This window comes from Ammodytes marinus (assembly GCF_949987685.1).
Source record: "Ammodytes marinus genome assembly, chromosome: 1".
NCBI lineage: Eukaryota > Metazoa > Chordata > Actinopteri > Uranoscopiformes > Ammodytidae > Ammodytes > Ammodytes marinus.
In genome coordinates, this window is record NC_137230.1 from 11,291,491 (window position 1) to 11,363,579 (window position 72,089).

Consider the following 72,089-nt stretch of genomic DNA (forward strand, 5'->3'; position numbering starts at 1 on the left):
TTAAAAAAAAACAAAAAAAAAAACAATGCTGTACCCAAATATAACAAAGCACAGTCTTCCAACCAGTAAGGTTAGTCATTAGTGTATAAAACACACTCCTCAGCCTGTATCAGTATCTCCTCTGAGATAAATGTGGCCAACATCGCTGAAAATAAGTAAATGTATATGCAATTGTACTTTAACTCAAATTAAAAAGTGTTTTCTCATATTCCTTATTGAAATTTGAGAAATATTTTTAACCTGCATTAACTGACCTTTCTAACCACGTAATTGAGCTAGCTTGCTTATTTACACATACAGCATGTAGAGAACAACATGATCACTCTTCTGGAGGTCTGTATCTGTCCAATATTCACTCTCTGTTAATTTGGTTTTCACTCATTTCAGAGGGAAATGTCTGGTTCTTTAGCTGTTATATTATCCACTACGTCATTTGATTCTGGGCAGTTTCTGAGCATTGATTCAACATTAAGAAAGTACCCATACTTTGTTTTTCAAGAGGCAGTTGTGTCATAAATCAAGTACAATCTTGTGTATGGTGTGCGGTACTGGCACACGGCCATTGTTTTGTTGAAGAAGTATTTACGGTCAAGTGTACTTCCTTTGTCGTGTCTAAATATGGTGTGTGGGAAAACAAGTCATCTTTCTTTCTTGTGAACACAGGTTTCAAAGAATGTGGAAACTTCCACTGAGAGCACTACACAAAAGTCCATAAAAGCTGATGAACCCACTGTAGTATCATTTATTTATGGGCTCTTTGTGTGTGTGTGTGTGTGTGTGTGTGTGTGTGTGTGTGTGTGTGTGTGTGTGTGTGTGTGTGTGTGTGTGTGTGTGTGGTGGAAAAATACCTTTTAAAACTACTAAGTATGGTTCCTTTTTTTTTTTTACAAATTAATTTGACAAAAACTGAGCTTCCAACTTCTTCATTTTGCTGCAATTCCCTCTGTATCTCTGGCTGCCACTTCCATCAATATTTCATAGTGAATGTCTTTGTGAACTGTGATAAAACTTTAAAAAATGCACAGTGATTATAGCACATGCAAAACTGTATCTCACATGTCATAGACGTATAGAGGATGCAGGTTTTGGGGGGAAGCAACATGAAGGGTGATTTACCCATATGCAGTATCTCAAGTAAGAATGCAAAAGTAACAGCTTTGTTTAAAAGGATTACGGAAGCCATCTTTGTTTTGCTGTGTGATAGACACCTCAAAACAACACAATATATTTTCCAAAGTTTTATCTTTTGAGAAATGAATTATTCAGATCCAGCGCTCACTGAAACAAATTGATTGCTCCACCCTACACTCCATCCGTGGCTGTTGATATTTCTGAATGCCTCACATTATTTATTTAAACTGAAATCATGAAACCTTTTTGTGTGCATCGACTTGGCCACGATATTAGAGCCGAAGGACACACCTTGGATAGGGTGTGTGAGAGGTCAACGCAGGTGGAATGAAAATTGCTCTGTGGTTGCAGCAGTCTCATGATACCAGGTGCCTGAGGGAGAGATCTAATTGCGTAGGAAAGCACACAACATACACGGTCGCCCATACAATATTTCTGACCTCTTCTCACGAAATAATAATGATAAGGTGATTTATTCTTCACAGATAAAGTGTAAATCTTCCTAAAACTTAATTGATCAATCTCATCCAAACATATCACAGTGAAAATTAAACCACAATTAACCTTTGTAAACTGTATTCGGGCTTAAACATCTTCTACACCAATACATTATCTCACTGCAGCTGCCCTATGTGGTCTTGCTTTGTCTTCTTGCAGCCTAAGGTTGTTCCCATAAACCCTTCTTGCTTGTGGGAGGCAATATTTCTCCAGGATGTCCCTGTACACAACAGCATTGACGTTTCCAACCAGCACCACCAATCGCGTTTTTTTCCTCCATAATGAGAACCGGCCCATACCATCACTGAGCAGCCACCTGCTTAAGTGGGTTCCTGGATGCAGTCATCACAGAGGTTCTAACCACTTTATCGCCAACACCCTTTGTCTTTCATCTAAGCAGTTAAGGGTATAGCCGCTCGCATCTATGAAGACAACATGTCGCCAGTGCCCAAGCTGTAATGCCTGTAGGGGTGGCTATACTCAATATTAGAGAGTTGATGACATTTGAGTAATATTGGATATTTATATGCATGAAATAACCTCAAATGTGTGTTTTGTGTTCAATTGATCAAAGTCAAAAAGTGTTACCAAAAATCTTCCTATTGTTCAATACTCCCTGGAGAATGCATGGTGTCAGAATCACTTTATGTCAAAATCAGTGAATATCTTTTCATGATTCGCGATCCGTGGTTGCACTGAAAATAAATCCAGTGTTAATACACAGCCTAGGCTCTGAAAACAAGCATGTTGCTCACTACGGTGGGACCCTTTATTTATATACCCTTTGTTTACGTACCGGTTTACAGAGCCCAGGCAGTGTATTAACACACAGAATTTTTTTGCAAACACAGTACGGATAGGTAGCGGATTGTCAGGAGATATTTTTGATAAAAAGTGATTTTGAGAAAAAGCATTCTCCAGACTCCACCTTTAATCTGGGTGAATATATTTGTTTAAATGTTGCTGTTGGTTTGGTTCTCATCAATCGATGTATTGTTATTTTTATCATTTTCTTATTTTCTGAATGGCTTCTGTCTATTGTGCACTTTCATTTTATGTCTATTTTACTGCTGTGAATTTGACTGCACCAGCACACAAACCTTTATTGGGTCAAAGTCCACGTCTCAGTCATTAATGTGCATGTCAGATTGCTAAATGATGTGATTGGATATGCCCTTCTGTCACAAGTCGATCTTGCTGTTGAATGATTGGTCAATATTGATGTGTAAAATGAATCTTCCAAAAATCAATCGGTGCATGTCTTAATTTCCTGCTTCATTCACTTACTGACATCAGACATTTTAATCTTCTTTTTTGGGGAGGTAATTACCAGTGTGTGATCTTCCACTTCAAGCAAGCTGCTGAGCTCAGTAGCTCTAATCATATAATGAATTTGGAATCTCACAGCAGGTTTCTTTGAGTGGCCATAAGGCTCCCACACTGACTAGTGGCTGAAAGCGTTACGCGATAGCATTTCAGAACAGTTACACACCATAAGGATGGCTTCAACACAACCATATGTAAGCAAAGTTGAACTCAACTTCCTCTGAGGTCGGTCCAAAAACGCTCAGTCGTCACTGACTGAGGTTTACATGAAGATTAAGCTGGATCATATTCCTAATCTGACACAGAAACCCACCAACACACCAACCACACAACATACACAGCATGTGCAACATATACCTGATGCACATGCTGCACACTACAGCATGCGTTAGCTTTCACCAAATCATTTTTTTTTCAACCCAGAATTACACTTCCAGTTGAGGAGGTATAAAGTGCCATTATCCACCTTTATTGAAAGAGTTGGATGCTTTGTTTATGGACTCTAGAGACTGGGGCTTTATTTCATTGCATGCCATTTGTCTTAGTTTTTTCTTATTAAAGGTGCTGAGAGGAACTTTCAGTTTGTTTTCATTCTTGCAACCCCTTTGGACAAAAGCGGTTGTGTTTTTACTATGCCAGCTGTTGTTCCTGAGCGAGCGTATCCATGACAAAGGCGGTAAGAATGACTATACAAAAATAGCATTCTTTGCACTCTTTGGTGCTATATGTCATTTATGATCATCAGAGGAGCAATTAGATTGTTTCGGGAATATTTCAAAGTTCCTCGTAGCACCTTTAAATAAGCTGGTAGGCTAGAGAAGTAAAGAGATGTTAGATTTATTTCATTTGATTGATTAATCAAAATAATTTACAACAGAATAGTTTAATTGAAATAAAACCAGACCATTAAGTGGGTATGAATATTAGATATGGGGATACATATAAGTAGCCTATGCATGGTCATATGTGATGCTGATGTGTGGGGGATGCTTTACAATGTTAATATCTAACATAAGGTTGATACCAATTAAAGGAACATTTACATTACATATCTGCTGAACTGGATAGAGGAAAGCTAAACAACAGCTGCACTTACTCTGTCCACAGTTAAATAGCTGTACTAACCGTTTGGGCCTTGAGGAAAACACCCAGTGGGAGTGTAACCAAAAGCGAACAAAAGGTCAAACATGCTATGTTATTATTAGCCTTTTATATCCTCTTTTATTTTGTACTTATCAAGCCATTGCCCAGCTCTACTCTGCTTCTTCCTGTTCCTGACTCCAACCCCTCCCTTTCATAAAAAGAGAGGGGGGCGTGTCGTCAGACTGTAATCAATTCAAGGACATGTTCCGCAGCCATGTCTACAATGGCGATGCTGCAGTGGGCTGCTTCATGAATGGAGACCAGCTGCAGCCCTTTGAAAAGCACCTGACAGTCCGCCACCTTGGGGACACGATACATTATTTCATATTATTGATGATTTATTTTTATTTTTTTATCAACATACATACATAGAGGCATTAGCAATATCAGCTATGTTGCCTTATATCACGGGTCTGAGCTTAGTAAAAGATAAAGTGCAAAGTACATTAATTAAAAAAAGACTTATGTGTGAAAACATATGTTTGTCATTAAAAAAAATACCTCTAAAATACCTACAATGCACATTGTTCTTGTCATATCTCTTAAAACAAATACTTCATCCAATAATGTATGAATGGGCCATAGGATCATTAATTCTTTCTTTTCTGGATTTGCCAAGATCACTGGGTAAGTGAGCTATCAGCGTCTGTCATATATCAATACAACTGGTCTCGATGAGGCTTTCCATGGGAATTACTTTGAAGATTTCTCTGTTCCATAACAGATGGTAGCTTTTCTTTAACCCAGTTTAATAATTATTATATTTGCTTTATATTATAGTAAGATCAGCTGTGAAGTTCTGCTAGAGATTGTGATTTTGGAATGATGTGTCTGATTACACTATTATGCGTCACATTGTATTCAGTGTTACCATGATACGCAGGAATTAAATAGAGGCTATTGTACATAAATGACATCAGGCGATTTTGATCTTAAAGCACTCTCAGAGTATTTTGTTTCCATCACAAATGCCTTTATTAACCATTGTTTTAACAAAATATAGGTTACATTTAAAAACTTAACATAAAAATGTAAGTATTTTACAGCTGTATGTGCTAATGTGGTTAATAATCATTGCAAAAAAAAGAGACAAAACTATCGACCACAGTACAGATGAACACAGTCAGACGGCTGCGGATGTTACAAAACAAAATAGGTTGCATAGTGATTTACAGAAACAAAAACTCACTGAAAGAAATTCAGTGCCGTACATCGGTTGTAAATAAGACAGAAACGACTTTTCACAGTGAGAGAAAAGAGCAGTAAAACAGGATGAAATTATGGAAAACATCTTGGCAGCAGCTATTCACAGTAGAACCTTTCATATACTGTACATAAACAGTATATAGTGACTTGCAACATTGTCCTTTCCTTGTCTTCGCTCAAAGTGCATTAGACCTGCCTTGATTAAGTCTGCTACAATCATATAAGTCGCTCATTCCCAAAGTGCATATCGTGTATAGCTTCCTAAGATATGACTCTTTGACATTGTCCACATGTTTTCATCCATCAATCACATTATTTCTTAACAAACAAGCACTTGCATTTGTCCACCTTTGCTCCCCGTCTCTTAGTAAACTCATATTTTAGTAAGGCAGTGTGCATCTTTAGTGTTGCACATGGAGTTTCCCAATATATATTTGTCTCATTCAGATACTCTGCACTTTGGCACGCATTTCAGGGAAAAATCCTTCCATATCTTAACTAATATAAAATCATTTTGAGACGAATAATCTCAAGTAGTAGCAACACCAATTTAACAAGCAGCCTTGGTTTCAATCAATTGTAAAAAAAAAAGGCTTTTGATAATTTCAATATAATAGTGAGTGTGCTTTAGGGGAATTAATACGTTTGGGCTTGTGTTTCATCTCTCAGATTCCCAGGATCACCGGATAACAAACTTTGACCATTCACATTCCCTCAGTTACTGCTTTTAAGATGCTTCAAAAGTACACACAACATAGAACAGTAATCGGAAGACATTCAATATGAACCATTGACACATTTATATACACATCTACATATCAGTGAGTTCGGATGCGAAATGTTATGTATACACTGAAAATCTAATCGGCCCTTCATTTGCTTCACGGTAGGGATGCACCAGTAACAACAGCAATGTGTGGAAGATGGTATCCTAAAACGGAGCACTGCTTTAAGACTTTTCGGAATTCAAACCAAAGAGGCACGTATAATGGAACATGGAAAAAGACGAGCAATCCCAAACTCTACATTGCTGTTTAACTGAAAGAAAAATCTTGTCAGGATTTGGTCTCAGCCAATTGTTAAAATAAGAAAAACAACAACTGTGTTGGCAGTGACTGATTGGTATTGATGCATCCCTCTGGGCCTGTATCAGTAGCCCCAGCATGGAAAGTCAATGCTTTCTGGTATTGCCTTGCATGAAAGCTTCGACCAAGTTTATACAGACCAAAGCATATAATATGCACACTGATTTAACAACATAACACACAGTAAGCTGTGCCGTGGCTAAAATAACCTTTTTATATCCACAGAGTAAATAAATAAACGGGTGAGAGAAATGCAGCTCTCTATGTGATCAAGCTAAATGCAGTGGAAGCGACAAGATCAACTCAGTGCTGGCCAGCTGCCACTTCAGCCAAACATCAGGTGTAGCGTTTGGAAAAAAATTCCAACGAACACCATGAACACATTTAGAGATCACTGATGGATTCACAGCTGGAGCTGCTCCAAAAAACTAAGTGGTTACAGGAATAGTCTTTATCCTCATCCTCCCTATACCCGGTGGTCTCATAAAATGGAGAGCCTTTCTCTCTGTGAGGATGTAAACAAAGGAAAAAGTGATGTTCAGATGACAGTGAGAGAGCACTGGAATTTAAAAGCAGCCGGTCTTTTGTTACTCTGCTTTCGGAACTGGAGTCTCAACTTTCGACATGCCGCAAAAAAAATTGATAATATCATACAACAATAACAAAAATATGTTTTTTTTTAATTGAAGTGAAACCATCTCCCAACTACAGTACAGGGCTAGCCTGTTTGCCATAATGAATGATCATCACATGACCAAAAAACATATTTCTGAATTTAAAAACCTATGGCTGCGACATTAGCTTTTGTCTGGAGAGGACTGGCTGGTTGAATAACATCTATCAAGGCTTGTGAAATTGAGTAGTCATAAAACAACAGTTTGCCATCGGAAGTATTGAAATGTCAGCCAGTCAAACCATTTTGGTTTTGTGGCGTGTAAGGAGCAGCAGTATTCTCGCACATTGGTGACTGAGGCTTAACCAACAGACACAGTCCTTTCAAATAGCTATGTTGTGCAAAGACAACACTTCTCTGTGTAGCAACCATAGTTGCACAGTGCCATCATGAACATTATAGAAATGAATATGCATTGTGTTTTGAGTCTGCAAATTTAAAATAATACTTAAATGTATCTTTTAGAAAATAATTACAGTTAGAATAAGATCTGATTAATAGCGATTAACCTGAAGAAGAAGAGGGAGTGTCCACAAGTAATCTCAGGTAATTTCACTTGCAAACAGCTACAACATTTCCTTTCCTTGGGACACTTCAAACTGCACTGTTGAATCCCATTCTTTATAAACGTAGCCTTTACTATTTGATGGAATAGGCATGATGCAGTTATACTTTGGGCACCATTTTTATAAAACATGAGCTAATTGTCTTTTGACTTTGATTTTTGAATGTGACAAAATGCTTTCTTTTTTAACAATAATTGCTGGCGTTGACTATGCTGCTAAAAATCATTGTTTGTTAATGTGTATAGGGTCCCTGAAAGCCTAGAGGTACATATACATGAAGTTTAATGATGATAATGCATTTAGTCTATTCAAGCATCATGAAGAACATTGTGTACTCAATGCACAATCTCCCATATCTTGGCATAAAATAAGGCATTTTCCAATGGCATGACGGTAGGGAATAACACATTGATATTTTTTTTATATATATTTTTTTTAAAATAAAATAACCTGTCTCTATTCTTGTCTGTCATCTACCAAAGAGGTGTGTATGTTTCCCCCAGCCTGCATGAGAGCACCACACAGGATAGTAAATGCTACCAGGTTCACTTGGCATCCATTGATAATTTCTGCTTCCAATTATGCCAATATATTTCTGCACACATGCTAAACAAACTGATATTTCAAACATCCCCATGCCATGCCACCAATTAATTTAACACCGTCTCCTGAGAGGAGCTGTGACGCTTGAAGTCGGCACGTTTTCCGTGGCATGTGTTTCTACATTACATAACGTGAACATGCCCTCCCAAAGGGCACCAAGCTGTACAGAGCCCTGACATCAAGGCAAATTTATCTAACAGCAACCCATAACAGGCACCAGAGGCGTGCACAGTAGCCTCATCTTCAACACTCAATCTGTAACAATGGGGGGGGGGGGGGTGGGGGGGGGGGGGGTCAAGTGTTTCACTTACTATGATAAATTGTTTTCACTGTCACAGCATGTGTGCAGCTGACAATGGCAGAAAATAAATGAACAGGCCACAGTCATACTTAAGGTACCCGGGGGTCAGTGATGCGCAAATTACGCACACACACAATGTGCCACTGCAGGCGACGACAAAAGCTCAGATAAAGTGAATCCATCCATTCTCCCACTCCCTCGGTGGGGACATCTTGAGCTGGTGGCGGCGCACTTTGTAGTTGTTCCCATTATTATTGTCCCAGAACTCTTGCCCGCCGACACAGTATTTGATTGCAAACTGTAATGTGCCTCCGTTGTCGAGATAAGTGGGCATTACGATCTTAAAACGGAACTTATCTGTGACACCGCCGTGTGAGTTGGGAACGAAGGACGCCAGGCTGTCCATAAACGTTATCCAGTTGTTCAGAGAATAGCGCAAAGACACGTTCTTTTCGAACGCCAGATTCAACACGCGCACAAAGCCGGAGAGGCTGAATTCGTCTGCCTCCACGGTTTCCAACAGGACTTTCACCTCCCTCACTTTAAACTCAAAGCCGGGCAGGGTTCCCGGGCAGGTGAACTGCAGCTCCATACACAGAGAATGCGCTGGAGCCCTGGGGAACTTTGTGTCCAAATGATTGAGGTGGAGTTTGGGTAGCTTTGCCAAGATGCGCTCGGGCACCTTTGGCTCATCTGTATCATCGAAATGCTTGACCGAGATGAGCTCCAGGCCCAGGGAGTCTGCGAACCGGACCTTTTTCTGACTGCTGGGACTCCTGGTGCGGGAGATCTCTAACTTTGATCTCTCTGTCGGTGTGGGCAGCGACTTGCATCTCCGACGCAGGTTTGGACTCTGTGGGGGCTTGAGGAAGACCTCTCTGCCCCGCGGTCTCTCGTCCACCACGGGGCTCTCGATGGGCTCGCATGTCCCGTTCATAAAATCCTCCCCATCTTCAAGCCGGGGGTTGGCCGCTGCCAGGCTCCCGAACAGACCGGCTATGCAGCTGTAGTTCCTCGGCAGGCAGTTCTTTGGAGGTAGCATGGCCACACAGGAATGAATACACTTCGCTTCCATAAAACGCAGCAGTCCTATCACTGCAACAACGCCGGAGAGGTCGTGATGTGAAAGACCGGCGTGTCGAGGGATGGAGCCGTGAGGAGTCAGGGTCCCCCTCGCGGATAGGCGCTCCGGCTGCGTCAGAAGCTGACACACACAGCTCTGGACCAATAAACCAAGCTGTTGGTGTGCTCGCAGCAAAGCTTGCCTCCTGCAGATCTTTCACTGTACATGTCGTTTTGTGTAGAATAGGCTATACGATCCCATTGTCGGCTCATTGCAAAACATAAAAATAGGATAGGACACTTGTACTCTTGGCAGCGATCAACGCTACGCTCGTGTCCATTTCCCCGTGGAGAACATGCAGTTCCCTCTCACACAGCTGACAGCCTCCCGCGAGCAGCTGAGTTCGACGTATGCTTACGTGCAGAAGTGAACGTTGCAACAAACCGAAATGGTTTCCTTCCTCACAAGTGATTAGGCGGTTAACATCCTCTTTCTTTCTCACGTTTCAATTATCATAATGACAGCGATAGCCCACAGGAAGGAATAAACACATTCGAATACATTTAAATTGTATTTCGGCTATATTCAGTGACAGTTAGTTTTTCCAAAGCGAAAGATCGATAGGCCTAATTCTCTTTTCTGTTTGATATGCCTAGGCTACTTAGGCATAGGCTATTGTTATTTATCTTTCCTGTGGGCACAATGTCAATGAGCATAATATCTATTATTATTATAGCTATAGCCTATATTGCGTATGCCTAAGGCGTAATAGAGGTGTAAAAATCATGGTAAACATGCATCACTGGATCAGGCTGTTCTCTGGCAGAGCAGCAGGGTTCGCATTCAGCCCAACCCCTTTTGCCTACGTCACAAGCCCCCGGTGCATCTTCTACGGGTTGCCATGACGACAGCGTTGTGGTTCCTAGTCTGTGTGAAGGCATTCGAAGCTTCTACATTTCTGTGTGTGGGCAAACTCCGTCGACCAGAAAGAAAAGTAACCACGATAGATGTTTTATGATATGGGAACAGTGGGACAACGCCGTTTAAAATGCCACAGGGATTCATATAGATTCTTGTCGGTGAGGAGAGAATAGTTAATGTAGGGTTTCTAACTTTTTGTTAACAAAACATGTGTCTGTTATGCAAGGCCGTCTCGAGCAACAATGTTGCTTCCATGTTATTTTGGTGTAATTACGTTTTCTAATATCCTTTTCTTGATATCCCCCATGAAGTAAATGAGCTAACCAGCTCCACAATGGCGAGTTTAACTCAGGTGGAGCAAACATCTTTGAATGGATCAGACAAGGAGTTCCCAACGCAGGAGGACGCAGCTGCAGAGCAACCTTTCAGGGCAGCAGAGTGGAGACTTTCGGAGGCCCTTCTAGATCTTAGCGAGGAGGACTCCCTGAAAGAACTGGAGCCACATGAGTACCATGTTTACTCTGGTTGGGACGAAGCTGTAAGTAATTACTGTATATTACCACACACCTGTTTACAGCATCCCTATTTCTGATTAAATGAAGGTACCTTTGTTTGTATTCCAGATGTTGATTTGTTAAGTGTCTTCTATCACAGTTTGAGGTCAGCGGCAAAATGAAATAATCTACATGTTCAACAAGAGCAAATGCATTAAAGGTGCACTATGTAGTTGGAGGATTAACATTTGTAGAACAGGTAGTACGTTTTCAAAACATATTTTCTCTAGCCTACATGCAATTCATTCATGCAAGTATTGAATAATTATTCAGCATAAATCAAAAACAAAATTAAATTGAGGCACTTTTGAGACTAAATGTTACACTAAAATATATTTGTTAACAAAACTGTTGGCCCTGCTGACATAAACAACAACAGTGAAACGTTAACTTTTCAGGTAGCTTTAACTTAAAACAGTGTTCCAGGGATCCAATTTTTCCTGCGAGGAAAGTTTGATAATTTTGATATGAGTAGCCTATAAATCTTAGAATACTTTCACTTCTCTGACACACCCAAAGTTACATAGTGCACCTTTAAATAGGCCTATAAAGCCTAGCTTTTATTGTTCTGATATTGATACCATTCATCATTTCCATTGCCTTACTTGTAATTTGGATTCAATCATTTTGCCATGTGTTTTCAGTTTGAACGTAGCAAAACAGTTTTATTCATATTTCTTACAATGTTTATTTTTTGTAATCATTTTGAAACAGGTCCGGGGTTGGGCCAGAGTTGCACCTATGAGCTGCATACTTTTGACTCAGAAACACTACGGGAAAGCCAAGCACAAGGAAGCTGACAACCCGAGGCCCTCGTCTGCTGCTGACCCCTCAGCCCCTAACATAGAGGGCTCAGCCAGCACCGCAGAACACTGCCCAGAGCCTCACGTGGGCACGCCTAACAGCCTTAAGAAATCCAAACAATTAAACCAGCACACGGCATCCCGGAAAAACACTGCTTCTGTGGCTCTGCATAAAGAGGCCTCCGAAGGGCCTGTCCCCAACGCAGTGCAGAAAACCTCATCAAATCTCACACTGGGAGAGAAGTTGGAAGCGGAAGTGACGCTCAGAGAGACTCCCCACCTGTCCCCCAAATGCTCTGTGTCGGAGAACAAGCCCACCAAGCCCCAGAAGCACAGCAGTAGGCCCAATAATACAGTGGTCCCCATTAGAAACTTCACATTTTTACCACCGATCACATCGAATCTTCACAAGTTTGGTGGTGAGCTCTGCGTCGGCAAGAAAGGCCCAGAAGGAGAATCCATAGAGGTGAACTGTTTCATGTTGCAAAAGAAGAGTGGGACGAGAGTAACAAAAGCGGACCATGTCACTCACCAAGTCCTTGCCTCTTCAAACTCCACAGGCCTGACCTCAAAGCACCGGACATGTCAGCAGAACCCCCCCTTGTTCTCTGCTGTACGCGTTTCTATCCCTTCTATCCCCAGGAGGTATCAAGTGCCTTCCACACCTGACACGGTGCACGGCACTCACTACTCAATAAGCAAGGGCCTCACGCAGGCCCTCCACTCCAACACTGCAGCGGGAGCACAAGCCCATATGCACCTCGGCGAGACTTTGCATGCGTCCAGACTGTACGAGGGCTGTGAAATAAATGTTTGACGTGACTGTTGATGAAAGAACAAACACAGTTTCAACTTGTTTTGTATCACATGCTTGTATCCTTATATCACAGGAAGGTTTCGATCAAAATAGTAAGTTGACTGAATTTAAAGGTGCACTAACTGTGGGTCTCTCAAGGTACTGTATGTTCTCATAACTGAATAAACACACTTTTTTTCATAGGAAAATTGCATTCCTGGAAGATTGTTTGAAGTTAGAAAGCTACCTGAAGAGTTACTGTTTCACTGTTGTTGTTTTCAACAGCAGGATACGGTTTTATCTCCAAACATATTCTTGTCTTTTGTTTGGTTCCAGGTGCCTCAAAAAAGTTTTGTTTTGAATTGCTATTATGAATTATTCAATACTAAGAACTACATGTAGAGTAATAAGTATAAGTATGTTTTGTAAACTAACTGCAGATGTAAACCAATACCCCCTGCCCTAAAACTGCATAGTGCACCTTTAATGTAGGCCAATGTATTCTATGCTCATGGTTTAGTGTCAGTAGTAGTTAGTCATTTCAGACACTTGCCATAATAACAGTCAGAAGATGGAACGTTGATATGTTAGGCTCTCTCCTTCATCAGGGCCTTTATTTTATTCCCTCAAGTACTTTTTCAGCTGTTCTAGTTCCCTAGCAACAGAGTAACTACCTCATAAGAATCATGGCTGTGTGCCTGCCTCTTTCTACTTTATATTTCAACTTTAGTGTTTTACTGTTCCCTCTGGCTGCACATGATGATACATACACAGATTTGCCAAACTACTGCATCTGCTCGGTCAAATTTAACTACATACGATAGTTTTAGTCAGTAGTTGATTTTCCCTGTGATTGTCAACGGGTTCGGGGTTATGCAATATTCAAAGGTTATCACTGCAGCAACTTGCAAATATGTCTTCTTAAACATAGGAATTGAAGCCTTGTTCCCTGCAGTGTTAACAACATTGAACAGAACTTTGGTCTTACCCAAATGTGCACATAAAAATAAAATGGCTGTTAAAAAAAGATTTGTAAAGGGTCTATAAAAACAGGACTGAACATGTCTGTAAAATGTAACTGCATCAAAGTAAAACACTTCAAGACCATTTTCATCCAGTTTTGTATGAGTGTGATATTGTTTTTTTTTGTGTGTTCTAACATTGTTCTGTAATAAGTGACAAAGACCACACTATACACTTTCCAGCAGTTTATTAAGAACATATGTAGTGTAGCTTCAACAATTAATCAAGGCAGCAATTAACTCTTCACATACAGGCAACAGAAACTCAATTTCTGCGAAAATAAAATATTTTGTGCTGGGAAAATATCTGCATGCACTCTCAATGGAGAGAAAATAAAGCACTGTAACGGACACTTGAGACTTACAAGGCCTTCTACACAAAGTTTTTGTTCAAAGCCCACTAAACCAGCAGGGAGCCACCATGCTGTATTTGAATTGAAGAACCACAAGCTAGAAGTACTAATCTCAACACAAGAGATGTTGAAATGTAATGAGTGTCCCAATCCTTCTTAATACAGGGAAATTATCCTTAAACTGTTTGGATATGGTGGGGAAAAAGGGCATGTTATACTCGGGCACATTGCCATGTTCTGTACATTCTTCAGTTTCTACTAATATCTATCAACTCAACACCATTAACCATCCAGCCACAGCAATAGTGAGATGGCATCAAATAAATTCCCGTTACTAAAATGTATGCATCGCACACTTTTCATGTGACACAACATACATCTTTCATAGAAACTACAGAGAAGGATTAAGGACATTACTATTGTTCATGCAAACAATAAACATGATCAAAAATACCAATACAGAATGGATTGAACTTGCAAAGAAAAACGGAAAGGATTGTTTGTAACTACTTCTGGACTTTTTCACAAAACATACTTTAGTGTTAAATAGTTCATTATTGAAAGCAGCAAATTGTATGTAGGATAACGAAAGCTGATGTGGCTAAGGCACCAACGTAACAAAATGATCAAGGCCTATAACTCCAGGTTCCCCAGTAGAACAAAGTCTACATGTGGTGCCTTTGTTCAGTATAATGAATAAATATAATCATAACATTAAGTTCAGATGCTTGGAGAAAAATAATTTAAATACATTTAAATACTCTTTTTTTTATGAAATCAGATGATTTTAAGTCATAAGACAACTGTGTGCCATTCCTTACCCTATAATCCACTGTGCGTTTCTGTACAGCAACATCACTGGATCATTACAGCACTGAGTACTGCTACTGTATACACTTACATCAAGCTAATGAATAAGTCAACGACAATGACAGCTAGGTCTGCTTACTGACTTGAACCGACAGCTTAGATATCATATAGAGGCCCACACACACAAACACAGAAAAGTGTTTACACAACATCCTACTTCACAATCACATTTAAATAAAAGGTGCGCAACAACTGACAAGACATTAAAATAAAAAATTAATTATTCTTATGCCTCATCTGTATGAGTAACAGTATGCTTTAGAGGTACATGTTAACAGCTTTAAACAATGCCTTGTCAATTGTTGAAGGCTTTATGAGGGTTTATTTTGGAAAGCATACGGCTGATCTCACTGGTCAAGGTTTGAGAATAGATTTTGGATGTTTTCTGTGCTGCTGACCAAAGAAGGCGTCATGCACATTTCCAAACATGCGTAAACTAAATACAGCTGAGATGAAATTGTTTTCATGCAGTATATGCATATTTGAAAGCCGTCAACAATTTTATAAGCCTTTTCTTGATAGCCAGGCACTACTAAAGATGTCAACTCTTCTAAGAGCAGGTCTAACATTGAGGAAATGTTGAGGAAAGTCATTTTAAAACTGCTAATAAGACCAAACAGCGAAAACCAGTCACAGTGGTTATACACTGGAATATAGAAGTAAACCATTCAAGACAAAACACGTACAATATGTTAAGTTTATGTGCAAAGAAATATGTAAACTGTCACAGGAGCTGATAAATCATGCCTGTTGAGCTAATAAAGTGCAGCAGAGCTGTCTGGGTGATAACCCAGAAAGGCTCTGGACATGATGTCTCCGATGGAATGTCAAAGACATTTTTTAGCAGACTTCTTAGTGCCAAGACTGTGGTCCACTGGAGGACAGCGTAAACCCATTTCTCTTCCAGGAAGAAGCTGACATGAGAGAGGTGAAAGCTTAAGCAGCTTCAGTAGGAGGCCTTCAGCTGTTGGGTTTCTCAGGGTGCTGAAAGAGAGCACAAAGCTCCTCACAGGTCTGGGTTTCCACAGAACTGAAATGGGACTCCATATTCCAAGCCAGGTCCGCTGACATGAAGTCGTCCATGACAGTTTGTGTTTCGTTGCTGGTCAGGAAGAGGTGTCCCAGGCCTTCTGCGTGGCAGGTCACGGTCTGTGTCTCTGTGCTGTTCAGCAGCCTGGCCTGCTCACCCTGACTGACAGGGGTCTGCCCAGGGAGGCCTGTGGCGAAAGAGGGGATATCTGTCTGTGTTTCTGTATCTGAGGACTCTGTGCTTATAGAGAAGCTTGAGTGTCGCAGGATGCTGCTCAGGGGCATGTGGCTTCCTGCGCTCAGCAGGAAATTGAGGTCAGTCTGAGTTTGAGTATCGAATAGCTCCAGGTCGCTGGCTTGGCTTCGGCTTGGTCCTTCACTTTGGTCCAGTTCGTCCATCAGGAGGAAGTCCGTCTGGGTCTGGATGTCCAGAGACTCTAGCGGCGTGTCAGCACCGCCCAGGCCTCCCAGCTCACTCTCCTCTGTCTGCGTCTGGATGTGCACTGCGTTGAGAAACTCTTCAAAGTCAAAGTCGATGCCATGGTGTTGCTCCTGACCGGACCCACAGCCCGCTGAGGACTCACTGAGCACCTGGTGGCCGGACATGCTGTCAGACAGAATGTTTTCTAGGTCATTTAACAAAGTCATTGTTTGGGTCTGGTTGTCTGCCATGTTGTTTGAGTTGAGCTCATCTGTCTGCACCCCAAAACACATGCCACCTGCAGACTTTGAGTCATCATAAAGGCTGCTCCCTGCAGCGGTGAGGGTGTTGTGTATGTCCCGAGCGGTTTGGGTGGAGACACTCAGGCCTTCACTTCCAAATAAGTCAGAACACATGATAGCCTGGTCCTGAGCCTTCTCCTCAGACTGTGGCATGCCAACATAGGTCTGTGTCTGCCTGGTTTTGTACGGGGGAACAGATGAGGAGGAGCAGGGAGTTTGGCTCACACACTGGCCTTCCGTCTGAGCTCCAATGGTGGATGTGGCTTTGGCCTGGGAAGTGAATGTCTGGGTTTCAACACTGACTGGCAGGAGGACTTGTGCACTCACACTGATGTCTGTTTGGGCGCAGGACGACACAGAGGACTCACCCACGGAACACAAGCCTATTCCCTCCCCGACCCCCACTCCTATGGGCATCTTTGATAAGTACGACTTGTCCGTCTGAATGTTGGTGGATGTGCTTCGTCCCCTGCTAGCTGAGTCATCCGTGCCTACAGGGTCCAGACAGACCTGCACCCCTGTGCTAACGGGCCCCAGGCTAGAACGGGAGGTAGGCATACCATCCTTGAAACCCAAACTCTTGGTGTCAAGTTGGGGAACCACAGCCCCCGTGGCATGTTGCAGGAGGTGAAGGGTGCTGACGGAGCCCTGGCTGTCCACTGCCAGCACAACAGACCTCAGCGCCCCACTTTCTGTGGATGGAAGGAGAACAGGCAGGTGGGCCAGCTGCATCACAGGAACACTGACCAAAGCCATCTTGGGCTTTGGTAGGAGCAACTTCTGGAGGGTCTTACGGGAGTAGGAGTTCTGACCCACTGAGTCTTGGATATAAATATTGGTGTAAGAAGGGAGAGCAGTCTCTATTGGCTCTTTACTAGCAGGCATGATCTGACAGGTGGACTCATTGGTTTCAACCTTTTCAGAACCACTTAACTTCTCCATCTTTCTCTTTTTCACTGGAGGAAGACTGCAAAGACACAAAACAGATTTAGAGAAGACACAGTCGAAATGTATTCTGATCCAACCCCTAAAGCAACGTTATAATACAAATCAATCGGGACTATGCATGTACCTGTGTTCTGTGGGAATCTCATGGCCTGTCCTGTAGATGTGTGAGAGTAATGCAGCCCTGCTAGCATAGGGACAGCCACATGTACATTGGTAGGTCTTCCCACAGTCTTCCATGTGCCTCTTTAGGTCCCACTCTGTGCTGTAGCCATTGTTGCACTTGAGGCACTTGTGTTTCTTCTCGGCATGCATCTTCATGAAGTGCTGCAATGAAACAGATCCAACAGCAAATAAAATAGTAAACAGAATTGCTTGTCCTTATTTGTCTTACATATGGTCGTTACAAACTTAAAGAATACATACTTTTTTTTATAGTGATCCAAACACATTCAAAGTCCACTATATCCCTAAAAAAGAATTGGTACATTGGGGATGGGGATATTACAGGGGGGACTGTTTTATACTAACACCTAGTCTATGCTTATAGGCAATTATTGTATGTTTTTTAAGATGTACTTAGTTTACCTCTTGTACTATTTGACAAAGGATTTGAGTCATAGAGAAAATGAACCATTATTTGTTAAACCTTCATCTTTTCAACATGTTGAGTTTTATATTGCTTTTCATTCAAAAGGCTCTAAAGTTGAAGTAATATTTTTCAATTCACAATGAGTCTAAACTTGGCTGGAGGGGTTGAAGATTTATAAGGCTTATAAATCATGCAAACAGTATTTTGCATTGACCACCATGTTGCATTACAAAGCCGGTATTTCAGTATCACTCGGAACAGCAACTGTAAAATAGATTTGCGTAACAACACTTTGGTGCAGAGTAATAGTTTAGCTATTCCACAAAACCGAGACGTCATCATTTGGCTCCATCGAAGACATGGATAGGATTACAGGTCAGTGGCGGAGAGGCTTACTTGTTTAACCAGGGAGAACTGGGAGAAAGGTCTGTTTGGCCCCCGGGGACAACCCTCAATGGGACAGCAGTAAAGCTTCTGGGAGCCCTTCATGTCCTTTCTGACTGTGGGGTTGACCATACCATCCTGATGGTGAAAATGCAAGGACAAAGGCAAAGAAAGGACAAAGCAGAGAGATAGTTGCATGTTAGATGTATCATTTATATCATATACTTAGACACAAGGACTACTTAAGAATACGTTCAAGTCCTAGATCACGAGAACAACAAGCAACTAACAGAAAGGCCTGTGGCGCTATTAAGTCGTTTTAAGAGACGGAGCAACATTTTCCTGTTCAAACAATTTATACTGTGACTTACTATCAAGATGTTAGCTGGTAAAAAAGGGGTTTACTAGATCCATACTATTTCTTACAGTTACTGTTATAAGGCACTAAATTGGCATGGTGAAAATGTACAAAAGCCTTCTACGCCATAACAGCCATTAATACGGCAGCCTTCCAGTGGCCAAGGTCACCTCCATCAGCTGTAACACTGGAGGGGGCAGAAAAGCTGAGGCTCAGAAACACCCTTTGGTATGTACTTCATGAGCATAAACAGACACTTGGTGGAGTTAATGTTCTGGCAGTTGGCCTGTGGCTTAATCATCTGGTCACAGGGTGAGGCCTGAGTCATGTCAAGATATTATTTGTCATCAGTTGCTGTGGGTAGCTGGCTGCCAGACGAGGAAGCAAGTCCAGATTCACTGTCTTTGCTACACCAGGGTCAGTCCACCATAGCCTTTCTTTTAGAAGGCAGTCTGAAATGGGCTGAGTGAACTAGTTCATTAAACATGTATCAGTCTCCGTGACAGGTTAAGTGAGTGAACAGCAAATACATTACTGGTGTGCTATGATGCAGTAGGGCTGCACGATATTGCCCAAAATGATTATCACGATTATTTTGGTCAATATTGATATCACGATATTTTACCACGATTATTCAGTAATTGTAGTGAGTAAAATATTTTTATTGGATTGTCACGTAAACATAACAGCGCTTTCATATCCATGTGATCGGCTATGCAATATTACTGATAATGTACATATATTTGCATAAATATAATAAATATTTACCTGAAGTCAATGCATTTCCACAAAGAAAATATAAATCAAAATATTGCACCAAAACTTTACTCAAAATCAAATCAACAGAGCACTGCTTTAACTTTTCCTTGTGCTACATTTCTGTTGAATAACACATCTTTGTTTCCTCATGACCTCATTGCATCTCCTAAAAGCAAAAATATAAAATATTTTACTCCATTCATTGTACCTGCATGATGGATGTGTATAAAACTTGATTTTGAACTAAATAAAATTGTGCCCACAATGTATAACTAAAATAAGTATATTATGAGCTGCGCCCTGTCAAAATAAATCACAACCTATATGGCTCTACTATGTCGGAATTTAATTTGAAAGGACGGAGACGGGAAGTGGCAGGTAACACTCAGCAACACGTTAGTTAAATGTTGCTGCCTCTCATGCCTTTACTCCCAACGCGAGGTTTCATCTTCGCTTCAGGTCGTGTGTACGCTGACTGTATGGAGTTATTAGCAACCCTGGGAGCTTGTCTAATAACTGGAATAGTCATTGCAAACCCACTAGGTTCTTATGTAATGAAAACGTAGTTCAATACGCCAGCAAATAGGAACGACCAAGGATACGAACTAGCAACGGTGGAATAGTCTACTCGCCCAGCTAGACTGCTTCAGCTGACTGAAGGCTCCGGCTCAGCTGTTAGCCAACATGCTTAACCAGAGCTCCATCTAGCTAACAAAGCATTATTCCCCAAAATCTATAACAATTCACGGAGAAAATGACTGCCGAACATTTACATGGCGGGCTGCAGCCTGAAGCAAAACGTACTCACGTCGTCTTGCTGGAGTCCTGTCGGACATTAACCATGACTCCTGTGTTCCCTGCTCTCCTGATACATGCAAAGACGTGTTGAAAAAGTATTCCATTGTTTTCTGAACGAGTAGTAGCCCTGTTTGTGGACGTCTATCCATCAAAACTATGACGTAGGTCCTTAGGTGACCCGTTCGCTATACATTATACTCTTGACAGCGGTCTGTCTGGCTGGATAACAGACCTGGCAAAGTGTCATGTAATAATGGGTTATAAATCCGGTCCCACACAAAAAAAGAGACTAACAAGGGGATGTATGTGATTTCACAAGCGCAGATGTCTGCTCTCGCTCGCGCGATAAGCAGCAGCAGCTTGCTTCTTCGCGCGGCTCTTGGAGTGCTTTCTGTCTATGCGGGCAGAAAATTGTTCACACTTTGGGGGCGGAGCCACTGGACTTTGATTGACAGCTCTCGGGGAACCTGGGGTTGCCAGGTTGGAGCATGAACAGGCACATGATCAGCGAGTGGTTTGGGGAGGGATTGATTTGCTTCGCAGCTGAGCACACATTTAAAATATCGCACATTCATGTACACGTCATCGTGGGAAGCCAATATCGTCATCGCGATGAAAATTCGATATATTGTGCAGCCCTATGATGCAGTAGACTAGAGTGATGATAAGGTGGGTAATGTATACAAACACGGTGTGCCACATCATGCCTCATTCTTGCAGACGCACTACTTTATTAATAATGCATGAGTTGGCATGGAGTGACCTCCAACAACTCTGTCATCATGTCAAACCAGATTATTCTGCTGAAAACAAATGACCCATGTACTGTGGAAAAAAACGTTTTCAAATACAATAAAAAACACATTGAATGGGCTACAAGGATTACCAACGCACAGCAACTAAATTAAGACAAGTCTCCTGATTCTTAAAAGTTGTTGACACCAGAAATGTTCACAGAGCCTATATTATGACTGAACAAGTTGCATAGGATACGCAAACAGTCATAAACCATTGTCATTGTACCTCCAATTCATACTGTAAATCCACTGATCCACTAAAACCGCTGGGCCTTTAAAACATTCTTCTAGAGGCGAGCCACGGACTATACTTGTAGGAGCTCATTCATATTCTCACATTCACCTATTTGAAACAAAGAGCTCAGTCTTTTGCAGGACAAAAACAGCCTTTCCCAGCAAAGAACTTCATTCGTGAAGTGGGGGGACAGTGAATTATGCCTCCCACGAAAAAGCCCAGTCCAGGGAGGACACAATAACCAGTGCCGATAGAAGACTTGGGTCCAAATGCTTTGCTTTGTAAGACAATGACAACCAGTAGCGCTTGTTTAGTTGTATTTTAAAAAGGTGATGGAAGCCATTTATTACAACGTCGTCACTCCAATGCACAGATTTATCTCTCCATATAGGCCTACTTACAGACAAAATTAGACTAATTTTCAGCCTACAATGTGAGGGTGAAGCTAGATAAGTAGGCCTTCCGAGGAATACAGTAAGCATGCATCCTCACGCGCGATGCACATCATTAATTATGACATAAGTGGCTGGTTACAAAGTAGCTAGCTCGCTGTTAACTGTTACTAGGTTACGGAACACCTACTCGCATGTAGCCTACACAAACTGATCGAACTTTGCCTGACGTTATCTATACCGTTATATTTGGTAAACATCACTACGAGTGTCGGAGTTGTTGTGTATGACTTGCGTTTTACAGTTTTGTGACAGTGTTTTGACGATGCAGTTAGCCACGTTAGCATTGTTGTAGTGACGTCCATCCCCCCAAACAGTAGGAACATGAACCAAGCGTTTACCTTTACTCGGTGCGACTTGACGAGATGCATGTTCAGTGCAGGTGTGTTGGGCAGAATCTTCCCACATCCCTCCACGGTGCAGAGGATGTTCGTCCTCACTTCTTTGGTCAGCTCCGTGATGGAGGGTTTGATTATTTCCCGTGACTCCTCGTGACATTTTGGACCGTCCGTGGCAGCGTTGTTTCTGTTATTCGCCTTGCTCATTGCAGAGGCAGCCATATTTCTGTGTTGACAGTCCATCCTGTGTTGTTTAGCAGGGAGCCCGAGTAGCAGCATTGGATGAAAAGAGGCATAACGACCCTCAGCTCTGACTGAAAGGCTGCTTCTTCGCTACCTTCCACCAAGAGCATGACGACGCTATATCCGGTATACTTACACTACTTCCGTTCCGCGAAAAATCGCATTGTAGTTCTTCAATGTGGATGAAATTATGAATAACATCCAGCCCGTTTTGTATCAAAAAAGGTGCGAGAGGTGTCTCTAAACAGAACAATTAGATAACCATCGCAAACTTTGAATTTATTTGATTTATTTGGTATTAAATTCCCATGAAATATATTGTATGTTATTAATCTAATATTTGTATTAGTACAATTATATAGGCCCTACAAGCAAGAAACATTTGCAAAAAAAAAAAAAAAAAATCAAACTTTGCTGTATTCATGTCCTATTTTAAATGTTGCACAGACTTCAAAGCTGTGAAAAAAAACTAGAATCTTATGTTGTGAATTTGATTTGTAATTGATTCGATTAATTTTTGTTTGTCTTTTTGTTTTGTTCATGGTCCCTACACTTCATCCATTGCACCTTACACTAATGGGTTACTATGGTTTGAGTGATTATTCTGTTATAAGTTACTCTGTGTAAATAAAGTTTATAAAAAGTATGTGGCTGATATTCTAATAGCAATATGTACAGTATCTCACAAAAGTGAGTACACCCCTCACATTTCTTCACATTTTTCTTTATATCTTTCCATGGGACAACACTGAATAAATGACACTTTAATACAATGTAAAGTAGTCAGTGCACAGCTTGTATAACAGTGTAAATTTACTGTCCCCTCAAAATAACTCGACACACAGCCATTAATGTCTAAACTGCTGGCAACAAAAGTGAGTACACCCCTTAAAAAATGTTTACAAATTGGGCCCAAAGTGTAAATATTTTGTGTGGCCACCATTATTTTCCAACACTGCCTTAACCCTCTTGGGCATGTAGTTCACTAGAGCTTCACAGGTTGCAACTGGAACCCTCTTCCACCCATTTATGACAGCATCACAGAGCTGGTGGATATTAAAGACCTTGCGCTCCTCCACCTTCCGTTTGAGGATGCCCCAAAGATGCTCAATAGGGTTTAGGTCTGGAGACATGCTTGGCCAGGCCATAACCTTTACCCTCAGCTTTTTTAGCAAGCCACTGGTCGTCTTGGAGGTGTGTTTGGGGTCGTTATCATGTTGCAATACCACCCTGCGGCCCAGTTTACGAAGGTTGAGTGCACATGGTCAGCGTCGTACACAGAGGTTGGCTTTGGAAAATAGACGTATGAGTGCTGCCAGCATTGCTGAAGGGCTTGAAGGGGTGGGGGATCAACCTGTCAGTGCTCAGACCATACGCCGCACTCTGCATCATACTGGTCTGCATGGCTGTCATCCCAGGAGGAAGCCTATTCTAAAGATGATGCACAAGAAACCCCACAAAAAGTTTGCTGAAGACAAACAGACTACGGACATGGATTACTGCAACCATGTCCTGTGGTCTGATGAGACCAAAATACATTTATTTGGTTCAGATGGTGTTAAGAGTGTGGAGCGGCAACCAGGTGAGGAGTACAAAGACAAGTGTGTCTTGCCTAGAGTCAAGCATGGTGGTTGGAGTGTCATGGTCTGGGGCTGCATGAGTGCTGCCAGCACTGGGGATCCACAGTTCATTGAATTCTAACATGTACTGTGACATACTGAAGCAGAGCATGATCCCCTCCCTTCATAAACTGGGCTGCAGGGCAGTACTGCAACATGATAACGACCCCAAACACCCCTCCGAACGACCACTGGCTTGCTAAAGAAGCTGAGGGTAAAGGTTATGGACTGGCCAAGCATGTCTCCAGTCTTAAACCCTATTGAGCATCTTTGGGGCATCCTAAAACGGGAGATGGAGGAGCGCAAGGACTCTAATATCCACTAGCTCCTTGATGTCGTCATGAATGGGTAGAAGAGGGTTCCAGTTGCAACCTGTGAAGCTCTAGTGAACTACATGCCCAAGAGGGTTAAGGCAGTGCTACAAAATAATGATGGCAAAACAAAATATTGACACTTTGGGCCCAATTTGGACATTTTTTCTTAGGTGTGTACTCACTTTTGTTGCCAGCAGTTTAGACATTAATGGCTGTGTGTCGAGTTATTTTGAGGGGACAGTAAATTTACACTGTTATACAAGCTGTACACTGACTACTTGACATTGTATCAAAGTGTCATTTATTCAGTGTTGTCGCATGGAAAGATATAATGAAATATTTTAAGAAATGTTAGGGGTGTACTCACTTTTGTGAGATACTGTATATGCCAGTGGCTGGGTAGGATGATGGTATTTAATGATAGTAAATCAATTATAGACTCAGTCTGTTTTAAGGTGAATGGGGGATTCAGCTCATCTCAGACAGGAAGCCTTTGAATCCAGTTGAACACATTTGATAGCTTAACTGTAAATGAGGAACCAAAGTGTTCTTATTAGAGCTTCGCCAAAACATTGGTCATGCTGATAATATTAGGCAATATTATCTTATGACAGCTATTCTGATATTGCCCTATATATTTGCCAGTAAGTTAAAATAAATGTACATACATGTTCAAGGTGATTAGGATAAGAATAATAGTAGATGTCAGGGATACAATTCTTACATAACCAGATTTAGGAGATTATTATTTTTATTTTTAAGTTTAAACTAAATAGCTCTCAAGTGTTTTTCATTATGGGTGGTATTGCAGGTCTGAGGGCTAAGCGGAAGTGGGAGAGATATAATTTGGAACACAGACTGTCACTTTAAAACGTACCCACTTATTTGGCTGAACATTGAATTTTAATTTTAGTGCAGAACGAGGACTATGGATTTTTCACCCCATCTCTTACAACGTACTGTTATTACGGAAGGGATTTCTTCACTGCCAGTATGAACAGGAGAAACTAGTAACTATTGTTATTACATAGGAGGGCCTGTTAATATTGGTTTAGGAAACACCTTAAAAAAAAAGGTGAACCTATTCTTTAAAAGGTTTGTGCACAGAGAGACAAGCTTAAATTAATCATGACATAAGGACTGTAAATTGCGAACTTGTAGCTAGTACAACTAAGATCACTTCCAACAAACCCGTCACAGCACTTTGTTTTGTAAACACTATATCTAATTATATGTAGATGATATAAGTAAGCTCCATACTTTAATATTACATTTAAAATATATACATACAATTACAAAAAATACAATTATCTATTGCCAACTACTGACATATTTACAACTGTGAGCACGTAAGACAGAAGGAAGAGACAAAAAAAACATAAGGGCTCAACTAGGAGAATGATGATAGAATGGTAGAAGCAAACTCTTAGTGGACTGGACACGGCAGAAATAAGGACAGTTCATACTGTGTGTCATTTAAATAAAAGGACCTGTCAGCCATCAGTTCTGTGGTTGCCGTGTTTGTGAAGGCGCACCAGGGCCATTGTCTGTGATGACAAAATAGTTCCTTCCTTTCCGGGGAATAGATGAGAGCAGAGGTGTGACAGGGGTGGAGGCAAATCCTGTTAAATATAAAAAACACAAGCAATTAGTTGAACTGGCTTAGAAGAAGAAACACATTTTCCAAATGGGTTAGCGACAGAGAGGCAACAATTAAAAACTATCTCAGAAAACAACTCCTACAAGTAACTGGCCATGACTTATTTACAAAGGATAATGTAAGTGCTACAATGGGGAGATTTCCTGTATAGTCTGTATGTGAATGTGTGCCCTCTAGTGGTCTTTAATGGAATTGCCAGTAGAATTAGAACCTGTAGTGTTTTACTGATTTACAATGATAATATATTTTCCTTCCTAAAACACAAATGGCTTCTGAAATGTCTGTGGCTAAAAAAATAAATAAAAGTATTGGTACCTGAAGATGCACATTGTCTGAATGATTCCAGGAGGTTGGTGCTTGTAAACTTGACAACACATTTGAAGGGCTCCTCCCGCTCTGTCATGGTCTTGTTGGTGTGGTCCCTGAATTTTGTCTCCAGCTGAGGAAGGATAAACACAGAACTTAAGTCAGAAGATCACAGCGAAGAGTGATGCAGAACTGCTTACAACTTTTAAATGAACAATATAGTGAAACGAGTGAGGGGAGTCCTCCATTTCTCTGACACAGCATTGTTACCATAAGCATTTCTTTACCTTGTAAACTGCAGACTGTAGTTGAGGTAACTTCCCCTCGCCAAAAGCCTCACAGGCCATCTGACGCCTGCTTGCTGCTTGTCCGTCGTGTTCTCGTTCTATTTGTGGGTCTGTAAATACAAATAAATAAGATCGCAAACAACGTTTAAGTATTTGTGACATCATAGAAAAACATATTAAAAGTAGCTTTGTTCAGATTAAATGATTTATTAAAACATACCTGAGACATTTTGATTCTTTTCTGCAAGAGGGCTGGGATGCCTCGTGGGAAAAGCCTAGGAACGAAAAGAAAAAAGAAAAAAGTCAAAATCCAACAACAAACTGTAATTTAATTAAAAGGTGCTGTAAGCGGAATGGTTCTTTTAGCTAACTTCCTGTCAGTTACTGCAGTTAGCAGTCCCACTCGTCCCTACGTCACCACATTAATGCACTGCGGTCTTCAAGCAGCGAGTTATCTAGCATCATCTCAGATCCATAAGTGTGATAAAACATGATAAAAACCATCAAAACAGACATTGTGAAGGATTTTTACCTGCTCCGCCATTGTAGGCGAATAAACATTCACCCATCTGTTGCTCTGCGGGTGCACCGGTAGTGAGACGGGTGCCGGTTTGTAGCGTTCTTTCTTCTGATTGGATACCACTTTCGGGATCCCCGAAACAATTTAATTTGCCGATTACATGCAGAGCGGGTGACGGAGAGATCGGAGGTATGAAACGCGCACACTATATAAGTGATCACTGTATGAATATAGAGCAATTTAATACTTATATTAACCTAAATATATTGCTCACTTCACCTTTAATATAAGCAGTCCATCTGTTCAGTCTTTTTCTATATGTGAACAGTCATCTTTAACAATAAGGCTTTTCATAAGAAAAACTCCATTGAGGTTCATAATATAAAAGGAGGGGTAAGCGATTCTGGAGAATGTTTGTGACAAATGACTTTGTCAAAATGAAGTGAATATCTCCTCACTGGTATGTCAACAAAGGGAATGTACACAAAGTGGTCCCGCTTTGTTTATATTAACCAGATTCAATTTAAGGTAACTTGGAAATGTGCTGATAGTCTTGTTCTAATGTGATCACAACAGGCTTACCTGTTGATATTGCGTCATCAGCAGATCCCTGATGGCAGTGAATTTCCGTCCACTGAGGTGAGCATCTTTGACAGCTTGATGTCTGGTGGACAGAGCTAAGGCCTGCAAAGTACACAAGTTTATTCAGAGGGGAATGGAAAGAGAAACCAATAAGCAGATACCAGCCAACAGTACAATTATATTTAACACTCACCTGGGATAACAGGGGCTTTTGCTTTGAAGTCAGGCCTGTCACAAAGACATACGGGGTCTGAAGGTGGTGAACAACATAAGTTGGTTTCAGGTGGTTGGGCTGAGAGAAGCTGTCACCCCATGCAATCCGAATCCACACCGCTTCATCTGTGTGCTTCTTTATTTTGACGGATACCTTGAATGATATGTTAGAAGCTGATGATTATAGGAAGTTTAAGAAGAGAAATAATTAAATAAAAATCTATTTAAATTGTGAAACTATATCATTGGTAAAATGTTGTGACGCGTGTGAGGGGGAACACTTAGCTTACACGTCTTAAGAGCTCTCCAAGGTGAGATTTAAATTGTTCCTTGAACTGTGTCAGCTCTACAGAGTGAGCATCCGCTGGAAGACAGAGAAAATGATAGATATTGATTAACAGCTCAAAATCTATTTAATCCATATTCAGCATTCAATGTAAAGGGCGAGTCATAAAATTGACAACATGCGTATACGTAAATAGAAAACTATACTTATTCACAATGGAACTAAGAGAGACATAATTCATTATAATTCTCTATTTACTTTAAAAGGGACAGTGTACATGTATTTAAATGCATTTCAAATTATAAAGTGAGTTAGATTAACGGCTAGCTTTCATCGGCAGTCACTTAGCCTGTTGTTAATTAGCATCCTGAAGTAAAAACAACCTTAAAATGTAACATGCATTTTAGATAAAAGCACATTACCTTATAGTATAAGAAACATATATGAAAATGGATGACACAAGAGGGATAACAGATGGATTGGTGTTGGCATCTTTGGGTGTCATTGAATATATGTGACACTACCTCCACCATACCAATGTGCAATACAAATTAAAACACACCTGATGACCCCCACTCCAGCAGGTTATTTGACCGATTCAAAAGTTAACAAAAGTGTCAACCAGAAAGAAAACTCTAAAACCATCCGCAGCTGTAGTGTATGGAATTGAAATGCTTGGCCCACATAGGATGAATATTATTGTTTTTAACATACCATCAGGGTCCACGAGCTGGAAGGCATTCCACATTCCCTGGTCTGGATTGTCAATGACATCTGAAGAGAGAAAATAAAACACAAGCGAGACTTGAAGTGGCATTCTCATTGACGTTATAACGTTGGGGTGTTAACTCAAGTTCATATGAGAGTGTATCATTTCATCGGACTTACATATCATCTCGAGCTCTGTGATACGTTTAAGTGACCACTCACTTTCCTGTGACGAAACCAAGAGGGTAAAAGAGAGGTTAAATCAGATTGATTAGATTCAATGATTACTTTCAAGTGGTTTAACGTTAGCTACGCGTAGATAACGTTTGATAAAGATTGTGATGTTAGATAACTTATAGGATGCATGCCCGTTTATTGTTTGTTTTTAATTATATTTAATACAACAGCCTCTATTTCATGAAAAGCGCCACAAACCTCGCAAATAGTCAATAGTTTTTCCGTTATCACCCATTTTGTTTGAGTGAAGTCTATGGATTGCTGCTGGGCCACGGTCAGACGGCCCCACTTTTCTAGCGTCGTCCTCAGCACAGGAACAGATATCCGTCGTAGGACTCGCCGCAGTAACTGTTTCACAGGTTCATCCATTCTTTCTCAGTAATCGATAACTAGCTCTGCTTTTGGGTCGGTAGTTAGTTTTAAGGGGATTAATGAAACTGTCGGCTCCCACCAGCTTGTACGTACGGTAGCAGGGGGAAAACAGTACGGTCTGAAAAAAATCAAAATAAACCGCCTACCAAAGAGCACACGAATCGACCAATCAGACGCTACCAGGAAACGTTCCCGTCTCCCTTTAGCGCCTTCTGGTGTGCAGGAGTGGTAGCACTGCCGCTGGACCTAACTTATTTTAGCCTACAATCTATGGAGCAGAAAGGAATTAGTTGCAATAAAGAACTAATTCTAATGATGATTGGGAAATCTCACCCTCAAGATTTGAACATTTCTTAAATTATTCTTTATTAGGATGCTAAAGTCACATCCTTACTTATGCTGGTTATTTGCAGTGCAGCAGAGCTGTCAGAAAAAATGGACCTTAGTTGGGTGTTTTGCAAGCTCTGCACCCCCACTCGTGTAAGCTATAAATCAAAGCCAATAATGACATTGTTTACAGAAACAGAATCGTATTGTCTTTTCATAGTTGAAAATTAGAAAAAAAAACATTACACTGTGTAACCCATTGATAAGAATCAAGCATTAGGCTACCCCATGTAACCACATTGGGTCAAATGTTATAGGCCTACTGTTGCCTGGGTTGGACCTGAGCTGACACCTGTGGATGAGATTCAATCTAGTTGGATGGCACAATGTAAAACCAGTTAATACCCAGCCAAGTTATAATTCATCTGCTGTAAAACTACTTTGTTGAATATTTGTGAATTCAAATGGTGCATTTCCAGTAAATACTCTGGAGGAAATTGAATGGCTATGGTATCCATGCCTTATACATAGCCTACTTGCCATGCCTTGTAGCCTATAGGCTACCCATGCTATTTAGCGTGCCATACAAATATTTAGGATCTCCCATTACAGTAAGCCTACATGCATGTGGAATGCAGTAGGCAGGCCTATACAAAAACTAACCAGATGTCCTACTATCCAGTTGCATTTTTTTTTGTATGAAAACGAAACAAGAATACAATAATGTTTTTTTGTTTGTTGGTCTGTTCTGTTCTTTTTATACTAGCCTACCTATGGTTCTGACCCCGATTCTCGATTGCGTCCTCTGGTGGAAAAAGTAAGCTACAAGGTCCAATTTGAAGATCTAACCAATCACTATTATATGGCAATGGCACTATCACTACACATGCTAAGAAATTACTGTTTAAAAATGTAAAAAATAAATAAATAACTGTAACTTTCCTTATCTTGCCCAAATAGCCTACTCACAGTAATGAGTATCATGGCACATTATTTTGCTCTCTGCAGCCTATGCTATTATAAAAGAGAAAATGTGAACATTTGGACGACGGCTATATTATCATCTGTTTTATGAAACACCACCAAGTGGAACAAGCAAACAATGGAGACCCTATAAGTCCTACCTGTACTGTAGCTACATGGATATATAGCCTACATAAACCGTATGCTTTATTACACTTTATTAAAAAAACATCTGTATCTCCTGTAAATCTTCACAATCAAAAGTCCCACCCTTTGTGAAAAGAACGCATGCCATTGGTTGATGAAGGGAAAGCGGACACCGATTCGCTGTTGACTGTTGTCACTCAAGTCGCTGTCGTAACAGCTACGGAAGCCTCAAGATTTTTAGCCAGGCAGTCAGCATGTCCTCCAGGACCACACTGTGTTTGTAGGTTAAACGGGATCTCAGTGCAAAAACCAGCTGCTTTAACCGAACTTTGAGGCCATACAGAGACCCGTATTGTTATTGTACGTGGAGAGAAAGACGAAGCCCGAGTGGTTGCGTGGGTTTATGTTGTGTTATAAACAGTTAGCGTTAGCCGGAGCCTAGCATTTTTCATTATTTTATTTTGGCTTACGTGACATTTCTCCGACTTCTGCTGGAAAACTTCTCATATGACACAACCTCTCTACTGGTAAGAGTATCACGTTTTGATCAGGCGTTTTATAAATAAACATTAGGTCCTATGTTTAAAGGCAACTTCGTGACTACTAGGCTACAGTTATTGAGGCGACCATGTAGCCTACCCACTACCCAGACAGATCCAGACTCTTCTAGTCAAGGTTGTGCTGTTAACACGGCTCCAGTGTATTCAGGTTGAATGCAGGTCGTTTACAAAGCCATTGTTGTTTGTGTACATATTTTTCACAGTGTTGTGTTCTCTGCCTCTGTGTGTCTGCAGGTAAGTGTCTACTGGGGGAAAAAGTCCATCATCACTATGACAGCTCAAGATGGAGAGGGATGGGGAGGCATTAGTATCCTTTAGAAGACATGTGTAACAATGCAGAGGTGACACACTGTATATAAAGTGGCGCTGAAACAATTAGGGGAGTGATTCAACATGGGTGTTGATCAACAGCTTAATTGATCAATGGTTTAAGCTTCTATAAAGCGAAAATGCCAAACATCCATCTCAACCGGATTCTTACACACACAAATCATTCATGACAATAACCACTCAGCCTGTCCATGTTGCGTTAGTTTGTGGTTCTGATGGTCAGCATATTATTTGATGAGGCAACAAAGAGAGAGCCAACATGTTCAAAGTCTAAAACTTGGCTGCGTACGATGCAGTACAAATATTTTCCCACCAAAGGACATCTCTTACACTATTCAGCAGTAATTGTCAAATCGCTCCCTCTCACAATCAGTGCCTCTCTTGTTTGTGGCTCTACAGTATTGCTGCATTGGTACAATAGACCCTTAACTCAGCATGCACCCTGACCTGTCACCTCACCTGCACACAGACGAGTGTAACGAGTTCATCACTCAGCTGAGGCGGTGTCACACGGAGGTATGTTGTTGCCCTCCGAATGCTTTACTCATGTAAGTGCAGAATAACTACTATTGTTCAGAAGAAAACTAAACAATGCTAAATCTTGTCTCTTGTCCCTCAGCACAATGTTATGAGGTTCTTTGGCACGTGTAATGATGTGGACCGCGCCATGCGTCACTGCCTTAAAAAAGAGGTAATTATTATTATTTTTAATTTGTTTGCACTTTGTCAATAGGAAAACATAACACATGGTCAGACTTAATGACCGTTATGTTTTTCTTTATTTCCTCCCCATTCAACAGCGTCTGGAGAAGCGGGAGCGCAGTAAGCAGCATGCAAAAGAGATGAAGCAGAGGCTGAAAGAGGGTCTCAAAGAGGAGCTCTGACGGAAGCTCTGTACTGCAACTTTGCCATTTCCCACTGTCTGGTACTGCCAGCCAGAAGTGTCCAGGCACTGGGACGTTGAATGGATCATGACACTGTGTAACAGGCCTTCCGTTCTGTTTTTATGTGCGGACACTACAGAGGGGGGATTATAACTGCTCTCTCTTCACAGGAGTGAGCGTGGGTTGTGTTCACATTGTCAAGCATCAAGTTTAAGTGTTTAAAGTGAAGACTGTGACCCTGTTATTACTATATATTATTGCTTTAACTTAAGTTGAGTGAAACATGAGAAGGAGTAAGGCTTTGTAAATGATTGGATCATATGCTGTACCAGCATTGACATGCTTAAAAGATGCACAGCATACTTCTACATTTACTGAGGCCCATGTGTAAATATACACATTGAACATTGTTATTGTTATTTGAAAGTGTATTTGAATGGGGAATCATATTGATTCGTTACAAGTGTACGTCTTTTAAAATAAAATGATCTGTTCATTTAAGAATTAATTCTTGCTTTGTACGTGTCATCATTATAAAGTTTCACCAGAGTATCTGCAAGTTTCAGTTTCGGAGGTGGTTAAAGCATCTTTAATATTTTTCTTTGGCCTGCTGTAGCCAGTCATGTTATTTATGAAATGTTTGTTATGGTATCCCTTTGTGGGTTTTCAGGAGTCTTCAAACACCTACACCTCATCTGGGATCGTTTCACATCAGTGCTTTATGCCCACTGCAGTAGCTAGGAAGCCCATGTCTCTTATTAGTAATGTACACAATGTCCATTTTAGCAAAAATGATGCTTTATAATAATCATCAAGGCCATATAATACCTTCTAGTTTTACAACGTACTTTAATACTTTGACGGGTATGGCCGTTAAACATGTACTAAATTGAATTATATGTGGAATTAAAAATCCTTTCAAATTAATTGAGTGAACCCTGCAGAAAAAAAAAATCAAGATGTAAAGGGAATCCAAGCTCAAGGATCCAGTTATTAATCATTTAGACTAGTGTGCATCTCATGGCCTATATTCAGCACTTGGAGCTGGTAAAGGTTTCACATGTTAGCTAGCTCTCTTTGTCTAAGGGTGGTCTCTGGTGTTTGATGTGGTCGGCCTAGATCTGTCTGTCTCTGTGTCTTGACTCTTGTTCGATGGCCTTGTGACCAACGTGACTGGAAGTTCACATGTAGGTCACACAATGACACCCGAGCCATCTCCTTTTGCTGAGTGAACACCGTGAGATGCGGACGGAGGCCTCAGATTCAGCTGTAAGAGGACATTTAAAGCCCCTGCACACCAACATCGGAAAAAAATCCCCCTATGTAGGCCTAATTTGGGGAGTTAGTTGCATGGTAGTAAGTATCTGAAAGAGTTGCGCATATTAAATGTATCAATCTAAATGAAAGATATTGTCATTTGAGTTTGATACACTTTACAGAAATCCGGTTAAAAAGCGGCGGGCTAGGCTCTGGTTCTTATGACACAATAAGTATTTTGATCCAATCACGGCAGTTCTCTGCCTGAACGTTCTATAAAAACAATGACTGTTTCTATGGAGACAGCTTGATACCGGCAAGCCCGCACATTCCTATCAAACGTTCTTTTAACTAAGTGTCATAATATTTATGAACATTCATTTTTTCAATATGAATAAAGACAAAGATGGTTGGGGTTAGGTTAGCTGACAGGAAATTAACAGGAGACTGCATAGACTAAAGCTTAGAAGTTGGAGAAATGTAGACCAAAGAACACACTGTGAAAGTAATGAACTGTTTGTTTATTTGAAGCACTCTGCCCATCACAACATATAGATCATTATTTGATGTATATATAAATTGTAAGGCACCCCAAAGTATGCTTTAAGACAATATGGGGAGAAAGTAAGAAAACATGATGGAATACACATTCAGGGGTCCATACATGAAACCATGGTCACACAAGACAAAAATACACAGAAAACCTGTCAACTTCATTGGTAATAAATTAAGGATTAAGGAGCAAATATTATTATATATGTTTTGTTGTCATGACTGATTTCCTTTAAATATTTTCGCACACACTTCAAAAATATCCTAAGGTGAGTTTAAAATAGGTTTTTTGGAAAGTAATGGTGCATTTTCTCTCTCGCTCCATTGACACGCTGAAAAGAATTCCTAATATTTCACAAATTAAAATGAATAAATTCCCCCTGTCCTGGGAGGAATCAGTTTTGAGTAACGCTTGGTGGACCTGAGTGATTTGCATTCAGTGATGTTGCACAGTACAGTAGTCTCCTTACACATGTCCCTCTCACTTCTCCTCACCCCAAAGCCAAAATATCTGAAAGTTATTCCCCAGCAGACAAGGGGTGCAAAATCTCAACAACTTCTGACTGATTAATAAAGCCTAAAAGCATGTTTTGGTCCCAAACCGCCTTTAAAAAAAAACAAAGCAATTTTGATTGTTCTAGCTAAATCACTGGTCTGTGGCTGATTGTACATTGCCTGTAAGGATGACTGGTTAAATTCATATGCACTGATATGCAACAACTAATTATTTTTTTTGTTAAATATGTTGCTTGGGTTTTTTCATTTTAATTTAAAAACATGCTTCATCAAACCATTAATCAAGTGCCGTAGGCCACATGTAAAACCGATGACTGAAAATCCTTTAAACAACCTCATGGAGCTTTGACACACTCTTATACGCTTGAAATGGACAAATCTGATGTACAATAAAGGTCATTTTATTTATCATTTCATACTTATAAAGCTCAGGAAAACACAATGTTGTATATATTAAATGATCTGACATGCCTTTGATAATGTACAACAAAAATACTCAATCTGATAATGTCAACTGGAAAGGTAAACATTCAAGTGGAAATATAGCCTTGTGTTTACATTTTTTGGTTTTGAAAATCATACATTTATAAATGACCTGCTTTCCTGACCTTCCATGTATGGGGTGATTTAGAAAGGGTGATTAAGGGAGACAGAGGGGGAGCAAAGGACACAAACAACATGGCACTGCACATCCAAACAGTTAACAAATAAATACAAAAATAAACTGCACCATTTCTAACAATAATTACAATGTTGGTACAAAACATACCCCCAAATACAAGGTATTGAGGAGAAACAGGAAACACATTATGTACAGTATATTACATGCAATTAGTTACACAAAACAGTCTACATTATCTACAATTCTGTACTGCATGTGTACAACTGCAAAACAATTGACAAATATCTTCAGAGTTTTTATAAAACAAATTTCACAGGCCTACTTTATTTTTGTGGGTAAAACAAAATAGATTGCAATATAAAAAAAATCTTGAAAAAAGTTGAAACACCACATGCAGATAAGGACACCGTGGACTCCAGCTACACGACTGTTGCATTTCAACAATATTTATCACAGACGATTAATGTAGTCACAATGTGAGTACTTAAGGACCAAGCAGTTATCATCTCTTTTGTGTGCGCTAATTAAGACGGAACAGTTTGGTGATATCGACACGATCGCACATTTCATTCAATAACTATCTGCCTTGATAACTGGAAGTCATGTTCTACATATGGACCACCACAGTACTGTGTGTAAGCCTACTACACCTAGCACAAACCAAATGAGATAATGCCCACTGCTAATCCTTACCTGTCATATGTGCTGCCAATTAATTTGATATCACAGTCATTGTGTGACCTATACACCAAAATGCCATTTGATTAAGAACGGACACATTTCAAACTTACAGTCTTTCAGTGTGGTCTTCCAATTCCACATATTTTTCTGATTTAGATTTAATTTAAAACAAGAATCCAGACCTCAACGAGGCTTCATTTGTATAAATAAAAGTTGAATTAAACTTTTTGTTGCAGGTGAACATGACAGGACTGATGGATTTTGTTGGTATGAAAACAATATTTCATGTACTTATCATCCCCAGATGCTCTCATTAGGACATGAGCATTGATCTTGATTTCATGTAACGGAAGCGTTGGTGAATGTGATAATGATAAACTGTAAAGACAAGATGCTGTTATATGCATGTAAGGAGCAAGAAACAGACTCCTCATGTCACTTTGGTTTAAACTTTCACTCAAAATGACAAGCGACGCCAAAAAAATAAAAAATACAGAAAGCAACTCTTGAACTCTCTTGAAATAAATATATATTAATATATATTATTGTCAATTTATCATGTGCCATCAGGCACTGATTGATTTCATAATAAACATAAAAGTCTTGCGTATTTCTATATGTACAGAAACAATCTGTACCTCCCTGGAGAACCAGTGTTGATTTAAGCAATGCACCTTTTGCCCTTTGCTCTTTGACTCCTAGAGAAAATAAACACCTGGACAGTTATAATCAAAGTGAAGTTGCCCCATAAAGGATGATCATGGACGAATTGGTTGGATGGAAACAAAAAGCCTCAAAAGAGGTTGAGACTGTAGCGTTATCACCCTGGACGTCCCTCCGTTGATAACCTTTGACCCACACTTTCTGGGTGTGGATGATCACTTCTCATAAGCCTTGTTGTGCAGGTAACTGAAGAGGGCCTCTAGTCCTTTGGTTGAACACCACAGCTGCTTCAGCATCTGACACTCTTTCTCATTCACTTCCTCCAGGACCGACATGAGGATACTCCTCACCAGGCATTTGGATTCTTCTAAAACCTTATAAACACACACACACACACACAGAAAGGGCAGAGGGTCACTTGGTTATATTCAAGAGAACACTTTGCCCACTGTGTTGTCTAGATCGTGGACCTACCATTGCATTGCACAAAGCCATTTCCTTCACACGCAGCATCACTTCTTGGTTAAATGTGGTCGGCCAGAAGACCTGTGACACCAGACCTCGACTGCACGCCTCCTGTGCTGTGAGTTTTCTGCCGCAAAACAGCATCTCGTTGGCCTGCCATTGGGGGACAGAATGATTTCAACACGTCATTGTATCCAAATGTTTGATTTAGGTACACTTGGTGTTTCTAGCGTTAGAGGAAATCAAATCAGAGCTTTAGTTGAATTTGCCAAAAGCTTTAGATATTCCTGGGACCCACCAGAGCTACGCCCAGGATCTGGGGGAAGGTGTACGAGGAGCACCCAGAGGGGGTGAGGTGGAGGGCTGCACACGGAGTTTGGAACCAGGCCCTCTCGCTGGCCCACACCACATCACACAGGGGCAGGATGGAAGCCCCTAAGCCCAGGGCAGGCCCGTTTATTGCCACCACAATGGGTTTCTTGAAGTGGATGAATGCCAACACAAAGTCCCTAAGGGGGGGAGGAGAGTGGGTCACAGATCAGTACCAACTCTGTCAAGTCTAAAAGGACAGTGATAAGAGAGTCAGTGTTTACGCGAGACAGATTCCTCATTACCGTACGGCGTCTGCGATGCGGCTGCTCTCTTTCCTGCGGTCAGTGGACAGACGTCCTATCAGGTACGACGGCTCCAGGCCGCTGCAGAAAACGCTCCCCACGGAGCTGAGCAATAACAACTTGCTGTCATCAGCAGCTGCATTGGCCAGGGCTCGACACACTTCCTTCATGATCTGAAGAGAAAGAGGGGGAGATGTGGGTTACATTGTATACAGATCTTACACATGAAGAAAGTTTTTGATGAAAAAAGAGTAAGGCTTGACATCCACTCGGGTTGTCAGAATGATCTTTTGACAGAGAGACAGATGGACAGACAGACGGACTCAGAAATTATGAAAAACACTCGGACTGCAAGAATAACACAACGTTGACAGGAAAAGTGCATTTAGAATAGCGCAATTCATAATTAATGCAATTAAGGAAATCAGCTGCTTTGTGGTAACTGCAAGTTCCCCACGGACATCAACTGAAATTGTCTAAAGGATATGTAATCACCACAGTGGAGATGCTGATATTTCATCAAATCGTAGAACTATGTTTGTTTTAAATTTTCAAGATTATAATGTTCATATAGACTATTTATAGGTAAGTGAGATTGTGGTGCTGACATCTAGCTGGTTAGCATTCTGAGTAGTGGCAAACTGCAGGTACAATGTTTACATGATTTGGTTTCCTTGTTGTCGGCATGCCTACCTACACTCATTGTATATTAATAGTAGCTACTCCCACTGGCCAATAAGATTGCAAGAAAAAGTTGTGCATGCACACTGCTAGATGAATTATAATGAATCAAATGGGGTTTCCTTTTTATTTCTTCATAGGAAATAGTCAAATGAATAGTGAAAAATATCAATCAATGGTCAGCCCTTCACTTATGATACCCAAACAAATAGGAGCGATCAAGCCGTCTGTGAAGAAAAAGTGAGTGTCCTCCTGCTAGTTAATATCAGCAGTGCATCATTCAGCATCAACAGACAAGTGTTTGGCCTTTGTCTCATGTGGTGAAGAATGGAGCAAGCCTCCATTGTCAGACAACCGATCTGATAAGAAGTTGTATGAGAGCCCAGCAGCAGCCGCTGTTGCTGTCACTGTCTGCAGTCAATCTGCATACTCTGTTGCTGCATTTTAATCTGATTATTGTAAATTCTCTATGCCTTTTCCAAGGATGTAATCTGCTCCCAGTTTCAACTGGATGTGATAATGTGTGTGTTTGTGTGTGTGTGTGTGATGTTATTCTCGCAAGTCAAATTCAAATCCTGCCCAGATATAAGAATCAGAGATGGTCAGATGTTGGTACCAGTCTGAGAAGCAGAGAGGAAGAAGGGAACAGTCAAAGTGACTTTCATGTTCAGTAAGCCGAGGCCTTGAGGACATTGAAACAAAGCAGGCATCCACAACAAAGAGACTTGCATCAGCTCCTCAGAAATGGGTTTGGTCTAAGACAATCAATCTTTTTTTGTTGTGTTTGTTAAAATCAGTTCTTCCCAGTTTCCTGATGCCGATTGATATTGTGCACTTGCATTTTTCTGTAGGGCAAAGAAAATGGCTTATATTTTTCTCGTTCTATGACCAACCCCGACTCCCTCGCTTACTGATTCACTGCTCCCTATAGAGCAGACACTCACTACTATAGTTTGCTCTGGAGGGCAGTTAAGAGAGATATTTGCATCCCTGACAGACACAGTCACACAACTGTAATTTTTGCATGTATATGAAATGCACCCATGCAAATTGAATTATGTGATATTCAATGAAAAGTAGTGTACATGCAATGGTGATAATTAAACTCAAGTGACAGTGAAATTTAATAAAATGCTCTACATAAGCGGGATAAGCGGTTTCACAATGCTGTTTATCAACTCGTTAAGCCTAACGAGACTTACCCAATGTAGCAATGAGCATGTTCATGTATACAGGGTTGTGTTTGCAGCATATGGCCAATCGCAAACATGGTTAAGTCTAACAGAGACGCATATTTGACCAAATATAAACTATAATATTAAACAAAAATGAAGCAAGGAAAATATATAAAGATAGCAAATGTGGGAAAGTGTGAATCTTAGTTAAAAGATGGAGATTTCTTCAAATGTAGCCACTCATTGCTTCCCCGGAGCTGTCAACTTGTTTTATCAACCGTTTTAAATTAGTTCCTTCTTTCTTAAGAGGGACAAAATCCATACTAGCCTACAGCTATCCAGCCAGTCGGTATGGCTTTGTAGCTATCTCCATCGCCACCTCAGCCTACACAACCTCAGAGTACTGTTCCCCTCACTGTCTCTCCCCGCTGATCTCTTCGTTAATGAATTATTTCACTGGGAATTGTCCTAATACAGACCGTCATTGGGCACAAAGTCTCCAGTCCACACATCATATCCAAAAAGTGGAAATAAAAACCAGTGACATCCTATCTGCTGTTTTCCCCGTTTTCACTTCCCTCCTCTGAGGCCTTACAATTTTGGGCTTCTTGAATTCTGAGATCTATTGGTGATAAGTCCTTTATCATGAACTGTTGTATCGTCTCTCTGATCTCAACTTATTTACGATAACTGAGACATGGCTATCCCCTGAGGACACTGTTCCTTTGATTGAGGCCAGGTCCCCCTGAAAATAGTAGGGGAGAATGGGGTAAAGTGAGACACGTTTTACATTTGCTCCCCTATAATTGAGCTAAAATGATTTATCCATCGAATTTACGCATTTCCCACTAATTTAGGATGTTTCCTAGCAATGGACATTATCATAATTTATTCAGGATGAAGGGCAGTGAAAATATGATAATTTTGTTTTAAAAAAAGTTGTCTTGTGTCTCACTTCCCCAGTTTAGGGGTAAACTGAGATAGACAAGAGAAATCAAGGGGGTAAACTGATCCACTTACTTTTTCCACTCTGAAACTACCATAACAACACATGTTGTAACAGTTAGAATCCTGACAGCTAGCTTGAAACCCACATATTCCAGAACTAATGTCAGCAGGGTAACAGAATCATGGTGTTTGGTCAATTAAGAGCTTTTTTTTCTCGAAACAGTAGAAAGTAACTCTGATCAAATACAACATAAATTCATAATGTTGTTTTAATTAACATTCAAATGACAGATAGAACCAGTTAGATTAAAACACAGTCTGGAGGTCAGAACAAAGGACCCTTAGAGCCAGAAAGTGTCTGGGGATCAGAGCAAAGGACAACCAGAACAAGCTAGAACAGCCTGGGACTCAGAACACAGGACTAGACCCACCTGTCATTTTCCATCTTTTGAGTCTTTGATTAATATTTTTCTGCAATTGTTTTATTGGGATCATTCATTGAATACAAATCTATTAATTAGAGTCCATTGATGTTAAAGGTCACTGTTCTGTCCCCCACATACATACCTGCCAAACCATGCCCTTGCTGACACCCCTTCAACCATTCAACCCCAATTCTGGCCCACATTGTCTTTTGTCTTATTCAAACTAGTCTCCTATACCTTACATAAAATAGATTCATTAAAAAGAGGGCACAGATACTGTCTCACTTTACCCAACAGCATTTGTCTCACTTTACCCCACCGCGTAGGGCGTACCCCCCATGGGCCTCGGCCAGCAGCGGACCCGGGTTCGATTCCAGCCTGCGGTCGTTCTCTGCATGTCACTCCCCTCTCTGCCCCATTTCAACTCTGTCTCTACACTATCAATAAAGCATAAAAATGCCAAAGAAAATCTTAAAAAAAAAAAAAAAACATGCTTACAAAAGCACCATGAGGTCCTCTCCTTCATGGCCAAGGGGAAATGAGAGGGGCTTGAAAACATAATTCTCACATGACCAAAATGTGTTCCATTACCTTGATACAGGGGGTGTCTCACATTTCCCGATATTTCACATTCCCCCGTTCTCCCCAACAAGTTTATATACCTGAGCCATCTTGAAGAGGGCTTGGTCTAGCTAGTTAGGGCTTATGTGTCAGACTGTTAATTGTGTTCATTTCATATCCTTTGAAGTTTTAAGTTACTTAGTCACTGTCCCTAATCCATCACCCTGGATTTAAATCTATAGGCCAACACAACCCGGTAATGTTAGCTGAGTCTTCTGATTTTTTATTTATTTCCATACCCAGATATTTTAGGATGCTTATACTTGGTGATTTCAATATTCATGCATGTTGTCCTTCCATTTCCCTCACATCTCATTTTTGAGATCTCATAGATTCTTTTAATATTGTTCAATCTGTTAAATGACCCAAAGTGCCGATCCTTCCTCAAACACATTGCACTGTTTAAAACTAATAAAAGAAAATCAAATAACCAACCTTGGCTTTATGACCATACTCAAGCACTTAAAATATTCTGCGAAAATGAGTAGACAATGGAAGGTCAAACGGCAAATAACCATCCCTGATAATCAAATTGTCATATATCAGAAAAAACGGCTAAGAATGCAAGATCAGCGTATCTCTTCCACAATCCCCAAGCTCTTTTCAGGGTTATTGATTCAGTCATACGTTGTCATTCCACCTCTTTTCCTGAGCCTGATGCTGAGATGTCTGTCTGTGTGTCTTTTGTAGATAAGGTAAAGAATAGCAGGTCCCAATTCCAGTTTAACCCTTGCTTCCTTTCCATTCCCAAGGTTAATTCAACTTATTTTACTTAGTTTCAACCGATTATAATACCAGTCTTAGAGGATACAGTCTCCCGTATGGGTCCATCCTCATGCATATTATATATGATATAAGCAGCTCAAGAAGGTATTCTGACATGTACAGATAAGGTGTGTTAGGCCAGAAAGGTGACTGTAACAAGCTAGGCGGGCCATCTCACATTAAAGCAAACATCTGAGTTTGTGGATACAAAATGTGCAGGGATAATTCTGAAGATTTTCTTAGCCAAAGCCGTTGAGTGTGCACACCCACAGACTCTCTTGTTCCTGTATAGCTTCAAATACTGTACTGAGAGCCAGAGAAGGAGCTATCAGACCTGTTTGATAAGCCCACAGCTTACAGGGCTTACTGTCACACATGAAAGTACACACACACACACACACACACACACACACACACACACACACACACACACACACACACACACACACACACACACACACACACACACACACACACACACACACACACACACACACACACACACACACACACACACACACACACACACACACACACACACACACACACACACTCAGCTCCACACAGTTTAGGCCACTTCAGTGCCTATGAAGTGCAAGCTGCTGTAGTATCAAAGTATCACAGTCAGAACCACCCTCTGTGGAAGATCTAAGATGCATTCTACAATCTGAGGGGAGGAGAATCCAGTTTGGATTAATTTATGAGCCAGAAGTGGATGATTGTGATACGTGGAATATCTGTGGCTAAACTCACCATTATCTTGTTGGACCGGTAAGAACTCTATAAAATGTGATTTTGTATTTACAATGTTTTATAGGTGTGTACTCACAATACCTCAAGACTGAAATGGTTAACACACTACACTGGCCTTTCCAGTTTAAATGCTCATGGTCAATATCATTTCATGTAAGCAAATATAACATTAAGGCATCATTTATCAAAATGTAAAAAGCATCTATGGCTAATTCCAACAACTGTTAATCATTCTGACAGAATAAAAACTGCTGTTACAAAAAAAAAGGCAATTCATGAATTATGCCTGACAGGACTTCTGTGACATTCTGTACAGAAGGTTACAAAATGTCACACTATTTAAAATAGTCCAAATTCAAAGGGACAAAAAGCAAACGGGTTGACTGGAATTAAAGATGGAGTCTAGCCTGGCATTTCCAGACCTGCCACTAGGCGCTGGCAAATTAAATTTGCTGCACCTGTTGGTCTGGGCACTCTCCATTGAAGCTCATTAAATATGTCATGAAATCCTGAGCTACCAATCAAATCGCTCGTTCCGATATGGGCGGGCCAGAGCCCTATGCATGGGGCGGACGTAACCGGATGACGACAGTACTGTGCATACGCCGTCGAAGCCGTGATAGTAAACATCAAAGATGGCTGCGGATATGTTGTTTGAGTTTGAGACGGCTTTGGCCTCGACACTTAGCGATTTAGAAGACGGCACTCAAATCTTCCATTAGCAAATAAGAGGAATGTTCTGTTTTGCCGACCGACCACGGCAAAAGTTTAATCTAAACAGTTACCCTGCTGTTCGCTAAACGAACGGGTCTTAATACGTCACCTTGTTCATTGCTCTGATTGGTTGTAGTGCTATCCAATTGCGTGCAGTGGCATTTGAAATGCACAAGTAGGAGCCGCCCCTTGTGTTGGGAATTACTATTGATTGTGGCCAGACCTTCTATCGTTCAAGATATCAGGGTCTGGATTTCCAGGCTAGGTGGAGTCAGCATTTCTGGAGAACGCTTGTTGTCATATTTTTTGACAGAAAACAAATCCAGCGTTAAAACACAGCCTAGGCCAGTGGTTCTCAATTATTTTCTGTCATGCCCCCCCTAGGGGACAGAATTTTTTTCGCCATACACAAGCACACTCGCTTTTTTTTTTTGGTCAGTTGGAAGTCAAGGCCATCAGCGCCCACCCTGACAACTCACGGCACCCCCCCAGGGGGGCGCGCCCCACCATTTGAGAAGCACTGGCCTAGGCTCTGTAAATTGGAATGCTGCTAGCCACGGTGGGCCCCCTTTGTTTACATACCCTTTCTTTACATACACCAGTTTTTTTTTCAGAGCACACACTGTATGGACAGGTAGCAGATCGTGAGTATTAGTATTAGTAATATTCACTGATTTTGACAAAAATAAATGTTGACAAGCGTTCTACGGAATTGCTGACTCCACCTTTAATTAGAGCAGTTGGTGAGGGCCTCTACTGAACTGTGAAAGCAGGAAAACATCCAGAGGAAATTGAAATGAAGCAGCTTGGTGTTGATTGAAGTGTGGAAATGAGCAGCAAATCAACTCGCTAAAGGCAGACAATTCTTCAAGTGGATCATCACAATGCAAGAGGCTTCATATAACACTTACAACTGCATTCGGTTTTGCAGATGGACACATTCCAGCATTATTAAAATGTGATTTTTTTAAATATTAATTTAGAATGGCACATGTAAAGCAGCATATAACTCCAACCTAGAAATAATGTTAGATCAAATGTAAAAATGAAATACTTTGTGAAAGAAAGACTTTGATAGATTTTTTGTCCCTGTCCATCACTGAGACAGATTTGCCCGTGTTGATTGTTTAAGGGGTTGGGGGGGGGATTCGATTGACATGAAGATCGATGAAATTGATGAGGAGACTGTGAAAGGACGTGTCAAAAGCCAGTGAACACAACACACCTTGACATAGATTACACACCCTAAGTGAGAAGTCTCAGCTGATGTGTCCTCACACCTAATCAAAAGCGTTCCTAAAAATAGTATCCTATGTACATGACTTCAATGCGCTAGTAAATCAGCAATTTATAAATAATTCACCAAAAACAGTTGTTTTAGGTTGGGCATCAACTTCTGGGTTTCATGTCATCATGAAATTCTGTCATTACAAAAGCATGATGAACCATTTTATTTCAACAGCTGCTGAACAAATTGTTTGGGCTACTTTTTTTTGCATGTTAAATATTACATTTTGTTGATGCTTCTGGTTTTACATATCTAAAAAAATATAAAGATAGACAAACCTTATGTTTTGATGTTCGTTTTCATTTCTTTAAATTGACTGAACTTGACGTTAGCAATTACTTTCCCATCTTGCAAACAGCCTGTCTAAACCAAAAGATCCGATGCTAATTGGACCAAACTGGAAAGTAAGCTCAGAAATCTCTGGCAGAGATGTCAGTGTCATTCTGACATCGCATGCAGTGGAAATCTGGCCCCTTCTAGTGTCTCCAGTTCTCTTGAAGAATAATTGCATAATGCTCTCCTCTGTGAGCACGCTGCATAATTTCCTCACTGCTTCAGCTGACATTTTGCTGCAATAACAACTGATGGCATAACATGGGATTACATGTACCCCTAATTACTATACATGTAGAAACCTTGTCTGGCACGGGGCAATTTTAAGGAAACTCTGCGTCAATACTGAGGACAGAGCCCAGGAGCAATTTCCTTACCTTTTTTTTCTGGGTATGCAGGATTCATGTAGCTAAACATATTCACACCTGTCAGCTCTGTCAAATTAAGCCACAGTTGCCTAAAGTTGTATCCTGAAAAGCTCCCCTGAAGGGTTGGAAAGTTAGTGCAAAGCTGTAGGGCATCTCAACAGCAGTTAATAAGGAAACTTTTCTAATTTATTTTCCCCCCAGACAGAGCTCCATGTCAATTGTGGTGCAAAGTTAGATAATAAAACATAGGTTTTCACACATAGCAGAGAAACACAAACACATGAACAGAGACAAATGGGCATGCTTAAACTAAATTAAGAAATGGTTACTCGTTATATTCATTAAATGAGTAACAAAGTGTATGCACTGCAGGTGTGTGCACGTTCCCGTTCTCACCTCAGGTGTAAGAGCGTTGTTGTCCGTGGTTTGGCTTGAGAGCAGGACGTGTGTGAAGCCTTCCTCTTTCCTGACCACGATGTCTCGGAATCGACAGTTGCTCTCGCTCTGTCGCACGTTGTACCTGAGCCGCTTGTCGAACACGTAGCCTTTCTCCTCCGTCAGCTTCCGCTTTGCTGAGCTGTGTAGGTGCATCTTGCCATTGACCAGAGGGGAGCCTGAGGGAGCACAAGACAGGTATATCCGTCTCCTAGGACTTAAATACATATGAGCACCTATACTAACTGAACACCTCCATGACACAAAGATGGCCTGATTAGGAATTACATTGTTGTTCTTCTTGCAGAGATCTGGGGATGCATTGACATTGCCCTGTTTTCCCTTGAGACATAATTGTGATACATAACTTTATTGTCCAAATTGCAATACTTCCCAGGTTAGAATAGTGTTGGCACACGTTTTAGGCAGTTGTCTTTTTAACTGTGCTGAAAATGTGTGTAGGCGTGCCTGCTTGTCCTTTACTGTGTTCAAAGTGTTTGGATGATCTGTGTTCATGCGGTTTGTACTTACACCATCATTTGATCTCCTTTTCAGCACCCACCCCCTCTCCTCTCAAAAGGCGTTTGTCTTTTGCCAGGCAGTCTTAGTCAATAAGAATGTTAAAATAAATTAATGTTGCTTCATTTGACAATATTCGTATCCAACAGATATGTATATTCGAAGGGTCTGGAGGGTAAGGTTTGTGTCATCTTTTTCAAATGGCATAAACCTGCACACTTTGCTGCCATTTTAGCAGGTTAACGGGTGGAGCTTGAGGGGGCTGAATGGGATGAGCGGGGTAGTGTTTTGAGGATTAGGAGATAAGGATCCATAATAGCTATTAGAAAGAGAGGCGCCAGTAGGGGTTGGACGGCGTAATGTTCTGACCTAGCGAAGCTCTGGGATGAGGTCTCAAGATCACTAATTAAGTCGTGGTGCGAGAATCGGATCGATACGATAATGAAAACATTTTCTATATTGATGTTCATATTCTGGTGTGAATAATTGACTTAAACCAAAACTGACACCAGCATTTGCAACTATCAGATAAATACACCCTCCACTGGTGTGTATGTGTTGATATTCAAAAATGGTTAAAAGAGAAACACACAAAAAAACACTATGCTCTGGTTAGACAGGCCAAGATGACATTTTGAAATGTAAGTAATAATTAACTACAATGGTGCAGGTCCTGGACTGTGACCCAGGAGTGAAATTCCAAGGTGTTATCAGCTGCTTGTGTAGTAAAGAGCAACAGCAGGAGCTTTAAGAGCCGCATGTCAGTACGTCTCTATAGTAAAACAACTTCTAGAGTAAACTGTATTCATGCCATCAATCATGAAACAGGAAAATAATCGAATTCCGTATTCAAACATACTGTTGAATAAGGTTTTGTTATGAGGCTGGATCAGTAGTTATTTACATTATCATGAATGTTAATGTAACTTTGAATAAGGTGTTCTTACTTCTAGAACAGAACCCAAGTGTTTCAGGTACAAATCCAGCTATCTATTGTATATTGTTAACATAACTATCACGTTACGATATCAATATCTGCCCCCCCAGCCGAGCTTGATCTTTCATTTGATTCAGTATCGTAATGTCTTACCAAGCTCACTGGTGAACTGCTGTCCAGTGGTATCCATGTCTCCCAGTTCTCCAGCTTCTCTGTCCAAGGCCAGTCGATGTGACCTTGCTGCTGTCCTGTAGATGAGAGGCTCCATCTCTCCATTCTGGAGTCCATTGTGAGGAACCCTCAATGGAGGAACAAGGTGAGGCCCCCCATGAGGAGGTGCCTTGTATGTCATGGCTTTGCTAATCCGGTCTCCTAAAGCATGTTTCCCAGGTCCCACCTTCCTCTGCTTCTGAGTGGGTGGTGACCCTCCACTTCCAATCCCTAGAACAGCTCCTACTCTAACCCCAACATCTGGCCCACAAGTCCTTTTCTTCTTCCGGACCTCAGACCGAGCTCTGGGGTTTTCTGCAGCGGACGGGTGGCTGGTGATGAGGGGCTCTTGGCGATTTTTTGGAACTTTAGGCCGTTTGTGCGAGTGTAGTTTCAAGCTGTGGAACTGGTCGATGAATTCCTCGCAGTGCAGTAGATGGTGCTCCGGCTCCCATGTGTCCTCCTTACTTCCATAGCCTTTCCACCTGATCAGGTACTCCCACTTACCCTTCTTGTTCCGCCTCTTGTCCACGATCCGCTCCACCTGAAGGCAGCACACAGAGGGGGGCCACAGTATTTTAATTACATAAAAAAATATAAAAATAAAAAATAACCACACACACACACATATGTATGTATATATACACAGTATACTGTATATAAACAGTTTATTACATGTTTAATACTTTTTTTTTTCAACATTAGCTCCTGCACAGACTCATAGATTGGCAGAGGTTTTCTAAATTAAAATGTATTTTTCTGATATCATGTTGAATTTTTGAACTTTCATTAATAGTGGCTTTAATCTTTAACATCTAACGCAATGAAACAAATAATTGTTTAGATGTCCATCTAAAGCGGCTACGAGTAACATTTAAATATCTTTTAAACAGCCTCATGTTTCCTCTGATAATCATAAATTACCTTTAACAGCAAACGAGACCATCAGTGCAAAGAAAGATGTTTTTATATAGTTTTTATTACTGCTTTTGGTCTGGTCGCACACCAAGTCCGATTTTCGGTTCGCTCGTGCAGGCTCTATGGTCACATATCCGTATTGGTCGCAGATTTCAGTGTGGCGCTGCAACGCGATTTGAGAAGCCTATCCCTCCAGGTGAGGGAAGGGGAGCGGGAGCCTTGTTTGAGACAGTTATTTGTTGTCATAATGACTGATAACGGGGCTGAACCATCAAAGAAAAAAAAGAGAATGCAATGAAGAAAAGCTAAAAGGGAGAGTGATATAGGCTACGGGCGGGATGAGGGCGTTGCCAAGCAACGTGTATACAATTTCACGAGAGCGAAACTAGACTGCAGTGTTTACTCCTAAATGAATGAGCGGTTGGTACTAACACAAAGTTTGCTTTGCTTCACCATCATCAGATAACCATTATCTGAAATAGTCATTATTTACATCAACAACACAAACACATTACCTCATCGTGATCCATACTAACTGCCGTCTCTCGTTCATTCGCTTTCTGTGAGGACACGTAATCTTTCAGCTCCGTGAGAGAGAGTAGTTAGGTGACGCTGCTGCATCAACTCATTGCAATCAGGTGTGTGTAGCACTGACTGGCATTAGTTGATGCAGTGTCAAAACCACTCTCACGGAGCCGAAAAGAGTCCGCACACTTTCAACACACGGACATGCACTATATTGTGCCCTTCTCAGTTCACACTCGCACGCCTGGCATGAGCTAGAAAACAGCTTTGCGGCAGCGGGCGTCTTAAAAATACTACCGCTTTTGTCCAAAGGGGACGCCAACGTGCCATGTTACTCGTAGTGGCTTTAAAGTAACAGACACTGAGCTTATTTTTTTCCCTTTTAAAACTGTCACAAAAAAGCTCAAAGCAGGACTCATGCAAGTCTGTGTTAAACTGTCAGAAGGCTCAGAACTGTATATCCACTTATAATCTATTAACGGTATATGGATATGCCTCAGATAAACGTTTAACTCTATACCCATTACATCTGCACTATCATGTGTGCCTTATGAAAGTCTTATATGACTTATTGGATCTAGGGCCTGTCATTGTATTTTATGTTGCCGAATATTACGGCCATGTGGCAGTGCTTGCTTATTCTATTGTGGGTGTACCTGATGGTACACCCACAATAGGATACACAGTTGCATTGTGAGTTTGGCAGCTGCACCACTGAAATGTGCTACGAATATTCATGCACCCCAGAGGATGAATCATCTTGTTTTTTGTTGTAATGAGGCCTTCAGCACAAAAGTTTCAGATTGTACACAGGACAAACATTATTACGACGTAATGGTCAGATTTCCATGAAAGTGACTAAGTACATTCATGTTTCCCAGGGGACAAACCCTTCAATTTTACACATAATGGATGTATATTTTGGAGTTATAATTTAGGACATTGCCAGGGGGTGTCAAATCTTAAAAAAGGGTACGTTTTGTCACATACAGTATGTGGAGTTTTAGATAAGGGCTAATTCCCTGCACAGGAAAGATAAGAGACCAGAGTGGAGCTGAGTTGAACTGCAGGCAGCTATTATGAAGGAACCTTAAACATCAGCTTTTCATGGTCAATCCAAAACTAAATAAGCCTTTCTATTGTACAATAACGTTAGTCGAGCAAAGGCCACAACGCATCAGTTACTGTAACTTGTTGATGCAGGCACTGAATTATGTGCAGTAACTGAATGAACCCTATGTCAAATGTGACAGAAACTACATAATTTCCTTGCAAATTCGAAAGGAAGAAGAAGAACCTAAGATCTTCATTTCAGTGAAGTAAATAGTGATAATACATGTGTTGTCATGCTTAAGATTTCTTTCTGTCTTCCTCCAATTCGTCCTTCCTTAAATTATATAAATTATGTGCTTAATAACACAAAAATAGGGCACTATGATAGTGTCGCCAGAGGACATTTCTTGGCAATAAGCTTTTCATATTCTGAAGAAGAATGGAAATACCTATTTTAAAGAAAACCTTGTTTACTTTTTTTATTGGGTATCTTTACTCTATTGTGTGACTCCTGCTGATTTACATCTCTGGTGAAAAATATGTAAGAAAACGTTGACTTACCCACACATGAGACCACACATAAAAAACAGTCCTGCAATACAACGTCACTGTAAAAATCTGTCTGCATCACCCAGTCTCAAAATCTACAAATCAACACCTGCACCTGTTGATACATCTCAGATGTTTAATATTCTGGCCTGGGTTGGATATTTATACACATGGCTCTGTATAACTGCGTGACGCGGGGATGCATTTATGCTGACAGACATATGACTGGCGCTATACAATTCACAAGCAATAACATCGTCAGGCATGCATTTAAAACTTCTGATTTCACGGCTTCTTACAGTTACCCTGACAACAAAGCAAACAAGAACAACTTTTAGTGAGAGTGTGTCAAACAAATCCTATAAGGACATTTGGAAGTGGCATGGTTTTAGGCCATGACACTGATGTGAAAATGGTTGGAGGCTTTTTTTCTGAGGCTTTGGTACAGCTGCGGTAATGACTGCTCATCATGCTCTCAGATGTACCGCGCACATTAACAGAAGAAAACAGCCCTTTGATGGGTGAGCCGCAGGGATGTCACAGAGATGAACGATCGATTTGGTTTCTTACAGTCCCAAACAATGTCACATTTAACAGCATCGCGAAGAGAGATGCATGCAAAGGAAATAAAAGGGGGAAAGTGTGGGGAGAACCTACACAAACCAGAAACAGGTTCAGAAACACGTGTTTGTACGTTTAAATTAAGCAGTCTATTTTTGTGTAAGAACTCTCGTCCACATTAGCCTTTCGAGGTCATGTTCATTGAGACCTTTGCAAAATTATTTTTCAGTTGGCAAACACCAAACCTGTGCATCACAGCCAACATTTGGTAAGACAACACAACAGGAGGGAAACACTTTGCCAAGGGTGTACAGTCTTTGACGGAAGATAAATGCAGATTATGACAACAGATGCCCTGTGTGTTCGGCTGCATTGACATTTAAAATGAACGATCACAGACGGGTTGAGAGCCCACCCTCACTGGGCAGCTTACAACATTGTGTTGCAAAAGGTCAGTTTTTCTCCGTACATACTAAAACACCAAGCCAGCATTATACTCTGGAAACCATTTTGGAAAATATCTGTTTTTGGTCAAGAAAAAGGCTGTTTTATCATGGACAGGGGGATGAAATGTAAAGAAAATAAGGTTACATTTAAAAAAGGGCTGTCAAACGCTAACTTTTTGATCACATGTTTAAATTCTATTATTTTGTACTTCCCAAAAGTTTTTGTCCACATTTACAATGAAGCAATGAATGAAGCAAAAGTAATGCAAATAATTTTAGTTTATGAACTTAATTCAAATCCAAACAGAGTGTAATGAGCATGAGTTGGAAAATTATTATTATTAGTTTAACATTGCCCTTGTAAAAAGAATGTGTTGGTGTTCAAAATAATTTTCTGGTTTTCGAGAGTGACGAGCTTCCACTCAACTTGTTCTAAACGGCCTCTTAAAACCTTGGACCCGTTGACTCCAGGCCGCCCCGTACATGAAGACATTTTGTTGATGTAGTTACGCTATGTGAATTACAATCTGGGGTCGACGGAGTGTTTTATTCTGAAAATGTACAGGATGTTTTGATGTTGTTTTGGTGCCTGACTTTTTGTCTCACTCGCTGTGCTCCCGCAACTGGCAAAAATAGAAGCCTTGTGTATCTGCTGGGGCTGCAACAGTGTAAATACTATACAGTCCATGGTGAAAGCACACATATTGACTAAAGTGATGAACAACTCAAGACCAGAGAAATTACCATATACAATCCACACTGACAACCACCAGTACAACTGAAACACCTGACAACATTGAGACTAATGCAATTATCATCGGCATTATCTATAAAATCATGCTTTATTGCACTTCAAAATCAGTACTATCATCAAAATGATTGTGTCTACAGCAGGCCTTTAGCCTAGTTGCCTTTACATCAGACTGAACAAGGAAACTTTAATGTGAGACAGAATTCACACCATCTCCAGAGGTAACATATACGCTTTACCATTTTTTAAAAGTGAACAGCTAATATGATAACCCAAAGTCCTTGATGTAAAAGTGCATTTCCTCTTGAATTGCTACAACCTGTTTACACCTTACATACCACAGTTTGTGGTACACACACAGAGCCGGCCCGAGGCATAAGCAAACTAAGCGGTCGCTTAGGGCCCCCGACCGCCCCTTTTCTTTTCTTTCTTTTTTTTTTTTTTTTTGAGTTTGTGTGTTTGATATCAACATCATGCAAATGTAGTTATCATCCATGAAAAAAGGAATACAACGTTACAACGTTTTGGTCTGGATAGTGATTAAGCCTAATAATTGAATCAGTTAATCTGGGAGGTAATCCGAGGTTAATTGATCACGTCCATATACATTGTGTATTGAGTTTATTTAAAACATTTGGAAATGGGGCTGCCCTCAGTTGCCCATGCACTGTGTATAGTCTATAGCCTATTTCAGCCTTGTCTGTGAAAAAAAAGATAGCTGGACAACATATTTCTTCTGCTTCGTTCCTCTCACTGCATTTAAATGCATTTATTATATTACAGAGAAATATGTCCCGTAAAAGAAAATGAGCTCCAGGCCCAACCCAGAGGACCCTCCATAATATTTTATTCTAAATTAATATCTTTATGGAAAATCCATGTGTCTTTCTTCAATAGCTTCTAATTCATCAGACCCAGTGTCTCCAAATTATTTTTTCACACAAAATTCCTCAGATTTAGCCTCTTAATTTTCCTCTCAAAGTGCACCAGATTCATGCATTTCATTTTAAAAAGGTAATACAAATCTCACAGGGGGCATACCCCCGGATCCCCCTAGGAGGGTCGGGATCTCGGTTGGCTAATATTTTCACCCAGCTGGACATTGGAGGCAATAGCAAAAAACCCTGGGTGTGTGAATGACTTTCGACAAAAGTCAGTAATTTGGCCAGCACTAACATTGGAGGGGGCCCCTGATCGAATTCCGCTTAGGGCCCCATGAAAGCTTGGGCCGGCTCTGTACACACATATTTACAATGCAAATAATGTCCATGTCGTAACTCACTCTTGCCAGCAACCACTGTTTTGGTTCACTCAGTTAAACTGACTGGAAAGTTAAGAGACTGGCTGGTACAAATATCGGAGCATTTTACAGCTTAAGAGACCAATATTTCCCTCAGGAGTCATTGAATAGCAAAAAGGAGCTCAAAGGAGAGTGGCCATCAGGTGGCCAGAAAGACAGCTCCATATAAATGCTAATGCTGCTCCAGGTGTGTTGGATGTGAAAACGGGTAAGCCTTTGCTAGCACATTCACCAAGAGAAGAACTTTGTGAGACAATAATATTTTATGGTTTGTTGAGGTGACCACACCACAAAATCAATTCAATTTGACTTCTCCTTTATGTTCATACTAAAATGTCCAGTACCCATTTCTATTATGGACAAAGGCCTGACATCACCATCATCTCTGCCAGCCTAATGGAAGTATTTTGTGGACAGACAAAGAGGCTACATTTGCATGTAGACAGTAAAATTATATTGGACGGCCCTATCAATAGTTACTGCTCAGGTTTTGCTGCAGAATGTCTTCCAGGGCACAATCTGTTGTACTGATGGGTGAAGGATTATGGGGCATTTTGAATCATGATGAAAATCTAAATATGCATCTCCTGCCTGAAACAAGGTGGCTTCTAGATTTCATTGTCAGAAATGTTCTCCTGTGAAGGTATTATCTGTAGTCTGGTCACAGTTAAATGAAGTGTGTGGTAGAACTGCAATGCTGCGTTGATGGGCCTTGATACTTACCTTTGCTATACATTATAACTTTCTACAGTAAAATAACAGGTTGCTACTTTGCAACTATAGGCTCATGTAAGAGCTATGTGTCTTGTGCTGTTTGGTGAGCGATTGTTTAAAGAACATAGACAAACAAGGAGGAAGTTACTTAATAAGGAAAACACACACCTAAGATGGAAATCTATTGAACACCGGAAATGTATTATTATTTTACTTACTGGAGGTATTTATTTATTTTAATATATTATATAATAGTTACTACATTTATACAGACACTATTTAAGTTATTAGAGGGAAAGTAAGTAACTGCTAATAACTTATCAATATGGTATCAGACATTACACAATAAATGGAAACCTACGCCGATGAGACTCCCATTAACCCATTGCACCTATAAATCCAAACCTATCATGAATGGTTTTTTTATGTTCTAGATTCCATCAGAAGCTTGCTTGTTTGTATGAAGGTACACGTTAAAATGTGTGTATATTGTGACATTGCCTATTGTTTGATAAGCCAGAGGTTTTAATGCATCTCCGATGACAACTGCTCATCTTTTACTCTGTTGTGTTGATCACAATAACAGGACTTAACAGCTTTGAATGGGTAAGCTGTAGGGGTGCCACTGAAGAATACAGGAGATTTGAATACTTACACTGTCTGGTACCAATGTCACACTTAAGCACATAACATGCCTAGCACAGACACGTGCACAGTGAAGGAGAAGGAAAGTGGAGGGCCACGTTTTATATACAGACCAGCGAGGTTTAGTAACACTTAGTGCTAAACTGGGAGAGTTGAGGAAGGCATATTCTCACTCCTTTTCAGCATCCTCCTACCCAAAACACCAGGAGAAGAACATGCACTGGTCAGTCAGAGATGTCCAAACGGGTGTGCACTCTGACATCATTTATACAGTAGGTGTGGTAAGAAGTTTGCTCCTTTGCACCTGTGACCAAACCCAAAAGTGATGTCATTACGGATTAGGTGTACATTACACACCTGTCTTTAACATGTCTGACAAACCACACACCACACCCCCACTACGTTATCATGTCTGCTTTTGAGCTCAGTGAGCTTATATAAATCACCCTTTGCCTTCGAGCTCTCCTTCACTCGCAGAGTGTGTCTTGAAGGGGAGAAGTAGACGCAGTCCACAAGCTGACCGAGTAATGTGCTTCTGTCTTAGTTAATCAGACACTGAATACACACAGATTGAAGTAGCAGACTCAAAGGAGACCATAGCGCACATCTGTGCAAGGACATATTCCAAGTAAATCTGGCCCAAAGAGTTCATTTAACTTGTTCCGGAGAGTCACAGCCTTGCACATTCACTGAGAAATATGAGTAACTCACTTCAAGACAGCAGATTACAGGGAAGGAGTAGCCCGATTGCTGAAGGGGTCCTAAAATAGGACAAATGTAGTGACAAAGCCCCTATGTTGGCAGCACTCGCATCACCAAAGTCATTAGGATTCATCATCTGGGAACCATGGATGTTAGTGTAAAAAATGTGCCTATCCGTCAAGCAGGTTTTGACATATTTTACTGGATAAATTCAATCTGTGCTGCTGTTGCCACTCAATAAAAAGTCAAGATCACTATTAGTCATTACAATTAATTCCAGGCCCGTCATGCCTCAATTGATCCCCTGCCATGACATGCATCGTTGCAACGATAGGTGAAAGGTTTACACAGCAACCTTACACTCTACGGTCTTCACTTTTGAGATTTTTTTTTAATCTATTAAGTTATTTTGAATCCAGTAGGCTAGTGTACATACAAGCTGTATTTTTTATATAATTGTAATGCTACTTAATATTTTGGATTCAAATTGAGAAATATGTACATATTATAAAACTATCAATAATTCCTGTATTTCCCTTGAAAACCAAGAAAATAGACTTATAATACAATTTATTTATTATATTGCAATCGCAAAACTGTCCATAGGCTGCAAAATGTATCGGCTATGTGAGATATCTTGACATAGTTTCGAAAGGGATAGGCTACAAGATCGGACAATAGTGTTTATATCAGAGATGTTATGCTCAGTTGAAAGAGTCAGTTTCTTCCACTAGCATCTTTGTTTGCCTTCCTTCGAGAGAATGTATGTGAGACTCCCAGAGTGACCCCTCTCCCTCCTCCACTCTTCTTTTCGGATTCAAAAGAACAGACAAGCAGCAGAAGCAAGTCACCTGTGGAGAATGCCAGAAACCCAAAAGTGGTAGCACTACAAATCTCTTGCTACAGGCAGATTTGACGATGAGATTCACTTTATGATAAAGTTCCTTGAGTAGATGTAAGATGGTGGCCCTAAACAAATAAACATACAACCTCAACGTCTCTCTTGCAACAGATGTGCACATTTTTAAACAATGCTTTCTATAGATGATTTTGTTCTTCAAATGTGTCGCTCTGTGTTTGAGTGATGAATGTGCTTAGTGAAAAAAGGGTTAGCAGTGAGCATCTCTGAAAGGCAACAGACCCCTAGCTGTTTTTATTCCTAAACAACGTTGTAGAGTCAACATTGTGCCATTCATTTGGGATGCTTCTGTGGCCTCATTGCATTTACAAAGTGGCCAGTAAGCCCTGACCTTTATCCACAATTTTGATGTGAAAAAAATGCTGCCACCCATTACTACTCATGTTGTTTGTTGTCATTACATCCGTTCAACACAACTCATAGTTTACTCCATTTTACACTAAGAAAGAGAACGGTGGCCTAGTTTACTGATAGGTTGATAAAGCATGCAATAGAGCAGAGTGACAGTGCATTTTAGGAATGCCCCCACTGAAGCCCAAGGCACAGCCTCTGAGATATGAACTGAATATTGAATTCAGACGGATCATTACAAAATGAAGGCTCAACCTCCTTCACTTCCCAACATATAGAATTTCTACTTGGAGAGCTCTGAAGTTGGCTAATGACTAAAACCCCAGCTTCACAATGTCCTTTTAGAAAACCTAGGAGTGGTGTCAAGATGTTCTTCTTCATTGAACAATATCCAGGCTTATTCTCAGCTTTGTGGGAAAGGAGAGCATCTCTCCTGTATGAATGCGAGTTTCACATTCATGCTGTTTGGAGCTGGGCGGTTTTATCTTTAAAAAAAGAAGAAGAAAAAAAGCATACTACAAGAAGCTGTTGAGACATACATCACTGAATCCTATACTGTCAAAACAGTCCTAGGGATCCAATTTCTAGAGACATAAATACCAATACAGATCAATCCATATGTCCTATGTTTATCAGCTTTTAGGATAAAACCCTTACAGCACCTGCAGACTCTGGTAAAGCTTTGTAATATTGGCCAGTCTAAACAGAACCGACACACATAGAGCTGTTGTCATGTATACAGGGAAACAATTCAGAGACTTTAGGTGTGGGCCATGCCGGAAATATAAATAATATTTTCTGAGTAATAAATCAAGATTAATACTTGTAACCGGATCAAAAACCAGCCAATGACCTTCCACAGACAATAAACCAACATCCAGTGACCACAAGCAAACACAACAGGCTGCCACGTGAGACACTCTTTTCTCATCAAACAAACAGCCTGAGCGGAATACACAGCATTGTCAATATAGTAGTGAAACTTCAAAACCAAAGCACAATATTGCTCACCACTCCTACGTGGACATAAGGAAATAACCTACATTCACACAACTCCAAATTATACGTTGCAAGCCAAGGCAAAATGGTTTTCCCACTGAGCTGCTAATTCAATAGAACTTGAACACAGCGTAGAACATAAGTATGTGAATGCATGAAGCTTTACCCAATTACGGGAGGACTAATTAAGCAGAAGTATGAAGTTAAAAGCCAACTTGTACAATGTGAATGAATAAGACTGGCACTGAATGGGGAATGGGGTGTGTGTGTGTGTATATATAGGCTATGTATCCCTGTTTGTGTGTAATATTTTCACATGGACAGATTTAGTCCATGGATGCATGTTAGGCACCCCTGTGTTATATTCTGATTTACACTTTGTTTCTTGGATAACAAGCGATTTAAAGACAATACAGTCATCAGGCTTCACTTCAAAAACAAACAAACGAAAAACAAAACAGTGTGAAAATCACCAACTGCTCCAACTTTTTGGGTCTCTTGTCCTATACTGATGTCCTTCTATATATTGTTGGTCAGTGCTATGTGCAGATACTGTTATCTACTTGAACACTCATGACAGGATCCCAAAACCTTTGTTATCAGATGGACATTTACTTTGTGGCATGTTTAACAGTGCACCTCACTTTAAAAACAATAAAATAATAATAATAGGCTACGCTTATGTCAAGCGATATGGTTTATTTGTCCTTTATAGTACTCAAAACCCCTGATCTCTCTGTCCCCACAATGAACTGACAGATATGGCACCATGGCAGTGGGCGGATGACAGCAAAGTGCCTGATTCAGTAAAGCTGATGTAGAAACGAGGCTTCGTGAAAACTCTGGCACCGGTTCCGGAGTGATGTTGCGCGCGAGGGCAGTGTGACCTTCCTGTCACCCGTTTGGGCAACTTTTACGCCCAACACTGTCGGAGTCATAATTCTCCCCAAATGTACACATCCACCATGAAAGAAGCTTACGCAGAGTTCTTTACACCGCTCGATAAAAATAAACTGGTGTCTCATCTTGCGTGCCAAACGGACTGCGAAACGGTCACACTGCTGGGAAGGCTGTGATGACTAAATATCTTTTGGCATTTCTGCGCACCTTCAGGACCATCACACCGTCAGGAGCTATTCACCATGTCCGTCCGCTCAGCGCTGCTGTCACTTTACCACGACTTTCAACTCGGCGACGGACTGAGGAGTTGAGCTCCGTAATTCACATCCTATCTATTCACTACACTCGTGAACAATTATGTGAAAGTATATCAAAAGCGACACGAAGTATGAGCATAAATTAACCGACGTTCTCTTCGCAAAAGCTTGTGAAGGGTTAGTTTCGCATGTTAAAGGGCTTAGTAGACAGCGCTTTTCACATACGCGACGCCCTCCCCTTTACTTCCTAATTCCATTTATCGTCAATATTACAGAGCATTTTCCTTGGACGTGCTTGTATCCTACCTCGTAAAGGTCCCCTGAAGCCATACTGGGGTGCGGACTCCGCCGGCGCGGCGTTCTTGCCTGCCTTGTTGGCTTTTTTAGGACCCGACTCTCTCGGTGTTTCGGCGAAAGCCCCGATAGACGGGAATTAGCGAGCAGCCTTGTTATTCTGAGCAATCCGCAGTAGCAGATCAGCAGACAGTGTCAATCGAGCCCGGCGCTCTACGATGGATCGTTCCACACTTAAAACAAACAACCATCGGGGCGGTGCTGTTTACCCAGACCCAAGTCGAGGGACTGAAAAAATTAGTCCCCGGCTAAGAATGCACAGCCTGATGGTCTGCATGCGCCCTGCTCCTCTGAGCTCTGTTGCAATCCAACTACTCCACGGGAGATGATAGGCTAGCCTACATGTCTGGTGTTCAGAGGCACCAGCTGACACGGTTCCCTTATAGGACCCCACTCTACCTGTTCACTTTACTGTCATGGGAGTACCTGATTTAATCCTAATTTAAAGTCATTAGGAAACATTCATAGCGAATTAATTGGAAGTATTACTAGGTCTACACGTCTAACTTGTCTTATTGATATCCATGCACAGGCTACCATATTTAATGAAACTGTGCATCCCCACAACATTGACATCATTATATGAATATAGGCTTAGTTGAAGCAAGTGGTAGGCCTATAGGATATATCCAACAAAAGACATTTAAAAAATAAAAATATTTATCAGATTTCCCTTTTAATTTTCCAGTCACCCAACATTATCAGTGTTGTACTCCACAGCTTTATGGTATGCTGTATGCATGTATGGTTAAAGCTATATTGCGTAACTTTTTCATATAAATGAATGTTGTTCACAGTCAAGCCATTGCCAAATTAGTTGACACACAGTGGACTAAGCCTATCAGTTCCACAGCACTCTCTGTATTCTCAGAATGGCAGCATTTACAAATTGGTGTCGTCGCACCGACACTGGCGCAAGAGCAAGAAGCGACAACGAAATGTTTCAGTTGTTGATTCTTCTCCTAAGAAAAAATCTCGACGTACAGCAGAAGGAATAAAATGCGAGTTTGCCGAAGGCTTACTTCATGTAGTTGCGCCGAGAGTGTGGGTGTAATTACTAAGAATTCCTCTTTGGGGCAACAGAAGTTACACGCTGTGGCTTTAAGATTAATATGGTTAGGCATCATGAGAATTAGCCACTATGACTCATTGATTATTTGTGAGTTAAGAAAGTGAGCCGCTGAGAAGCTCTCCATCTGTGAAGATTAAGTAAAGCGTGATATTTCATGTAAATACTATAGGTCTTTATGGACTGACTTACTGTATCTTGTATTTAGTTCCCTACGGTGTAAGCAATGCTTTCTTAATTTTAATATCTCAAGAATTTCCTTTAAATGCCATGCATAAAATAAAAAGCATCTTGTAAAAGGGACTGCTGAAATATCTTTATTTACCTTTCTTATTCATTTTAAAACGTTAACCACAAAGTCCTCTCTGCACAAATGTCAGGAACCATTAGTCACCACCATTTACTTCGATTTTAAGATGAAAATGTATTAAATGTAATTTAATCCCACTTCTAAGAACCCTTTTGTGATATTCAAGGCAGTTTCCCATGATTAATACTGAGGTCTGGGGAGAGGAGCTCAGCGCAGATGATGTGCAACTGTTCTCCAGGCCACATTAGATTTGGAGTGTCACTCACTGTTGTGTGTGTGTGTGTGTGTGTGTGTGTGTGTGTGTGTGTGTGTGCTGCAAAGTAAAAATATCTCATTATGTTGGTCTAATAGTCAGAAATACAATTGCTGTAATAACCATTCCCGAAGAAATTTTAAGCACATCATTGCTGTTGAAAACAGTGAACAGGCTGTGCTCATGTCATGGTAGAGGTGTATACTGCTTCATTTTGCCTTTCATTCAATATTAATGTGAATTGTGCTTGGCTAGAGGGATTTGAAATACTGCACAAAATGGCATGCGTAATAGTGGATGTAAGGTCAATTTTAAATTTCTAAAATGTTGGTAGTATAAGGGCATATTATGGGCCTAAATAAACCGTTGGAGAACCTAAATATATGGTTTAGAATATATTAACATACCAACAATAGTTGAGTGGTCTTGTCTGAGGTGAATGGTGATGTAATATTTTTCTGTATTTCATAATGGAGCTTGCAATTCAAGGTATTAACAAACGCTCAAACTTGCTAAAGCACTTTGATCTACATGAATCCTTATGGTTTATTTGTATTCCATCATATCATATACATAGAGAACACCTGAGTCGATTGTCTCCTGAGACACCAGGTATTATGCTGTATGTTGCAGTGCCTTGTACAGTATGTGACTCTCTCCTTAGTGAGAGTGTTTCTTTGAAAGCTATTGTAGACTTATATTGGACCGAGGAGGAAATGTTCTAGAATTGGAGGAATAAAGAGCATAATAGGACTTTTCACAATGGCAAAAATTGACAAAAAGTTGTAGAAGGCATGGCAATGTTCACTACAGTATAGAGCACCTTTTGTCCAGTTTTCTCCACCCGTAATTTTTTGTAATGAAACAGCTGGATAGATTTCAGTTATCTGTAGATCAGGAGATAGTTAGTTAAAAACTTAATCCATTGAAAAAAAAGTTTAGCACTAAAGAAAAAAAACAGTTGGATTGTTTTACAGATTGTTTATCACAATACAACGAAAAAGCAACATTTTACCATACGTGTTTATGGTTGTCACGTCACCTGTATCTGCTGTTAACAGCTGGATCATATTTCAAATGGTACAGGTAAACTAAATATGTGAAAAGGGGGAGATTGGGGGGAGGGGCGCTTCTGGTGTACTGGTTAGAGCGCCCCCCAATAGGGGCTCAGTCCTTAGAAGCAGCAGACCACGGGCTTGAATTCAGCTTGAGGTTGTTCTCTGCATGTCATTCCCCTTATGTGCCCCATTTCATTGGTCCCTCCAAAGCTGTCTCATAAAAAACATACAAATGCTAAATTTAATTTAAAAAAAAAACAATAAAAAGGGGGAGATTGTGTCTCTCAGGGGTGTTAATTATTCTGTCATTAGCGTGTCAGTATCTATTTTCTCTTGTGAACCGTGGGATTGTGACTTTTCTGTCATTTTGCATCATTTCATTCAAAGCTAATATACACCCTTTGGTGGAGTTCATTTTAAATTGGGGATTATGTAGAGTGTTTTTTTCAGGTTGAATCAAGTTGAGTAACCCTATTTTGCATAATAACCAGCTTCTTGTGTATTACACAGCCTATATTTGCATTATCTCAATTCCTTCTAACTTACATCTTAAGAAAGAAACATCGGCAATACATCTTAATTCTAATATTTCAGTTTTGACCCCCCCTCCCCCAAAATAACTCCCACCAGTTTGAGTATCACCGCTCGGTCCTTAAATAGTTGACATTGCAAGCTCCTGGCTGTCAATGCGGTGCCTCGTGCTACTCCAGCTGCTTGAAATCCAACTTACCTAAATTCTCTTGCAACCAAAAGCTGGCCAGGAGTACATCTGTAGTCCTGTGGTTTACCTCCCATGTTGCCAACCCTTTTCTCCAGGTAGTGTAAAAATAATTCCCTGTATTTACTGTGCACACTGTTTAGAGGACAGAAACCATTTCTAGGGTGTGTCCTTAGCTGTTTGCATGTAATGCTTATTTTATCATCACCGACCTTCAATCATGTAACAACAATCACAGTGATATTGTTATGTTGCACATTTTCACTGAAGCAGATCCTCCCTTTCCACGCCATCTGCCCATCTTATTGTGACTTCAATTCTACACCTAATTATGCTGCTCGTGGCTTCTCTTCAACCTCCCTATATTTTCCCAAGACTGTAAATATGCATTCCCAAGACCTGAAAATCAATCATATCTTCATCCCCACGGACACTTACTGTATACTGTTGTTTAAGCCTACATCTTTACAAAGAATGGCCGTGTAGCATGTGTGAATGTGATGAATTTACAGACATCATCTTAACTGTAGGTTTATCCTCATGCACCTCATGAGTGATGGCTTACTTGAGAAAGGAATCCTTTCAGACTGCTGTCAAGCAACCCCAAATTGGAAGTTCATTCAGTCAATCATCATGACAAGCCCACAACAAGACAGTTAGTCGACAAAAGAATGTACATGAGTCATAGACAAACAGCCAATTAAATATGCATTAGCATTTGAATTCAGATGATACAAAGTTCAGAAGTTATCCTTTAAATACAAATAAAGTTGCATTTCACAGGTTCACTCAACTCCTCCACATTTAAATATAGTCAGCCTAATCAATTCAACTCAACACAACACAACACAACACAACACAACACAACACAACACAACACAACACAACACAACACACATTTTTCAGTTATCAATACACATTCAAACATTTTATGAGCATTCTTATGGAATCTTAGTATCAATGTTAAAATCTGTTTGATCTGCTTACAATGAACTCAAATGGCTGGACCACTGGCTTACATAGAGAGATTCATCTGAATGCAACCGGCAATCTAATTGTCCAACCACCATCACTGTTCAGTTGCACTAATCTAATAGTCAGGAATCTCTAATATCAGAAAATGTTCCTGGATTATGTTGATGTGTCCTTACCAAATAAATGACCATGGTTTTAGTGTGAAGATGTAAATGAGTGTAACGGCCCTGGCAGTGTTGTGAGCGCCCCGATTTCGCAATTATCTAGTTTATAAATATCTTGCTACACACTCCTCTCCAGTTGGTGGTGTTTGTAGAGAGGAATATCAAGAAGAAAACTGTACAACAAAGCAATTTTGTCACAGAGTCACTTTCTGCTTAGTCTGGCTAACCAGATATAGACAACTAGTATCACGCTCGCGATAATGTCTTCAAACTCCTCCCCTTCCCCGCTGTAGCCTACCGTTTATGCTCCGCACAGAACGGGAGACAACAGAAAGTGCACTCATGTGTTTGATACCTTTTGGTAGCATCCAGCTCATAATGTTGCACACACATGTGCATGCACACATGGCATGAATCCTTAGCGGTGTTGGTGGGCACCTAATTGCACAATTTTGAAAGGACACGTTGTTACCACGGGTGTGGTACCGTTGGAAAGGCCGTCCCAATAAATAACCTCTCATATCACCATAAAGACAGAAGAATATTTATCAGATCCCACAGAATACACCACACACACACAGCACCCCTTACACACCCCATTGTTTGCAGGAAAATCGAGAGCGATGCTGTGGGAAGAGCCAGAGCCGGAACCCCTAGCTTTTATTGATGTTGCTGGGGACAACACCAGCAGTGTGCTGGAGCCTTTCAAAAAGGCCAGGTAGGCAGTGTTCATACACGTTGGCCCCACGGCTTTTAAGGACCAGGCCGCTGGTGGTCCCCTTCAGGGACACAGCCGATGGGAGTGGGGTCTTGACGACTTTGAAGGCGGTCACTGGCCATTATGTGGGGAAACTCCAGGGCCTGTCTCGGGGGGTTCCTTGGCTCTAGAAGAGGTCTTCTGGGGCCACCCACTGTGCCAGGAAGACCGAAGCCATTCGGTCAGCCTGGGGACCGCGTGTAATAATTGCAACTCCCTAACCTATGCCAGAGGGTTCTGTGCAGGCCCTGCCTTCTTCTGCAGCAGCTGGGATCGAGCCACCACCTCTCAGAAACTGGACCGGGGACCAGGAGCAGATGCAGCGGATTCATAGGTTTTTAAGTTCTGCGAGTCATTGGAGGGGACCGTTCCGGTGCTGGGGGTGCACTCTGGGTGGTCTTTCTGGACGACTGTTACCTGAAGAGGCTCTCCTTCCAGCTGGGGGAGCGACAAGTCCTGCTGGGGGCACTGCAGGGACCGCAGCCACCGGTTAAGATGGCAAAGTCGGTGGAGCTGAACAAGGTGGTAGAGGACCTGGCAACTCGGGACTCCTTTCGCCACCACAGCGCATTTGGTCGGGCAAGGGACATGGCAAAGGCCAAGGGACACAACATCAAAGACCTGTTGAACCAAGGCCTGGACTAGCTGGACTTGAAGTTCCTGCCGCACTTCACACTCAGAGACATAAAAAAGGCGCTCTCCTGGGAGGATGGGAGATTTGTCGGGGTGCTGAGGCCTGGGCGAAAGCCCTGTGACGAGAGCTGGGCAGCAGGCCTTACGGAGGAGGTCTGCAGGGAGATTGAGGCCTGGGGCGTCATTTATCAACGCTGCGTATGCACATTAGAGGGCGTACGCCACCCAGTACGCAACCTTTGTGATTTATCAAAAGCAAACTTGGCGGGAAGATGTGCGGTCCTCCACGCAAACTCTACCCATGCGTACGCACAGAAAGTGGAGAAAGGAGAAACGGCGACTCTGTGGGCACATGTATGAAGTGTGAGAACGAATGTGTTTGTGTAAAATTAATCCAGATAGGCCTATTATAAGCCATGTAGGCCTATCATATATTGGGAGTTCCTTTGCAAAACGGATAAAGCCATTCTTACAACTGAAAAACAAATGCCTCCACAGATTTTCCCATGGAGTGATACCCCAAAAAAATAAAATAATAATTGGGATGGTTACATGGTGAAGTTTTATAACATGTAGCACCACTAGGTGGCGCCTCCTTATGTTTTCTGTCCGCTGATATGTAGGCCTATGTCAGTACGCTAAGCATTATTTCTTGCCCTGTGAATATAATGGCTTACTTTCAACATAGTAGTAATGTATTAGCCTACAAAATGTTAAGTTTAGTTTGGTTGCTTCTTCTGCTGTGTACCGCTGAGGACAGCCTTATTATTAACATATATAACAGTCAGTTTTATAATATGTAGCGCCACTAGGTGGCACCTCCCTTTGTTTGTTGTGGAATGTAATGTTGAACATGAAGAAGAAGTGCATGTGCTCCTCCGCTGCAGTCTACAAGTGAAGTCTCCCTTGAATATTCTTTATTTTGTAATGAGTTGTTGTAGGCAGGAATCTCGGACTATGTTCCTGAACGCATGTAGCCTATGCTTAAAAGATATAGTGCCGTAGAGACCTGGCTTGATATGGTCAATGTGTAATAAAAGTATCATGAGAAGAATCCCACAAGTTGCCCACCGAGTCTTCATGCTAACCGGAGCTTTTGCTATAGGACCATAGATAGTAAATAATATGGATGTAGCATCCGGGCTGACCTCAGTTATTCACACGGCATCCAATAATCCTGGTTTGTGCGCGTCGCCATTTTGTGAGGGGTAGGGAGATGACGTATACCTCCGAGGCAAAGTGAGGGACAACGGGCGGAGAGCTGTCACTCAAGAGATCACGCCAATACATTTTAACCTCCGATAAATGAAAAACTAGCGTGGTCCGAAAAAATTCAACCCCCTCAGTGTTGTCATGGAGATATGACCTAAACATACAGATTAAAATGATTTTGTCGACCAGGCTGTAAATAGGTTTAATAAGACTTTGAAAACAGCCTGTTTAACAAGTGAGTCAATGAGAGATGGCTGTCTTCTGCTTCCACCCCCCTAGTGGCACTTCCGGTTACTACAGTTGTGGTCACTTCCTTATTGGATGCTGGTAAACATCGCTGAGGTTGGGGCTTGTATAGGACCATAACCATAACCTGCACCATTCACCATTACAAGTTCAGGATGGGATATCGACGCCAGGACCTTCGGTTGTTCAATAAAAAAGCAACTGCTTCATCATCTCCATCAGGAGACACGGCTGTCGTCACTGAGCCGTCAGAGATTCAGCCCAACGAAAAACTGTTCACTGTAAGTCTTGTTTTCTTATGTTTTCAAACTTTAAATTTAGTCAGCATAATCATTTCATTGATGAGAAGCAACATATGTATTGTAGGCAGCTTAGCTAACAAGTCATAACGGCTAATGTTCGTTAGCACCCTTTTTGTAAGAGTACCATTTATCAGATATACTTGGTAACTTAAAGGATGTTAAAAACAAACTGTTGACCTAAAATACAAAGGCTGACAAGTGAATCCTTCCGTTAATCAGTTAAACAATATCGGCACCAGCCGGAAAATATTAATGAGCAGAATATACTGGGGACATATGATGCTAAAATAATAGTGAGAAACGCTCTTCTTGGATATCGGTACCATCATACATAATAGTTTTACTTTAAGATGTAATGTTCCTATGTGTCAAACCCAGGTAGAGTAGTAATATTGCTGTCTTAGTAGTAGCTAATGAAGATCCAAATAAATAAATCATTGTCTCATTTTATTTAATTTAACTTTTATTCATACTACTAGAGATCAAACCCTCATTTGCAATGATGTTGAGTCAAACAAATGCAAAGCAAAACAACAACATAATATACAATGGAAATACATCAAATACACAACTTTTGCTCTTCCGCCATCTCACAGTCTGACTGCACTGCATGTTTACATCATGTTGCTGATTCTGAATAAAAAACGGTAGACAAGCTGCCCATAAGGCACATTAAATGTTTTTATTTTAATGCCCATCATCTATGAATCATATTTTATATCTGCTGTTTAACCCGAAAAACATCTGCAAAGCATTTCAAAAGTGACTAATACCATGATTATCATAAAGAGTATAAATTGCAGGGCTGTTATAATAGACTGCATTAGTTTTTTTAGCTTGGTGTTTAATTTTAATATTCTGCTAATATTAATGACTAATGGTAATTTTCAGGCACATGGTGGAAGCGTTGCCTCAACACTTCCAACACTTGGAAAATTAGGTTTTTACAAATATTTATACTGTATGTTGTCTGTACTTGTGGGATTACTCATATGTTCAACTTGTGAAATGCACAAACTGCTTTACCACATACTCATCTTGGATGTCCTGCATTTCAATGTGCTGGAGCATGTGATGCAGTGTTGCCAACTCCTCATTAAGAAAAGTAGCTATTGGCTGTCCTAAACGTCGCTAGAAGTCACCAGATGACGTCATCACCTAATTTGCATATTCCGAGACAGGGTTTTTATACAGTAACATTTGAATAGGTGAGGTTTTACTGTTATGAACGTGAAAATCGCATAAAAAACGACGTGGTAATGTTTAGTCTAGCAGTAATCATACATGCTCAAAGTTTCAATAAGCACTGCATACAATTTTGAATTGCACTACTCATAAACTGTAAAAGAGGGGTGGGGAAGCTGCTACTACATCTGCTAATAGGGATGCTAACGGAACACTAGAGCGGAGAGGTGTGTATCTGTGTAGCCCACGGAGGCAGCCGATGCTTGTTGAGAAGAGTTAAGAGCGATACTTGCTTTAGCGAAAAAGTCACAAATAACACCAGAAAAAGAAGCTAGATTTGTTGCTTTTTTGAAAAAAAAGTCGCCAGAGGGGTCTGAAAAGTCGCTAAATATAGCGACCAAATCGCTAGGTTGGCAACACTGATGTGATGCAACGCAGAGAAGGGGAGTATAGAAAGTTTGCACGACTTTTGCACGCAAGTTTCATACGCGGTTATTGCTTCACTAAAATGGCCTGTTGCAATTAGCGCAGGCCTTTGAGGATAAGGTGCCATTTGCAACTAGGCTTATTTGCATAGCAATGGAGCAATTTTGCACTGGATTTTGAATATTCTTTTATTTAAATATTCAAATGGGCCAGACGCACCGTCGCAGCTGTCTGCTCGGCAGGGCAGTTTCAGTGCAGTCTGCGCACATTTCCGCCTTTGTGATTGCTCTGTGGATAGGGTGTTATATTTTCCTCCCATTTTCCCATTTTGCGGCCGCAAAATCCTTTAGTGGATTTGGCCCTTAGTTTGCTCCGAATCCCCTCCTCCCTAGCAGGCAGGCTCACAGATAGGAGAGGAGGAAGTTACTTTAATTTATATAGCTTCTCATATGTGTATTTGTGTAGATACGTTGCTCCCCCAGTCCCCACCGGCTCCTATTTTCATCCAGCTGGATGTACTTTTGGAAAACACTTGTAATTGTTGCTGCCCGGGCTTACACTTTTATTGATTTCAAAAAAGCTTTTGACTCAATACACCGAGGAGTGATGATGACCATTCTTAAGGCTTACGGTGTCCCACCTAACCTACTCCGGGCAATAGGTGCCATGTATGAGGGCACAAGAGCAAGGGTGGTAACCCCAGATGGAGACAGTGAGGAGTTTGACATCCTAGCAGGGGTGTTACAAGGAGACACCCTCGCCCCCTTCCTCTTCATTATAGTGCTGGACTACGCACTCAGGCAAGCCATCAGAGGACGAGAACTGGAACTCGGGTTCACCATCACACCGAGGAGGTCTAGGAGATTCCCTGCCACAGTCCTAACAGACCTGGGCTATGCAGACGACATCAGCCTGACATCAGACACTGTAGAGCAGGCACAGGAGGGCACAGGACCAGAGTGGAGACGGAATGTGCCAAGGTTGGTCTTAGGCTGAATGCCAAGAAAACCGAGGTACTCACCTACAACATCCTCCCGGACCATCCACCCCTAATGACAGCAGCGGGCAGTGCTCTGAAGGAAGTAAATGACTTCAAGTACGGTACATGGGTAAACTCATCGGAACAAGACCTGAAAGTGAGGAAGGCACTCGCTTGGAGGGCCCTGAATGGCATGGCCTGTGTATGGAAATCCAACCTCCCCAGAAACATCAAGCTCAGCTTCTTTTACGCGACCGTGGAGTCTGTGCTTCTATATGGCTGTGAAACCTGGACCCTGAAACCCACCCTACAGAAGTCTCTGGATGGGTGCTACACCAGAATGCTCCGTGCAGTCCTTAACATCGACAAGAATGCATTTGTATGGTGGGCTGCCAGGGCTGAGCGAGAAGGTAGCATCCAGGAGAATGAGGCTGGCCGGTCATTGCCAGAGACACTGCAAGCTCCCAGCCAGCAGGCTGGTGCTATGGGAACCTACACACGGGCATCGATCCAGAGGACGTCCCACACCAACGTACGTGGACATACTTCGGAAAGATGTGGGAGCAGAGAACACTGGTGAACTAGCCAGATGCATGGAGGATCGTGAGGATTGGAAGCACCGCTGGAGGACTCGTCCGAGGACGACCTAGAGAGAGGGCTTACACACACTGCTCTCACTCAGTCGTTGTTGAGCATCATATAGTAAGGGAATGTGAATGGATCAGTACTTGGCTATTTCATTTATATCACAATATTCCACTTATTATAACATAAAAATGAGGGTTGTCAAAGTGAACGCCTTATAACGGTGGTACTTTTTTAAGAGGCTATAAATGTTTGTGCCTTCTATGATCCTCGGCCAACCCCGTAGTTTGGGAAATCAGGAAGCAGTAACGTGTATCGCCAAGCCTCCGTGACAATGAATGGATGAAGGAATGGATCTTTTAAATGTCAAGACCAGATTCAAAGCCCTGCCAGATGGTTCTCCCCACCGCACCAAAGAGGAACTGTGGCACAGACACCAAAGAAAGAGAGAACATACGACCAAAGGTTCATTCAGTATGGATTTACAAGTGTGATGGAAAGCAACGAGGAGAAGCTGTGTGGTAACGTCCTGTCTGCCGAGAGTACGAAACCGAACAAACTCAAAAGACACTTTGAGACAACACACGAAGAGCATGTTGGCAAATCAAGATCTTTTTTCGAAAATACATTTTACGAGCTGAATAAGCAGAGAGTGTACTTCAAAAAGGCTGTGACTGTTGGTGAACGGGCCCTAAAATCGCTTTGGAGGTGAATTATCTCATTGACATTAGTCTCGCAAAGCCAGACCAAACTTCAGCAAGTAGTATGGTCTGTAAGCACGCCGTTTAGAGCCGTCTATTCGGGGGGAAACTGGGCTGGCCTGTTTTTATTTCTTTAAACCAATCACAA

The 72,089-nt window shown here is 41.1% G+C and overlaps 5 protein-coding genes across 6 annotated transcripts; 1 reads left to right on the forward strand and 4 right to left on the reverse strand.

Annotated features, from left to right (window-relative positions):
- Positions 1–8,695: 8,695 nt before the first annotated feature.
- On the reverse strand, positions 8,696–9,724 carry LOC307248516 (protein phosphatase 1 regulatory subunit 3E; the record flags this gene model as incomplete). Its single annotated transcript, XM_080024911.1, has 1 exon — positions 8,696–9,724. The coding sequence occupies exon 1, from the start codon at positions 9,605–9,607 to the stop codon at positions 8,696–8,698; it is 912 nt and encodes a 303-aa protein (XP_079881037.1). The 5' UTR covers positions 9,608–9,724.
- A 4,179-nt stretch (positions 9,725–13,903) lies between these two features.
- On the reverse strand, positions 13,904–22,572 carry atmin (ATM interactor). The gene is made up of 4 exons (XM_080053500.1): positions 22,328–22,572; positions 18,600–18,725; positions 17,739–17,938; positions 13,904–17,633 (listed from the first exon to the last, which is right to left on the reverse strand). Exons 1-4 carry the CDS (start codon positions 22,565–22,567, stop codon positions 15,875–15,877), a joined length of 2,325 nt encoding a protein of 774 aa, XP_079909626.1. The 5' UTR covers positions 22,568–22,572; the 3' UTR covers positions 13,904–15,874.
- Positions 22,573–25,767: 3,195 nt separating this feature from the next.
- Positions 25,768–29,696, reverse strand: cenpn (centromere protein N). The gene is made up of 10 exons (XM_080035826.1): positions 29,498–29,696; positions 29,243–29,288; positions 29,069–29,128; positions 28,359–28,432; positions 28,049–28,222; positions 27,856–27,957; positions 26,974–27,028; positions 26,754–26,863; positions 26,476–26,599; positions 25,768–26,122 (listed from the first exon to the last, which is right to left on the reverse strand). Exons 1-10 carry the CDS (start codon positions 29,666–29,668, stop codon positions 26,001–26,003), a joined length of 1,038 nt encoding a protein of 345 aa, XP_079891952.1. The 5' UTR covers positions 29,669–29,696; the 3' UTR covers positions 25,768–26,000.
- Positions 29,697–31,356: 1,660 nt separating this feature from the next.
- On the forward strand, positions 31,357–33,384 carry cmc2 (C-x(9)-C motif containing 2). Of its 2 annotated transcripts, XM_080035941.1 has the most exons (5): positions 31,357–31,635; positions 31,903–31,975; positions 32,444–32,514; positions 32,618–32,689; positions 32,799–33,384. In XM_080035941.1, exons 2-5 carry the CDS (start codon positions 31,939–31,941, stop codon positions 32,880–32,882), a joined length of 264 nt encoding a protein of 87 aa, XP_079892067.1. In that variant the 5' UTR covers positions 31,357–31,635; positions 31,903–31,938; the 3' UTR covers positions 32,883–33,384. The 2 variants fall into 2 exon arrangements, with proteins under 2 accessions (XP_079892067.1, XP_079892068.1); XM_080035942.1 differs by lacking the exon at positions 31,903–31,975 and having other exon boundaries at positions 32,398–32,514.
- A 2,208-nt stretch (positions 33,385–35,592) lies between these two features.
- On the reverse strand, positions 35,593–60,430 carry LOC307248385 (chromodomain Y-like protein 2). The gene is made up of 7 exons (XM_080024784.1): positions 60,321–60,430; positions 48,368–48,968; positions 46,720–46,937; positions 38,253–38,425; positions 37,937–38,147; positions 37,648–37,791; positions 35,593–37,547 (listed from the first exon to the last, which is right to left on the reverse strand). Exons 1-7 carry the CDS (start codon positions 60,342–60,344, stop codon positions 37,389–37,391), a joined length of 1,530 nt encoding a protein of 509 aa, XP_079880910.1. The 5' UTR covers positions 60,345–60,430; the 3' UTR covers positions 35,593–37,388.
- Between the last annotated feature and the right edge of the window lie 11,659 nt (positions 60,431–72,089).

Coding starts and splice junctions, on each gene's coding strand:
- cmc2 (XM_080035941.1), top strand. CDS start 31,939: ATGACAGCTCAAGATGGAGAGGGATGGGGAGGCATTA. Junction 31,976..32,443: donor AGAGGGATGGGGAGGCATTA/GTATCCTTTAGA, acceptor GCATGCACCCTG/ACCTGTCACCTCACCTGCAC. Junction 32,690..32,798: donor GTCACTGCCTTAAAAAAGAG/GTAATTATTATT, acceptor CCCATTCAACAG/CGTCTGGAGAAGCGGGAGCG.
- cenpn (XM_080035826.1), bottom strand. CDS start 29,668: ATGGATGAACCTGTGAAACAGTTACTGCGGCGAGTCCTACGACGGATA. Junction 27,958..28,048: donor AAAAGCCCCTGTTATCCCAG/GTGAGTGTTAAA, acceptor TGTACTTTGCAG/GCCTTAGCTCTGTCCACCAG. Junction 27,029..27,855: donor TGATGACGCAATATCAACAG/GTAAGCCTGTTG, acceptor TTTCGTTCCTAG/GCTTTTCCCACGAGGCATCC.
- LOC307248385 (XM_080024784.1), bottom strand. CDS start 60,344: ATGGCTTCAGGGGACCTTTACGAG. Junction 46,938..48,367: donor GCAGTTCACCAGTGAGCTTG/GTAAGACATTAC, acceptor GTGCTCCCTCAG/GCTCCCCTCTGGTCAATGGC. Junction 38,148..38,252: donor CGCATCGCAGACGCCGTACG/GTAATGAGGAAT, acceptor TCCCCCCCTTAG/GGACTTTGTGTTGGCATTCA.
- atmin (XM_080053500.1), bottom strand. CDS start 22,567: ATGGACTGTCAACACAGAAATATGGCTGCCTCTGCAATGAGCAAGGCG. Junction 18,726..22,327: donor TCAAGTCGCACCGAGTAAAG/GTAAACGCTTGG, acceptor TTTCACCATCAG/GATGGTATGGTCAACCCCAC. Junction 17,939..18,599: donor AGTTCTCCCTGGTTAAACAA/GTAAGCCTCTCC, acceptor GTTTCATTGCAG/CACTTCATGAAGATGCATGC.